The sequence below is a fragment of the Hemitrygon akajei genome, chromosome 10, assembly GCF_048418815.1.
Source record: "Hemitrygon akajei chromosome 10, sHemAka1.3, whole genome shotgun sequence".
Lineage (NCBI taxonomy): Eukaryota > Metazoa > Chordata > Chondrichthyes > Myliobatiformes > Dasyatidae > Hemitrygon > Hemitrygon akajei.
The window spans coordinates 80958981-81031069 of NC_133133.1; the positions used below are offsets into that span (position 1 = coordinate 80958981).

Sequence of the window (72089 nt, forward strand, 5' to 3'; positions counted from 1 at the left end):
GAAGGTTATTTCTAATACGTTTCAAACTGGTTTTACCTGCCTCTAGGACATGATGAAATCCTACATAGATATAATGGTGCTACATTGACTTACAGAACATAGAACATAGAATAGTACAGCACAGTATAGGCCCTTCAGCCCACAATGTTGGGCTGACCGTTAAACCCTGCCTCCCATATAACCCCCCGCCTTAAATTCCTCCATATACCTGTCTAGTAGTCTCTTAAACTTCACTAGTGTATCTGCCTCCACCACTGACTCAGGCAGTGCATTCCACGCACCAACCACTCTGAGTAAAAAACCTTCCTCTAATATCCCCCTTGAACTTCCCTCCCTTTACCTTAAAGCCATGTCCTCTTGTATTGAGCAGTGGTGCCCTGGGAAAGAGGCGCTGGCTGTCCACTCTATCTATTCCTCTTAATATCTTGTATACCTCTATCATTTCTCCTCTCATCCTCCTTCTCTCCAGAGAGTAAAGCCCTGGCTCCCTTAATCTCTGATCATAATCCATACTCTCTAAACCAGGCAGCATCCTGGTAAATCTCCTCTGTACCCTTTCCAGTGCTTCCACATCCTTCCTATAGTGAGGCGACCAGAACTGGACACAGTACTCCAAGTGTGGCCTAACCAGAGTTTTATAGAGCTGCATCTTTACCTCGCAACTCTCAAACTCTATCCCTCAACTTATGAAAGCTAATACCCAATAAGCTTTCTTAACTGCCCTATCTATCTGTGAGGCAACTTTCAGGGATCTGTGGACAAGTACCCCCAGATCCCTCTGCTCCTCCACACTACCAAGTATCCTGCCATTTACTTTGCCTTGGAGTTTGTCCTTCCAAAGTGTACAGCTCACACTTCTCTGGGTTGAACTCCATCTGCCACTTCTGAGCCCACTTCTGCATCCTATCAATGTCTCTCTGCAATCTTCGACAATTCTCAACACCATCCACGACACCACCAACCATTGTCTCGTCTGCAAACTTGCCAACCCACCCTTCTACCCCCACATCCGGGTTGTTAATAAAAATCACAAGAAGTAGAGGTCCCAGAGCCGATCCTTGTGGGACACCACTAGTCACAACCCTCCAGTCCGAAAGTACTCCCTCCACCACGACCCTCTGCTTTCTGCAGGCAAGCCAATTCTGAATCCACCTGGCCAAACTTCACTGGATCCCATGCCTTCTGACTTTCTGAATAAGCCTACTGTGTGGAAAACCCTGTAACCAGGCAACCCTGTAATCTGCAAAACCCTGTAACCAGGCTCCGATCCTGACACAGAGGGCAGTTTGAATATTCTCTCCGTGATCCTGAGCCCCAGCGGCTGATATGTCCTATCACATCCTAGTTGGTTACCGTAAATTATCCTCAATGTAGCTGTCTGGCTGAAGAATTGAGGAATGTATATTGGAATGATTGCCAGCTGTAAAGGAGTACATTGCAGGGATTTAACTATTGTAAATTGTAAAGAGGGATCGTTCAGTAAGAAAACTGTGTCTGAGAGCACCGTCTGCACTCTGAACCGCAGAATGAAAAGTTTAAAGTCACCCGGCAACAAGTGATCTCATGACCATCTTTATTTCTTATTGAATAACACTCATCACTCTGTCCAATCCGTGAGAGATACACTCTGTGAACGAAAGCGGAAGCACAGTATAGATAAATCGCAGTGGACTGCCGATCAAAGTTTACCTTCACAGACCGAGCATCTTTAATCAAAGATTCCGCGCAGGTAAAGACAAGAAATTGAATGACAAACTGAGTATATTTATTACCGTTACAGAATTTTAATCCTGTTAGTTTGAGACAATTCTGGACAGTTTACGTGTTTGTAAACTGGGCCAACGATCACAAAACCTATATATTGCACTAAGAGTTCGAGAAAACTCCTGATCCGGTGTTACTTTTGTCCTATTTTCTACTTCTTTTACTAGCGTGTAGACATTTTACATTGGGGATCTGCGGGTTTTCCAGCGAAATTAAAGTTGAGCATGTAACGACAAGCAGCAAGCTGCCCTAAATTGATAATCAGAATCAGGTTTAATATCACCGGCATATCTTGTGACATTTGCTAGCGTTGCGGCAGCAGTACAATACAATACATGATAAATGTAAATAAAAAACTGAATAAATGTAAGTATATATGTGTATATTAACTTGTTAAGTTAAAACAAGTAGTGCAAAACACAACAAATAAGAAGTAATCTGGTACATAAAGAGGTTAGGGTGTTTTCAGGAAACGGGAGAGCTGGGCGACACAAACCTCGATTCTGTCAACCACAATGTGTTGCAATACAAGAGGTTATTGCAAACCGGCTAGAAAACAAGTGAGGAAAAAAAAGTTCCAGTTTGCGTTAAGTTCACTTTGCCAGCCTATCTGACCATTCCCAGTACATATCACAAGACTTTAACGCAAACTGCAGATTAAGTAACAAATTCTCTGACCCGCGGCCTTTGAAGGGAAGTATGGAGTCCCAGCCGTTTGCGGGCTCCTCTCTCTTGTCTCCACCCGGACTGGAAGGCCGTGGGGAGTTAGCACACAGTTCATAATTGAGTGTGGCCACGGAAGTTGTTCGAGCCATCTGACATTTCAAGTGCGACGTTGTTATTTTATGATATTATTTAAAAGAGAGAAACAAAGGGTGTTAAGGAGAAATTTCGGAGACATAGCTAAACTGGAAAGTGATAAGCTGTTCGACATAATTCCACATGGCTGGAGTTTCAGGAACCAATTCCGAAGGCACAAGATATACACATCCCAAAGAGGAAGAATATTCGAAAGCCATCGTGGATACAACAGAAGTCAAAACAACATAAAATCCAAAGAGAGCGCACATAACGGAGCAAAAAATAGTGGCGATTAAGAGGAAGGGACTTTTAAAAACCAACAGAAAGCAAATAACAAAATCATTAAGATAAAGATGGAAAACATAAATATCAGAATCAGGTTTATTACCACCGGCATGTGTTAATTTAATACATTTGTAATGTATTGCAGCAGTTCAATGCAATACAAAATATAGAAGAGAGAAAAAAAAATAATAAGTAATCAATCACAGTTTACATATACTGAATCGATTTTTTAAAAAAGTGCAAGAAATAGAAATACTGTATTTTTTTAAGAAGTGAGTAGACTCCAAGGGTTCAATGTCCATTTAGGAATCAGATGGCAAAGGGGAAGCAGCTGTTCCTGAATCACTGAGTGTGTGGCCTTCAGGTTTCTGTACCTCTACCTGATGGTAACAGTGAGAAAAGGCCATGCCCTGGGTGCTGGAGATCCTTAGTAATGGACGTTGCCTTTCTGAGACACCGCTCCCTAAAGATGTCCTGGGTACTTAGTAGGCTAGTACCGAAGATGGTGCTGACTAAACTTACAACCCTCTGCAGCTTCTTTCGGTACTGTGCAGTAGCCACCCGTCCCCCTATACCAGAAAGTGATGCACCCTGTCAGAATGCTCTCCACGGTACATCTATAGAAGTTTTTGAGTGTATTTGTTGACATACCAAATCTCTTCAAACTCCTAGTGAAGTGCAGCCGCTGTTTTGCCTTTTTTATAACTACATTGATATGTTGGGACCGGATTATATCCTTAGAGATCTTGACATCCGGGAACCTGAAATTGCTCACTCTCTCCACTTCTGATCTCTCTGTGAGGATTGGTATGTTTTCCTTTGTCTTAACCTTCCTGAAGTCCACAATCAGCTCTTTTGTCTTACTGGTGTTGAGTGCCAGGTTGTCACTATGGCACCATTCCACTAGTTGGCATACCTCACTCCTGTACGCCCTCTCATCACCACCTGAGATTCCACCACAATGTTTGTATCATCAGCAAATTTATAGCTGGTAATAAACCATCTGATAATAAACCTGTTTCTGATAAAAATATTTCACATCAGTCTTCACTGTGGAAGACACTAGCAGTATGGTGGAATTTCCAGGTTTTAGGTGTCACTAGACAACCGGGTAACCCGTTGTGGCACCCTTTGAGAGAAAGTTAGTGCAGTCTGATGTGATGTGCTTTGGAAATTAAAGGAGAAAATCTCAGTTTATTAAAGAATAAAGACGCATAGCAAAACAAATATACAGTAGCTCCTCCTCCTTTAATGAAGGACACTTTTGATGACAACATTTCTGGTTGATCTGCCACCCTTCAAGAATACTCTGAACATTTTCATTTCATTTTCCCTGGCTTAAAGCCACATACAGCGGACCATGTTGGAATACCGGTTCTCCAGATAAATCAACACATTCTCCATGGTTTGGCCTTGCACCTTATGTATAGTCAAAGCAAAGCATGACTGAATCAGGAACTGACTCCACGGAAGAGGAAAATATTCCCCTTCTGATAAATAAAGAGTAATTCTTGTGATCATGACAATGTAATTTCTGAACACACCATTGTTTATCTTTGCTACGATGAGATTGTCATGCAGTGCTTCCACCATCATTCGTGTTCCATTACAAAGTCTTGGTGGATCCATGTTCCTCATTGAAGCGATGGGAGATCCCCTCTTCAATTCCATTTTATGTGGTGGCAATCCAGAGTACGAATCAAAGAATTCTGTTGGAAAATGTGTGGTGTTAGCTCCTTCACTTACAGCATTGAAGGAACAGTATTCTTTCATGATTTCAGAGAAGCGTCCAATGCATGTGAATTTTATTTTTCTCATCATTTCATTAAGAGGAACCAAGATAGAATTTCACAAGAACAGTTCTGCAGGATCATCAAATGTCGAGTAGATGAAATCAATGCATTCTTCCATAGTTTTGCTGGCAGAATCATATCTTCAGGTAATTTGATTTCATCATTTTCATTTTTCTCAATCTTGTCTTCTCCAACATTCAATAAGAACTTAGAATATTGTCCTTCTCCCTCACTCAATCGCATGTTTCTCCTCAATTGAAACTTGATGAAGCTTCTCCATAAGTAGGATTTTTTTTATGCATGAATTCTCCACATCGGCATCATTTCCTCGTTTCACAACTGGTAGAAGCTGATGGAAATCACCACAGCAAATGGCTAAGATACCCTCAAAGGCCTCATTCTTGCCGCATACATCACAAAGAGTCTGGTCCACAGCTTCAAAGCTCTCCCTCCTAATCATGGGGCACTCATCCCAGACAATAAGCCTCACATTTCAGAGTAAATTTGCAGTATTGGTGGTTTTATCAATGTTACAAAGGGCGTCTTCATTGGCGTTGATGGGTATCTTGAATGTGCTGTCCTACCACCAGGCATCAATGTTGCTACAATACCGGATGATGCTACAGCAATAGCAACTCTTCTACCCTAACTGTAGCGAGGATCAAGCTGATGATAAATGTCTTGCCCGTTCCTCCTGGTGCAACAATGAAAATCACTGAAGAGAGATTCCTTTCCAAGCAGTCGCACACATATTCATAAACTTCTCTTTGCTTGTTATTCAATAGGGACTCCTTCTGTGAAACAAATTCCTGCTGTTAATCTCTGTTGTATTGCAGCTCATGCAATAATTTCAGATTGCCAGCACTTAGAGTAATTGTACTATTTCTTGGTATCTTCAAGTTATATTTTTCAAGTGTTTTGTCCAAGTTCTCAAGTTTTTCTTGGAAGCACAGAAGAGCTTGTCCATGATGCCTCTCATCGATCATGATATTAGGATCATTGATAGTTCTCCTATCTTCAAACATTGCATTCTTGAACCAGTTCCGCAATTGCTGTGGATTGTTGATGTCAGTGTTTGTTAGCAAGACTATAAACAAATCTTTCATTGCTTTGGGTATTCTTGGTCTCTCTGCTTCTTCCATAGTTTGCTGCCAATGATCGTCAGCTTGCAACAATCCTCTCTCTCTGCAGACATCTTTGAATGATGGAAGGATATCTCCATCATGTGTTTTCAATGATTCAAAATATCACTGTGATGATTGTACGCTCTAGTATCAATTGTTTGGTGACAATAAAGTATTAAGTATTAAAAGATACTGGTCCCTTTATGTGATGAAGAAGAAGTCTCAAATAGTAGAGGTAACCACTTTGTGGAGAAATGGTATATACTCGACAAATGTTGAGGAGAGGATGATGCGGCTTCCGATGTTTCTTAACTCATCATCATCATTCAATGCATCAGTCAGGCCTCTGTATGTTGTTGATCTCAAGGTTGATTGATTCATTCGGATGTAGCTCAGCCTCTCGCCTTCAATCTTAGCAGCCATATCGACCAAGTATTGTTTGAATAGATGTCCTCCTCTGAGGTTATTAAACTCATTCTCATGGTTCATTATTCGATATGCATAATAGTGCATTGCCGTCAGTTTCTTGTTGTTCATTATTCAGAGTTGATGATGCCAGCCATCATCTCCAAGTGGAAAGGAAAGTATGTATTGAAAGCTGTCATATGAGTGATGGGACTCTGAAATTATTTGCAAATCACATACTCATTCTTTCAACACAACGTGTCGTGAACTTGCTTCAGGTTTGGTGCTGTTTGGTATAATGACAGCGACTTCGTTGGCAATTTGTGCATTAAATCTCTCATGCTCATGCCGGTCTCCAGTCAGGATCAATGACAATGGATGCCTTGGCATGCCTCGAATTTGTTCTTTTGCAAGTTGAAGGGATGCAATGTACAGGTTTCATTGTTGTAGGTTTTCCAATAATTCAACAATCCCATGTTGAATTCCATCATTCTGTAGTATCCCCATTCTCAATCCTATGCTGTCTTGAGGATCCATGAAGTAAATTTGAAGGAATCGGGCTTGCTGGTTGGAGTCTGGCATTAAATGTCTGATGTGATGATGGATTTAGCCTTGAATAATCACAGAAGGATTCCATCCATTCCTCGTTGGAAGGACTTCTTTGGCACAAAGGATGTCAGTTGGAAGAGGCAATTGTATTGTCTGATGCTCTTCCTGAACTCGTTTGCAATAGGTTCATCACTGCTGTATAAATTGAGGAGTTCATTGGGTATAAGTTCCAAATGCCTATGCTGCTTTCCCTTCATACAGCGGAAATTTGCAGTTTCTCCAGAGAACAGGAAGGCATGACAGTGAGGGCATACTCTGGTCATCAGCAGAAATGTTACGCCTTGCGAGTTGTGCATTTTGCCTTGCTCTTTCTCTGTCGAGGTATTGTCATCGAATGCGGCCATTATCGTCTTTAGCAACTCTTGCAATAATTACTCATTGCCACATAATCTCGATCTTTCCTCTCTTCCTCTCTCCTCCTTCTCTGCCTGTTTTTGTCATTCTGGGGACGCACAACCCTTTCATCCTTTGTCTCTTCATCTCTTCTACCATTTGTTCTTTCTCTCTGATCCTGGAGTCATGTGGCCCTGGCCTGATCCAATTCTTGTTCTTTCCTCCTTCTGTGCCTATTGTTGTCATTTTGGAGACGTGCATACCTCTCCTTCTCTGTCTCTTCTTCTCTCATCTTTTTTTGACCTGACTCTTTGATCCTGGAGTCGTGCGGCCCTGGTCTCATCGAATTCTTGTTCTCTCCCTCTCCTTGCCACTTCCTGATGATGTTTGTCATCATCTCTTGACCGTAATGTCCCCCTTCTCTTTCCACGTGGCATAATTACGCTGTCCATATTTTTTTACCTTAATGCTGGATAGGAGATACGAAGCAGTAACACCAAAGCCTCCAGGATGCTGGTTTTTCTTGATGATGTAGTCGGCGCTCTCTTAAATGGACGAGATAGCCCTGCCCTTTTGCTGCGGGTCGTGTCGCTGCTGTAATGAGGCATTGCTGAGACTGGCCGTGCACATGCATCGTGGTGTGTTGTCACGGTTTCCATTAAAGCTGGAATTGGCTCAGGTTGTGGAAAGTGGGGCCTGGTGACTGACGAATGAGCAATTTTATACGAATATATAACCCTGAACTTTTCATGCATTCTGTAGGTTAGCGCATTTTAAGTCGATTTAGTCAAAAAAGTGCCGCTATAATGCACCATTTGGGCTAATTGGAGGTCACAAACAGAGCATGAGAATTTTAGTAGTATATAGATGAAGTGTGGGAAGTTACCATTACTAGAGAGAAGGTTCTTGGGAAACTGATAGGTCTGAAGTTAGATAGGTCACCTGGACCAGATGGTGTACAACCCTGAGATCTGAAAGAGGTGGCTGAAGAGATTGTGGAGAGATTACTAGTGATCTTTCAAGAATCATTAGATTCTGGAATGGTTCTGGAAGACTGAAAAATTGCAGATGCTACTCCACTCTTCAAGAAGAGAGGGAGGCAGAAGGAGGGAAACTATAGGCCAGTTACTTTGACCTCGGTGGTTGAGAAAATGTTGGAGCTGATTGTTAAGGATCTGGTTTCGGGGTAAATGGAGGCAGATGATAAATAGGCCCAAGTCAGCATGGTTTACTTAAGGGAAAATCTTGCCTGACAAACCTGTTGGAATTATTTGAAAAAATAACAAACAGGATAAACAAAGGAGAATTGGTTAATGTTGTGTACTTGTCAGAAGGCCTTTAAGAAGGTGCACACATAAGTCTGCTTTTCAAGCTATGAGGCCATGGTAATACAGGAAAGATTCTAGCATGGATAAACCAGTGACTGATTGGTAGCAGGTAAAGAGAAGATAAAGGGGCCTTTTCTGGCTGGCTGCTGGTGACTAGTGGTGCTTCACAGGGGTCTGTGTTGGAACCAAATTTTTTTACATAATATGTCAATGATTTAGATGATGGAATTGATGGCTTTATTGCAAAGTTTGCCAACAATATGAAGATGGAGGGGCAGGTAGTTATGAGGAAGTAGAAAGGCTATAGAAGGATTTGGAAGATTAGGAGAATGGGAAAAGAAGCAGTTAAATGGAACACAGTGTCGCAAATTGTACGGTCATGCACTTTGGTAGAAAAAATAATGGAAGGGTTGACTGTTTTCTAAGTGAAGAGAAAATGCCAAAAACTGAGGCAGAAAGTGACTTTGGAGTCCTTTTCCAGGATTCCCTAAAGTTTAATTTGCAGGTTGAGTCGGAGGTAAGGAAATCAAATGCAATGTTAGCATTGATTTCAAGAGGACTAGAATATAAAAGCAAAGATGTAACATTGAGACATTGTAAAGCACTGGTAAGGCCTCACTTGGAGTATTGTGAGCAGATTTGGGCCCCTTATCTTAGAAAGGGTGTGCTGAAACTGGAGAGGATTCAAAGGAGATTCACAAAAGTTATTGCAGGATTGAATGGCTTGTCATATGAAGATTGTTTGATGGCTCTGGGCCTGTATTCACTAAAATTTGGAAGAATGAGGGGTGACATATTTGAAATCTATTCAATGGTGAAAGGCCTTAATAGAGTGAATGTGAAGATGATATTTCCTACAGTGGAAGAGGACACAGCATCAGAATATAGGTGTGTCCTTTTAGAATGGAGATGAGGAGGAATTTCTTTAGCCAGAGAGTGGTGAATCTGTAGAATTCTTTGCCACAAACAGCCATGGAGGCAAAGTCTTTATCTATATTTAAGGCAGAGGTTGATAGATTCTTGATTGGTCAGGGCATGAAAGGACATGGGGAGAAGGCAGGAGATTGGTGCTGGGAGTAAAATTGGATCAGCCATGATGAAATGGCAGAGCAGACTCAATGGGCCAAATGGCCTAATTCTATTCCTGTTTCTTCTGGTCTTATAACAGAAGGCATGGGTTTGTCATAAAAAGCATGATGATCAGTTGGAGAGAAATGGAAGTGGTGGTGGGTGTCAGTAGTCCTGCAAAGTATAGGTGTGCTAAAATACAACTCCCCAGCCTCGCTAGTCTATTAAGGCTAGAACTTATCTGTATAAGCATTCAAATCACAACAGCACAGAGGTTGTTGTGTCATTGAGTGCCTTCAGGATCCTGTACTTCCTTCCTGATGGTAGCAATGAGAAGACGGCATGCCCTTGTTGACTGGGGGGGGGGGGGGGTCCCTAATGATGGATGCTGCCTTTTTGAGGCATTGCTCCTTGAAGATGTCATGGATATTGGGAAGGCGAGATGGAGTAGGCTGAGTTTATAACTTTCTGTTGCTTATTTTGAGCCTGTGCAGTGGTCACCCACCCACCTCCATACCGGACGGTGATGCCCCCAGTTAGTATTCACTCCACGGTGTTACACTGTCTCACTGTATTCTCACTTCTCAATGCTTTATGGACACATCTCTGAAAAATTTCATCCTCTTGACTTAGTTTAGTATTTAACTATATCTTTAGTATTTTATTCCCATCTCTGAAGACAAAAAAGGTACTTGACAAGTCAGCTTTTATTTTAATTTAATTGCAATTTCACTGACATCTGCTGTCTACAGAAGTAACATCTTTCTGTGAATTGTTGGGAGTGTGAGTGAAAAATGCTAGTTTTCTCAAAGCGATTGCCATGGACTTTTCATTGAGACAGTAAGGGGGCATTTTACAGCACAAGGGTTTCTGTCACTTCACTTCAAGATGGTGACTGATTTATGATGATGTTTGACAATTCCACAGACAATTTTGACCATTCCCATTCAGCTTCAGTTTTCTATGTCCTGAGCTTCATGATAGGTCGTTCTTCATTGGAACATTGAAAAGGATGCACAACTACCCTCACAATCTCTTTCTTCAGGTTGACTAAAGCAAGGTGAGACAATACGATTGTGTATTTTCTAGTTACTTGCATGAAGCCAAATATTATTACTGGTGATTTGCTTTTCAGTCTAGGATATGACTATAATATAAAAAACAGCACAACTCATTCTGTCTTCTCCTCCAGAAGTGGAAAAATCAAACAAGACAAAGAGGCTCCCCAACTATCCAATTAAAGCTTTGTAGTCACGGGATCATTATACAGACCAGCCAACGAGGGACAGAGATCAGGAATGGGAGGGTCAAGCTCCAGGTAGGTCGGAAATTAAGCACATTGTTTCTTCCCAGCTCTCCTACATCAACAAAACCCGCCAGAGCAGAAGCCTACAGTGCTCAGCTTTATCTTTAGAATAGGATAGCCCTGGCTGTTTGGTGGATTAAATCCCTTTTATTTGTTTTTGAGATGTGGGTATTGACATTGAGAACAGCAGTTATTAGAAGTTCCTAACAGCCTTGAGCATGTAGCTGGGACCTCCCTTCTTGAAAAGCTGCATTCTGGATCAATCAGGTCCCATCTTGGGGATGGTTGATGATTTCATCAAGGTAGACCTGGTGACATTAAAGGAACAATGATACCTTTCCTCATAAGCATGGTGCATGATGGAGATGAAGATACATGAGGAAATGTTATCTCACACTAAAACCCTGGTTCAATCTCTTTGTGGACATTTTGTTGGAGAATAGCATAAACAGGCAGCATCATTAAATCCTGCGAGTGGCATTCACTTCATCCTCTGTGTGGTACTGGTGGAAAGTGTGGCTGTTTTGGGTAGCAGATGGTGCACCAGTCCAACTTCTTGAGTGCTGCTGGAGACTGATTTGTGATAGGAAAGTGAGGGGTAATCCTGCATGCATTTGACTTCTGCCTCACAGGTAGTGGAAGGTCTTTGGGGTGTGAACAGGTAAACCACTCACTGGTGGATACCATACCTCCTCTTGCAGCCACCATCTTCATTTTTCTGGTCTTGTCAAATACTTGATCAGCGAGGAATTGAGCCATGTTACTGTCATATTAAGGTTAAGTTGATAGATACTCTTTCTTTGGAGATTTTTCAGCTGAATGACGGTTAACACTGTTTTGATTATCCCATATCTGAATGTTTCCTATCTCTTTCATATTTTCAAGTTATTATGTTTGTTATTTCCACTTCACATGTTGACTTAAGACATCTGGAAATATTCAGACCGTGAGATTTTTTGTAGCTCCAGGACTGTCACCCTTTTATTTCCTTCAGTCCTATATCTTTCACCAGTCCAACATGTCCCCAATGGATTTATCATACAACAGATCTTCAGAATGTAGGGGAAAGTGGGTGGCCCATGGGAAACTGAGATTGTCACAGAAAGAATTGTCCACACGCACAAAACACAGAGAATTAAACTGAGTTTACTGGACGAGTGAATTAGCTGCACTATCCAATCCACCATATCACCACCTCACTGGTTGTTGTTGTGTTATATGCAGGTAGGAACTGGTTTAGCTTCATTGCGAATTAAATTGAATTTTGTCCTTCAGCAAGCATTACACTTTTGGCCCTGTAGTGAAAGGAAGGCATTTATGACACACTAAAACTAGTTGAGCGTGGCACTGAGTTAGTGAATGTTGTATTGATATCATTCAGCTGAGTTGATTTATCTGTAACAACCTGCATCTCAGGTTCAATCCTTTGCTCTGGTTCTGTCTACAGAAGTTGAAATATTCTATTTGTGGTCGAATAGGTTTACTGAGTTACTGTGGTTTCCTCTCATTTGTCAACAACACAGAGTTGTAATGTTAGCTGGCCAATGCAAATATTTGATGTGTAGGTTGGTTGAAGGTGAATTACAGGGTGTCTCAGTTGATAGACAGGTGTACAATGAATAACAGGTTGCTGGGAATTAAGTGGAATGAAGGCATTGCTCTGAGGGCCAGTCCATTCAGTGGGATGGATAACTTACTGTGTCACAGGAAAGGAGAAGAACAAGTGAAGATGCAAAAGAAACAAACACAACCATCATTGTTCAGACCACAAGACATAGGAGCAGAATTAGGTAATTTGGCCCATCGAGTCTGTTCTGCCATTTCATCATAGCAGTATTATTTTTCTTAACCCCATTCCCTTGCTTTCTCCCCATAATCTTTGATGCCCTTACTAATGACTAATATACCAAACAACATGTGTCCACAGACATCTGTAGCAATGAATTCCACAGATTCACCAACCTCTTTTGAAAGAAATTCATCTTCATTCTAAAGGGAGGGACACCCTTCTTTTCAGAGGCTGTGACCTCTGGAACTAGACACTCCCGCTGCTGAAAACATCCTCTTCATCTCCACTGTAACTAGGCCTTTCAATATTTTTTTAAGTTTCAATGAGATTGCCCCCACCCCAACACTATTGTTCTAAACTCCCATGACTACAGGCCCAGAGCTATCAACCACTTCTCATATGTTAACTCTTTCAATCCCTGTGACATTCTTGTGAATATTCTCCTGTCCCTCTGAAATAGTAACATATCTTTTCATAGATATGGGGCCCCTAACTGCTCACGATACATGAAGTATGGTCTGACCAATGTTGTCTGAAGCCTCAATATCACATCCTTCCTGTAATATTCTAATCCTCTCAAAACGAATGCTAACATTGCATTTTCCTTCCTTGCCACCATCTCAACCTGCAAGTTAACCTTTCGGGAATCTTACACAAGGACACCCAAGTCCCTTTGTACCTCTGATTTATGAAATTGTTCCACATTTAGAAAATAATCTATATCTTTATTCCTTCTAGCAAAATGTCTGACCATACACTTCACTACACTGTATTCATTCTGCCACTTCTTTTCCTATTTCCTGATCTGTCCAAGTCCTTCTGCATAATCCCTGCTTCCTCAACACTGACATCAATGGAACACCACTAGTCACTGGCAACCAACCAGCAAAGGAATAAAGAGCTGTTGTTTCAGGCTGAGACCCTTCATCAGGCCTGATGAAGCATCTCTGCCTGAACAATCAGCTCTTTATTGCTATCCATAGATATGTACTGCCTGACCTGACTTCCTCCAGCATTATATGTATGTTAATGTTATTCCCACTCTTTGCTTTCTGCCAGTCAGCCAATTGTCTATTCATGCTGCAATCCTTTTGGAATCTTATCTTGTTTCCACTCTTCTGTGCAGCACCTTGTCAAAGGCCGCCTGAAATTCAAGTAAACAATATTTACTGTTTCTCCTTTGTCTTTCCTGTCTGCTATTTTCTCAAAGAATTTCAACAGATTTGTCAGGCAAGATTTCCCTTCAAGAAACCATACTGAGTTCTGCATATCTTATCCTGTACCTTCAGCTACCTTGATTCCTCATCCTTAATAATAGACCCTCACATCTTGCCCAACTATTGAAGTCGAGCAAACTTCCCTATAATTTCCCGTCTCTTGCCTCCCTCTATTCTGAAATCATTCTAGAGACCAGTGATTCTTGAAGGATCATTACTACTGCTCCACAATCTGTTTAGCTACCTCTTTTACTGAAACCATTCCAGAGACCAGTGATTCTCGAAGGATCATTACTACTGCTCCACAATCTGTTTAGCTCCCTCTTTTACTGAAACCATTCCAGAGACCAGTGATTCTTGAAGGATCATTACTACTGCTCCACAATCTCTTTAGCTACCAGTTTTACAGCCCTGGGGTGTAGACCATCCTGACCAGGTGACTTACCTACCTTCAGACTTCTCAGCTTCCCATGCACGTTCTTTTTGGTAGTCACAAATACACTACCTCTTCCCTCAACACACTCGAATTTCTGGTATGTAGCTGAAGACTCCACAGTGAAGACTGTCACAAAACACTTATTCAGTTCATCTGCCATTTCTTTGACCCCTGTTACTTGTTTTCCAGTGTCAGCTTTCAGCAGACCTGTGTTAAGTCTTGCCTCTCATTTACTATGTACACTGCCTATAAAAAGCATTCAACACCTTTGGAAGTTTTCATGTTTTATTGTTTTACAACAATGATTGACAGTGGATTTAATTTGGCTTTTTTGACACTGATCAACTGAAAAAGACTCTTTTGTGTCAAAGTGAAATCAGATCTCTACAAAGTGATCTAAATTAGTTACAAATACAAAACACAAAATAATTGATTGTGCAAGTATTCACCCCTTTCAATTCCCCATTCTTCTATACAAAACTGCTCAAGCTCTGTCAGATTGAATTGAATTGATTTTTTTTAAATTGAATTGAATGATCTTTATTGTCATCATACATAGGTACAATGAAATTCTGTTTGGCTTCCTTTCAGGAATTTGGCAATTCCTCTCGGGTCAGATTGCATGGGAATCGGGAATGAACAGCCCTTTTCAAGTCCAGCCACAAATCCTTAATTGGATTGAGGTCTGGATTCTGACTTGGCCACTCCAGGATATTAACTTTGTTGTTTTTAAGCAATTCCTGTGTAGCTTTGGCTTTATGCGTGAGGTCATTGTCTTGCTGGAAAACAAAACTCCCAAGTCACAGTTTCTAGCAGACTACATCAGGTTTTCCTCCAGGATTTCCCCATTTTTTGCTGCTTTCATTTTACCCTCTACCTTCATGCTCTCCAGGGCCTGCTGCAGTGAAGTTCCCCACAGCATGATACAGCCACCACCATGCTCCACGGTAGGGATGGTATATTTTTGATGATGTGTGGTGTTTGGCTTCTCATATAATCTAGTCTGACGGCCAAAAAGTTTAATTTTCGTTTCATCAGACCATAGAGAATTCTTCCAGTTGACTTCAGTCTCCCACATGCCCTCTGGCAAACTATACCTGAGATCTCATGTGAGCTTTTTCAACAGTGGCTTTCTCTTTGCCACATAAAGCTGCAACTGGTGAAGCACCCGGGCAACAGTTGTTGAATGCACAGTCTCCCCTCTCAGCCACTGAAGCTTCTAATTCCTCCACAGTTGTCGCAGGTCTCTGGGCAGTCTCCCTCACTGGTCTCCCTCTTGCAACGTCAGTGAAGTTTTGAGGATGGCCTGCTCTAGGCAGATTTACAGCTGTACCATATTCTTTCCATATCTTGATGGTTGACAACTGGACTCCAAGTGATATTCAGTGACGTGGAAATTTTCTTGTATCCACCTCCTGACTTGTGCATTTTAATAATCTTTTTGCAGAGTTGCTTGGAGTGTTCTTTTGTCTTCATGCTGTAGTTTTTGCCAGCTGTCGGACCTTCCAGATACAGGTGTATTTTTACCTCTTGACTGCTCACAGATGATCTCTATTTAACTAATTATGTGACTTCTAAATCAGTGATGATTTGATGTGTCATATTAAAGGAGTGTGATTATTTAAGCAATCAATTATTTCGCATTTTATATTTATAATTAATGTAGATAACTTTGTAGAGATCTGTCTTTTCTTTGACATGAAAGTCTTTTTCTGTTGATCAGTGTTAAAAAAGCCAAATTAACCCACTGTGATTCAATGTTGTAAAACAATAAAACTTCTGGGGTGTGGGGTGAATAATTTTTACAGACATTGTATACATCTGAAGGGAAAGCAGCTTTTGGTTTCCTCTTAAATTATTTGCTAGCTTACCTTCATATTTATCATTTCTCTTGTGACTTTTCTTTTCCCCGTTTGCTGTCTTCTTTTTTTTTAATACTTCCCAATCCTCTGACTTCTCAGTATTATTTGCTACATTTTATGTCCTTTACATTGTTTTATTGCTGTCTTGACTTCCCTTGTTCCTATGGTTGCCTCATCCTCAAAGTTACAATGTTTCTTCTTTGGGATGAACCGATCCTGTGTCTTCAGAATTGGCTGCCAGTGGCCAGTTGTGTTCTGCAGGGGCCTGTGTTGGGACTGCTTCTTTTTACGTAGCATTTGAATGACCTGTTTGATGGAATTCATTTTTTGTGGTCAAGCTTGCAGACAACATGAGGATGATGGAGATGCAGGTAGTCTTGAGGCCACAGGGAGGCTACTGAAGGACTTAGATTAGGAGAGTGGACAAAGGAGTGGCAAATGGAATACACTGTTGGGAAATGTATGGAAGTATAGACTATTTTCTAAAAGGGGAGAAAGTTCAAAAATTTGAAGTGCAAAGGAACTCTGGAGTCCTCATGCAGGATTCCCAAAAGGTTTATTTGAAGGTTGAGTTGGCGTTGAGAAAGGAAAATGCAATGTTAACATTCATTTTGATCGGACTGGAATATAACAGCAAGGATGTATAAGGCACTGGTGAAGCCTCTTGGGGTGTTTTTAGCAATTTTGGGCCCCTTGTTTAAGAAAGGATGTGTTGAAATTGGAGAAGGTTCAGAGGAGCTACATGAGCAAGATTCCAGGAAGGAAAGGATTATTGTCTGAGGAGCGATTGATTACTGTGGGCCTTCACTTGCTGGAATTTAGTAGAACAAAGGGGGATTTTACTGAAAATTATTGAATGTTGAAAGGCCTAAATACTTTACATGTGGAGAGGATATTTCCTATGATGGGTGAGTCTAGGACCACTGGGCACACCATCAGAATAGAGGGGTATTTGTTTAGAATGTAAATGAGGACGAATTTCTTTAACCAGAGGGCAGTGAATCTGTGGATTTCATTGCCACAGGCAGCTGTGGAGGTCAGGTTATTGGGTACATTTAAGGTGGCGATTGATTCATTCTTGATCAGTCAAGGCATGAAAGTTACAGGGGGAAAGCAGGAGAACGGTGTGGAGAGAGAAATGGATCAGCCATGATGAAATGCAGAGCAGACTTGATGGGCCAAATGGCTTAATTCTGCTCCAATGTCTTATGGTCTAATTGTTGTCAAAATGTCCAGCTATTACACTAATATCATCCCTGCCAGTGAACTTTATTGCACTGTAATACAGATACGTCCAATTTTATCTTCTCCCTCTCAAACTGCAGGATGCATTCTATACTGACACATAAAGGTTCTTTTACCTATGGGGCCCTTCATCAAATCTGATTGATTACACAACATCTAATCCAGAATCTCAACCAAAAATTGTTTGAAAAACATGTCTTATACATTCTACAAACTCCTTCTCTTGGAATCCATTACCAAACTGATTTTCCAATAAACCTAAATATTGTAATCTCCCATGGCCAACACAACATTATCCTCTTTACATGCCTTTTCTGTCTCCCATTGTAATTTGTACCCCACATCCTTGCTACCATTTGGAGGCCTATATAATGCTCCCATCAGGGACTTTTTTTCACCCTTTGTAGACTGCATCTTCCAATCATATGCCTTCTTTTTGTGACTTTATTTTTTTTAACCAACAAAGCCATCCCAACATCTCTGCCCAGCTGCATTTCCTTTTTATACGATGTGCATCCTTGGCTGTTAAGCTCCCAACTGTGATCTTCCTTCAACCATGACTCAGTGATGCTCATCATACCTGGCAATCTGTAACTGTTCTATGAGATCATCTACTTTATTATATATACATCATGCATTCAAATATAACAGATTCAGTTCAGTATTCACCACTCTTTTCAATATTGTCTCCATGTTACTGAAGATAATTTCTTATCCCTTTCTAAACTTTGTCTTCTGCATTATTCTGGAGACTTCTGCAACCTCTCCTGGACTCTCTTTTTATTTTATCCATACTTTTCCAGCCTATTGAACCTCTACTATTTAGCTTAAAGCCCTAAACACAGCCCTGGTTATGTGATCCTGGGCCCTGGGCCCAGCATACTTCAGGTGGAGCCTACACTATCAGAACAGCTCCCTTTCTCCAACCCTGGTGCCAATGTTCCATAAATTCAAACCCACTTCTTCTACACCAAACTTTATCTTTCTGATCTCATTAACCCGGTGCAAATTGCATGTTGCTCAGGTAAAAGCCAGAGATTAATATCTGTTTGTTTCTGCATTTTAATTTAGCCCCTAGCTTCTTAAATTTCCCCAGCAGAAACTCTTCCCTTGTTCTTCTAAGATCACTGGTACCCATGTGAACCACAAAAAATTGAACCTTTCCCTTTTCCATGCATAATTTCCCTGCAATTCAGATGGGATGCCACAGACCCAGGCACAAGACAGATAACACAACCTTTGGGACTCTCAATCCTTGTGACAGAGAATTATGCCTGTTCCATTATCTATACAATCACCAATTACAACTACATTTCTCTTCTCTCCCCCTTCTTGAACAGCTCCATGAACCTTGTGCCACGATTCAGTTGCACATCTTCCCTACAGCCCTCTGTCTCATGCTCACAGGGAACATCAGTCTCAAACAAGAGAAAATCAGCAGATGATGGAAATAGAAAAGGTAGAAACATAGAAAACCTACAGCACAATACAGGCCCTTCGGCCCACAATGCTGCGACGAACACGTACTTAATTTAGAAATACCCTCGGGTTACCCATAGTCCTCTTTTTCTAAGCTCCATGTACATATCCAAGAGTCTCTTAAAAGACCCTATTGTATCCGCCTCCACCACCATCACTGGCAGACCATTCCGCACACACACCACTCTCTGCATAAAAAACTTACCCAACATATCCTCTGTACATACTTCCAAGCACTTAAATGTTAGCCATTTCAGCCCTGAGAAAAAGCCTCTGACTATCCACACAATCAATGCCTCTCATCATCTTATACACCTCTATCAGGTCACCTCTCATCCTCAATCGCTCCAAGGAGAACATGCCAAGTTCACTCAACCTATTCTCATAAGGCATGCTCCCCAATCCAGGCAACATCCTTGTAGATCTCTTCTGCACTCTTTCTATAGTTTCTACAACCTTCTTGTAGTGAGGTGACCAGAACTGAGCACAGTACTCCAGGTGGGGTCTGACCAGGTCCTATATAGCTGTAACATTACCTCTCGGTTCTTGAACCCAATCCCACGGTTGATAAAGGTCAATACACCACATGCCTTCTTAACCACACAGTCAACATGCACAGCAGCTTTGAGTGTCCCATGGACTTTGACCACAAGATCCCTCCGATCCTCCACACTACCAACAGTCTTACAATTAATGCTATATTCTGCCATCATATTTGACCTACCAAAATGAACCACCTCATACTTAACTGGGTTGAACTCCATCTGCCACTTCTCAGCCCAGTTTTACATCCTATTGATGTCTCGCTGTAACCTCTGATAGCCCTCCACACTATCCACAGCACCCCCAGCCTTTGTGTCATCAGCAAATTTACTAACCGATCCCTCCACTTCCTCATCCAGGTCATTTATAAAAATCACAAAGAGAAGTAATCCCAGAACAGATCCCTGAGACACACCACTGGTCACCGACCTCCATGCAGAATATGACCTGTCTGCAACCACTCTTTGCCTTCTGTGGGCAAGCCATTTCTTGATACACAAAGCAATGTCCCCTTGGATCCCATGCCTCCTACTTTCTCAATAAGCCTTGCATGGGGTACCTTATCAAATGCCTTGCTGAAATCCATATACACTACATCTACTGCTCTATCTTCATCAATGTGTTTGGTCACATCCTCAAAAGATTCAATCAGGCTCATAAGGCACGACCTACCTTTGACAGGTCAAAGTTATACACACAAATTTCTGGAGGAACTCAGCAGGCCATGATGCATCTTTGAAGAAGAGTAAACAGTTTACGTTTCAGGCTGAGAAATGAAGGGTCTCTGCCCAAAACATCAACTGTTTACTCTTTTCCATAGATGTTGCCTGGCCTGCCAAGTTCCCCAGTATTTTGTGTGTATTCCATCAATTTCAGACCTGTTGGGCAAGTTCAAGGGTTGAGACTCCTCCAGCACTCCCTCTTGGAACACCCCCTCCCCAAATGTCTCACATGCAGTCCCACCCCCTAGGTCCTGAGCACAGAGTCCAGTTAACTCTCACCCTCCCTGATGCATCGCAGTGTTTGAAGCTCAGATTCCAGCTCCTCAAATTTGAGCCTGAGTTTCTTGAATAACTCAGACGTGGTCACCAGAAACCAGTTCCCATATTGTACACTAAAACACATCACCCTATTTTATTTAATTTTTTGTAATTTGGTATCCTTGTAGTTAAGTATGTTATCTACAATTCCTTGCAAAAGTCTTAGGCATTGTATAGCTAGGGTGCCTAAGACGTTTGTACTATACTTTATTTGTCAATGTGGAGCGGGGAGCAGTGCTGTGTTTTGTGTGGGCGGGGGAAGGGGTTTAGGGGCCAATGTTTTTGTTGCATTTTGTGCAGTGGAGGGGGCTTGGACAGTGGATTAATAATGCTGTTGCTGTTCTTTCTTTTGTGCAGGGTTCAGTGAGTTTGTTGTTTCTCTTTGAACTGAATCCATGGTTCTCTTGGTTTCCTTGCTATCTGGAGAAGAAGAATCACAGTTGTATGTTGCATACATACTTTGCTGATAAATGAACCTTTGAACTTGTAACTATCTGGTGGGAGCAAAGGATGTTGGGAATGGTGAGGCTGGCGAGCCGCAAGAGGAGTGTGAGGCAGTTGGCTGAGAGGGAATGCCAGGGGCGGGGGGTGTGGGGGGGGGGCTTATATACATGTGTGCATAAGACCTTTGCACAATAATGTATAAAATACCTTACCTGTTCTAATCTGCTACAATTCTGTTTTCTTTATCAAAGCTTCTTGAGCCAAAGTCTCAGATGTTAGACTACTCTGCTGACCCAGTCCCACAAAGGTGTGAGAGAGCCCTATGATGGCAAGGCCCATTGCTGTTGATGTTTCATTGTAGACAGGTTTGGTGTACTAGATTTGACACCTAAGCAATGTTATGTTTCGACATGTAGATAACTGCATTGAAAGAGCTCAGGTCTTCTGTACAATATTCTGGAAGTTGCCTGGTCCTATCGTATTTATGTTGCATCTTAAGTACTGCATTTTCCATTTGTTAGTATCAAGTGACATTGTAGTGTACTGGTTAGCATAACGTTTTGCAGTACCAGTGACCTGGGTTCAATTCCCACCCCTGCCTGTAAGGAGTATGTACATTCTCCCTGTGACCACATGAGTTTTCTCCAACAGTCTAAAGACATACCAGTTGGTAGGATAATTGGTCATTGTAAATTGTCCCATGATCAGGCTAGGGTTAAATTGGGAGATTGCTGGGCAGCATGGCTCGAAGTGCCGGAAGGGCTTTTTCTGTACTGAATCTCAATAAATCAATAATGTAGAGTGAAGTGAAGTCTTTGAATCTAGGTTCTGTGGTGGCACAGACCTGGATAATGAACAACATGCTTGTGGATATTTCAGCCACGTCTTTAGCACTCACAATTGTTGAGGATGGACATGTTCTGTGAAACTGTTTATCTCTCCCCCTCCCCCACCCCAACTGTTTAGCTGTGAATCATCATTCAGAACTGCATATGCTGATACTAGATGCTGAGACTGTGGTAGAGCATATCAATGATTGAAGAATTCCAGGTCTGAAATGTGCTGTTCCCATTCCATTGATGCACCAGTCTGCAGACGGAACGCATCATCTGCATAGGAACCTCTGACAACCACTCCTCTTCTGCACCCTATCAAACAATTACTAGCGGCCCTCACAATATAGCGCTTCATTTGCTCCAATCACCTTTCACCAACTTCACTTGCAATATCAGTTCAGGGAGGCAAAGATTTAGACAATCTTGTTGGGCTGACAGGAGATTACTTGGTGAAGTAACAATGATGAACAGAAACAAAATGGTAGAGGTATGTGAAGATGCTGCTCTGTGGACAAACAGGTTGAGATCTAGTGCTCCATTAGTTAAATCAATGGGGTTTAAGCAAATTCAAAGCATATTTACCAATCAGAGGGTTGTGAACGTGTGAATAAGCTGCCAGCACAAGTGGTGCTTGTGAGCTTGGGATTTTAATGTTTAAGAGAAGTTTGGATAGGTACAGCAATAATAGGAGTATGGAGGGCTATGGTCCCAGTGCAGGTCGATGGGAATAGGCAGTTTAACTGGTTTGGGTATGGACTAGAAGGGCCGAAGGGGCTGTTTCTGTGCTGTACTTTCCTATGACTACTTATCCATATGCTTATAATACCAAATTCTAGGTAGTTGTTGGATAGCAAATTGTAACAGCAAAGAGCACTTAGACCATTGAAAGTAGGACTGACATGAGGATGTTCTGTGAATGTCATGCTATGAAATATAAATGGAAGTTGTTTCTGTTGAGAACTTTAATGGAACATATTTTGTTTCAGTGAACAGGTGGCAGAGACTGAGACCCCCTCATTCTTCACCCAGGAAGAACTGAGCAAACTAAAATCTGATTTTGAAACCGGTGGGGTGGAAAAAGTTCAACCACTGATAGAGAAGAAAGTAACTGCTGTGGACAAAACAGAGCTTAATATCGCAGTGACGGGAGAATCAGGTGCAGGAAAATCCACCTTCATCAATGCCATGAGAGGACTTCAGAGCGATGATCCGGGAGCAGCTGAAGTTGGGACCACAGAAACAACAAAGGAGCCAACCGGGTACTCACATCCCACTCTGCCCAATGTTCGCTATTGGGACCTGCCAGGGATGGGAACTACACGATTTCCAGCAGCTAAATATCTCACAGAAATGAAATTCAAAAGATTTGATTTCTTTATCATAATCTCTACTGCTCGATTCAAAGAAAGTAATGTAAAACTTGCCAAAGAGATTAAACGACTGGGGAAACAGTTCTATTTTGTCCGCTCTAAGATTGATGCTGATCTTTATTCCCTGAGGAAAGAAAAGAAAGTTATTAATGAAGAAGAAGAGCTGGAAAAGATTCGGAGTGACTGTGTCATGAGGTTGGAAGATTCAGGGTTTCCGAATCCCACTGTGTTCCTGATATCCAGTTTAGAGCCTGATCATTTTGATTTCATTCGGTTAAATGAAGGACTCGAAGGTGATCTAAATAATGTAAAGAAAAGGATCTTTGTCTTGGCCCTTCCAAATCTAAGTGTGGAGATAGTGCAGAGGAAATATGAGATTCTGAAAAAACATATCTGGATGTTTGCAGCACTCTCTGGGGGATTGGGAGCGGTCCCAGTTCCCGGCTTCTCTCTCGCTTGTGATATCGGTATATTGATTGGAGCCATTGTGCACTTCAGGAAATGCCTGGGCCTGGATGATGCTTCTCTTCAAAGACTGGCCAACAGAGCAGGAAAACCTGTGGAAGAGCTGAAGGCGACAGTGAAAGCTCCATTGCTGGGGGAAATAACCCCAGATGTAATTGTGAGGTTAGGTTGGGGGGTTGCTGTTGTTACCGTTTCAGCCCTGGAATTCGCTCTCGACTTTGTCCCTGTCATTGGCTCCATTTTTGGAGCAGGCTCATCATTTCTCATGACGTACAAGATACTGAGTGCTGCGCTGAAGGATCTTACAGAGAATGCAGAGAGAGTGGTGAAAGTTGCCTTTGAAATTGATTAACTGGTTTGTAAAGGTATTGACCCAGTGAATTTGTATCACACCATGCTTAATAATTTGATGACATTGTTCAAGCACCAAATCCTGCTGTAATTCTACTCAATGTTCACTTCTACTGCATGCGTTCCTGGAAATATTTCTTATTCAATACCTGGAGGCAGTGGGGGCAGGGGAGGGAGTTCCAGTCTGCAGGATTGTGGAAAACCAGTACAAGTTTAACAGAGTTCTGTTCCATGAGTTCAACTTTAAAATTAAACTATTTCTGCCTTCACAGTTGTACATAAGGGATGTACCCGATAAATGTTGGCCTATAGAAGGCACCGCTGGGTGGGCTACGAGGCAATAATCAGAAGCGCCTTATATTACTCAGCCAATTACTTGTTTAAAAAAAAGAGCTGCACAGGCCAGATGATAGTGCAGCGTATAGATGCCTGTATCAATTGAGATGTTGTAAATCATTGGTTGAAATATCACGTGCCACCCCAACCAACTGTACTATCCTCTGATCTTAACAATCGGGAAGACTTTCACAGCCTGTGTTCAGTGCTTATCAACTGGTTCAGTGTCACTTGCCTTCAAGAGAAACTCCAAATAATTAAAACAAATAAAAATTTGGCACAAGGCTTATGCCAAGATCCAGGATCAATGAAGGGCTTGCATATTTAGATCTCATTTAAAATAGTCAAACAATTGTCTAATTCTCCCTTCTGCAGGTTCTGTGAATTTCATATCAACACTTCTGGTTAGTGTATATTATTCGTACAGCACAGCAAGTCAGAGTCATTCTAAGTTGTTTATTAATACGTTAATAAATCACATGGAATAACAGAAAATATTGCAAGATGACAGAATAAATTGCATAATATTGAAATAACATAACGTAAAACTTCCCATATATATTGTAACTGTAAATTAAGCTCACATAGTATTCATTTCAACTCTGATTGAGCTTAACTAATCCTTTATGATCACTTGGAGGAAACGGCTGTGGATGATACCAGTGCTGTGTGACATCCAATATCTCAAATTATTCCAAACCATTTCAAAAATGAAACTCACTCTCGTGACTTTATTGAAAATATACCATTTGTGATTGTGCAAATTACATTCAGTCTTTTGCACTGCAAGTCCAATATTAGTAAATTTAATTATATTGCATCACCATATTATGCTTTTTTTTGTCAGTCAAAAACTGAGGACTGAAAAGATCTTGCCCTAGTAACTGCTTACTTGCCATGTCTGTTCTGTGGCTGTCCTCCCATAGAAACTCCGTGGTAAAGAGATGAACAAGTTGTTTGCTTCTGGCTGAGCTATTCATTTCATGGAATCTCTCACTCACCTGGTGTACAATAAAAGAAAATGCTCTTGTTGCTGAAAAGCTGAAATGAAAGCCAGGTGAGGGAGATGCTCACCAAATCAGGCAGCCACTACAGTGCGAAGGAAATTTCAAGATCCAAGGCAATTCTCTTCATTTGAAACTACATCAAAAGTTTTTCAAACATTGCAATGATTCCTCCTTATATAGCAGATAGACACAGAAATCAACTTCAGTGCTGCAGAGTGTGAATTAATGTTATCTTTGGCTATAATCACCAAAACATAAGAAAATATTGTTGAATCAATGTAAAATACAGAGTAAAATATTGAAAAGTGTTAAGTAAACTGAACTACTTCATTTCTTGGCAATTAATTTGATACAATTGAAGTAAACAGTAGACATTATGACATGGATGCTAAGGAGCAAGCACTGAGTGTTCCCATGTTTTCTTCTCATATTTCAGTTTTCAGAGGAATTAGGCAGTCTCCAGCAGAGACATCGTGGCACCTGCTTTACACCATCTTCGCCATCGGGGCTGTGATCAGGAATGGTGCCATCAAGAACACAGGAGATCCCACAGATGTTGGAAATCCAGAGTAACATACACAAAATGCTGCAGAAACTCAGTATGCCAGGCACTGTCTATGGAGAAGAATAATCAGTTGACATTTATTTGATTTCATCAGATCCTGATGAAGGGCCTCAGCCCAAATGGCAACTGTTTATTCTTCGTAAATACTGCCTGGACTACTCAGTTCCTCCAGCATTGTGTGTTAGTGCCATCAAAGGAGAGAAAAATGATCTGGAAGAAGCCATATTCAGAAGGCAGCAACATCACACTCAATGCCAGCATAACCAAGGAACTGATCTTTTGGAAGGAGAAGTCATGAGAATACATGTCAGTTGTAGCGACTACACCCCCAGCTGACTCCCGTTTATCTAGGTTAAACTGGCGGTGACCCCATCAACCCTGTAATTGCATTGGTGTGGATACTGTGTGATGCACCCCGGTATAAACCCACAACATAAAATATCAGACACTACACAATATGCAAGTAAATAATTACACTTTATAATTATTTCTTGGTGATGGGTTAGTAGAAACAAATAAAATAAAAGTGCCAAATCAGTAAATTTATCAGTTTTGTGCATGAGAAAGTTTAATGCATTAGAGCTCACGTCTCTGGATCCTCCACAAAGACCTCCAAGTCTCCGACAACCTCCGAACCGCCGAATCCCAGTATCCGCCATCCTGGGACTCCGTCCGCTCCCCACACGTCTGTCCTGTTTGCTCGCCTCCCCGAGCACGCACACAAAAACCCAGGTTCCCAGACATAAGAAAGAATAACACTCCTCCCATTGGACAATAAACCCGTTATCAGTAATTATAACCAAAACAAGCTGCTGCCGAGAACAACAGCAATCTCATGTTACTTTACATTACAGAGAAGCCATTTTATTAACCATAGCAGTTAACATGGGAGAGAAACTACAACTACATTCTCCCCCCCATGAATTTAGTTATGCCACAAGACATTCAAATAATTTGCCAACCTTTCCTGCAAGGCACAGAGCCCAATCCAAGTGCAGAAAGCAGTGACATAGCTCCCCAACACAGTGGAGATCACACCCTGTTCCCCAGGTGCTACATAGGCCAACCTCTCTGGGGGGTTCTCACTCCTCTGAGACCTGCGTACCCCCTCTTCTAACTCTTCCACCTTGGACACTACGGGGGACCCTCCCGCGGGTGGTCACTCAAACCCCTCTGCACCCCGGAACCCTCGGTCTCTTGTTCAGGCCCCACATCCTCTCCCTCAGCGCCCTGCGGCACCACCGACTTTGCATCACTAGCCCCCCTTACCCCGTCTAATGCAGTGGGGGAAGGGCCAGGAGTGTCTTGCTCCATCACGGGAGCATCAGCGAATGGCAGCATCTTCCATTCATCTGAATCATCTGAATCAGTATCCCTCACAGGGCCCAGGCTCAGGCCCATCTCTTCCGGGGTGGGCTCTTCCGTCCCCCTGCGGGCACGCAGAGTCCTTGTACTAGGTGCAGCTGCCAGCTCGGGCTCTCACTCTATCTATACATCTTGCCCCAGGGGCCGCAGGTGATTCCGATGGAGAATTTTGACAGGCCCCTTTCCATCCTTGGGCCACACCCAGAGAACTGGTAGGTTTGGCATCTGACTCTCCACCACATAGGGTGTAGCTGCCCAGCGATCAGCCAACGTGCTTTCCAGGTAATCCCAAGTTCCTTATGAGGACTCAGTCTCCTGACAGCAGTTGGGAGAACTTCACTTTCTGGTCATACCTCCTCTTATTTCCCGGATTCTGCTTGGCGGCCGCCTCCCCAGCCAACTCGTAAGCCCTTTTCAGCTTTCCTCATATCAGACACATACTTCAAGTAAGGCTTCAGTGATATTTCACCCGCAGCCGTCCCGAAACAAAGGTCAATGGGCAACCTTGCCTCGCACCCAAACATATGATAATAGAGTGAGTATCCAGTAGCTTCATTACGTGTACAGTTGTAGCAGTGAACCAGATGCCCAATATGTTGACTCCATCGACTCTTTTTGCTGATCTCCAGAGTCCCGAGCATGTCTAGCAAGGTCCGATTAAATCTCTTTGGCTGGAGATCGCCCTGCAGATGATAGGGCATGGTACTTGATTTCTCAACTCCCAGCATGCCAAGTAACTCATAGATGAGCTTACTCTCAAAGTCCCGTCCCTGGTCACTCTGTATCGGCCGCGGAAGCCCATAATGCACAAAATACTTCTCCTATAACACTTTTGCCACCATAGTTGCCCTCTGATCTTTGGTAGGGAAAGCTTGAGCATACCTAGTGTAGTGGTCTGTGATGACTAAGACATTGGCCGTGTTGCTGGTATCAGGTTCTATGGCCAGGAAATCCATACACACCAGATCCAAAGGCCCCGCACTCTGCAAGTGTGACAACGGAGCAGCGGGCACAAGCAGTGTCTTCTGGCGTATGCAACGAATGCAGGACTTGCAGTACTCTTCAACCTCTGGCCTCATTCGGGGCCAGTAAAACTGGTAGTTGAGCAATCCATAGGTCTTTTCCACCCCCAAACGTCCAGAGTCATCGTGCAGTGACTTCATCACAACCCTCCGCTACTTCTCAGGCAGGACCAGCTGCCAACACTGAGGTTGGTCCAGGGGTGATATTACCCAGTATTAAATTTGGTTCTTCAACCTCAAATGAGGCCATTCTCTCAGTAACAGAGACACTAAAACACGTTGGGTCTTTTCTGCACGGACCACATCCCCCTTTTCAACTGCGTACCAGATAGTACCAAAGCCCAGGTCATCTCGCTGAGCAGCTGCCACTTCCCCAGGACTCAACTCTGGCAGCTGAGTGGTCTTCAGAGCAGTCAGGTCACAGTAAACTAGGGGTAGGGCATCATCAGATGCCCCCAATGGGTCCCCTGCACGATCTGGCCTCTCCTATTCCTTGGCCTGCACGGTTATAGCAAACTGACACATGGCCTTCACCCCGGATGCAGGAACGCTCTCCCACTCCTCGTCCCTCTCCAGTTCCTCGTGCTTCTGTCGGGACAGCGCATCCATATCAACATTCCAGCTCCCCGGCCGGTACTTCAGGCTGAAATCATATACAGACAATGCAACCACCGATGGCCTGTGGAATCCAGTTTCGCCGAGATCAGGATGTAGGTGAGCGAGTTGTTGTCCATCCTCATCTCAAACTTGGCCCCGTAGAGATAGACACTCCACCACCGCCCACTTCAACGCCAAGAACTCCAACTTGTGGGTGGGATAGTTTCTCTCACGGGGTGACAAACTCCGGCTGACAAATGCTACAGGCCTCAACCTGGTGCCCTGATCCTGATACAGGATGACCCCTAACCCCTCACGGCTAGCATCTGTGTGTAGCATATAGGGCAATCGGGGGTCTGCAAAAGCCAGCACCGAGCCTGAGTCAGCATCTCTTTCATCAACTGAAAAGCCTCTGTCCGAAGGGCTCTGACAGGTTCAAATATTCTCCAACCTCCCGTCCTCTCCTCCCTTTCCTTTTCTGTCCCAGAGGAGGGTAGCCATGCAGAAGCTAGTTCAAAGGATGACTCACCTTGCCGTAGCCCTTCACGAATCTCCGGTAATATTCACAGAACCACAAGAACGAGCGCAGAGCGCTCAGAGTCTGGGGCCTCGGTCAAGTGGTCACCTCTTCTATCTTAGCCGGGTCTGTAGCTACTCCATTCCGCGAGATTGTGTGTCCAACATAGCTAACAGATGTCTGGCAGAACTGACATTTGTCCAGGGAAAGTTTTAACCCTTCCTCCTTCAGTCGGCTTAGCACCTTCAGTAGCCTCACTTCGTGTTCTTCCAAGGTGGATCCAAATACTATCAGGTCGTCCAAATATACCAGCACTTCAGGCAAGTTCATATCCTCCACAGTCTTCTCCATGACCCTCTGGAAGGTGGCAGGGGCTCCCGATATGCCCTGGGGCATCCTTTCAAACTGGAAAAATCCCAGAGGGCATATGCATGCCGTCTTCTCTTTATCGGCCTCATTCATCGGGATCTGGTAATGTCTACTCCTCAAGTTCAGCAGACTAAACCATTTTGCCCCACTTGGACAGGCCAGTGCGTCTTCGACCCTCGGGACAGTATACTGCTCAGGGTCCTACAGTCCACACACATTTAAATCTTCCCATTTTTCTTCCGGGCCACTACTATTGGGGACGCATAAGGGCTTCAAGACTCCGTGATGATCTCAGCTTCCTCCAACTTACACAAATGCTGTTGCACGTCTTCCACGTCTGCAGGCACCAGTCACCACGACCTCTCTGGAGACGGGGTGTCCTCAGTCACCCGAATGATGTGGCGAGTGCTCCTGGAACAGCCCACATCAAACTCGTCTAAGGAAAAAACATCTTACAGCATCAACATCTTCTCCACCAGCCTCCGCTACCAACCCACCGGCACAGATGAGGCCCCAAAGTTAAAAGACTCAGTGGTCAACTTCTCCCTGTTTTCCAAATGCTCTCCCCCAGCGGGCCTCATGGGGGCACTATGCACCACCGTCACCAGGAACAAATGCACCAGGGGCATTCCTCGCTTAAAAGTGAACTCCCTTTTCGTGCTGTTCCTGACGATCACCACCATCCTGCATGCCTGCACCACTGAGGGCTTCTGTAGCTCGGGTCTCACCAGCACCCCAGCCGGAAATCTCGATTCCCCCTCGAGATCTTCCGGGGTGTCCACGAAAAGGGCTTCACCCTCAGGCACTCCGGGGAATCTGGGAGTCCTCATCACTCTTGCTACTTCCCCAGGTCATACCACCCAGGGCTTCAACTGGGCACAACACGCAGTTCCTCTTTCAAATTCCGTGTCCAGCCCAGTGCAGGCACACATTTCCTTAAAAGCAGCTCGAAACACTGGGTGTACCGACAGGGTCTCCAAAAAATCCTCACCCGCCTTCTCCTTGCAGACCCCAAGGAGTCTCCACACAATAGGGTTGTTGGTCCCCACCAGAATTGACACACCACCAGTCACAACTGGGTCCGGGAAAACCAGCAGCAAGGCCTCATGAGCCTCAGACACTCCCACCTCAGCCTCTAAGAATTGCAGTTTCACTGACAAATAGCCATTGTATGGGTAATCACCAGCACTGATACCCCAAATTTCCAGTGCACTTAAGGGTGTCAAGGGTAAATGCTGCAAATACTGATCATAGAATGACCAGTACAGTAATGTGACCTGCGACCCAATGTGTATGGCTTGTGCACCTATTCCCTCTATCCGTATTGATACGCTGGATCGGGATCCCACCATTCCTTTGGGGATAGGGTCTATTCCTCTCAGGGGTCCCGTGGCACATTCCTGGGAATATGTTTCCCCAGAGACTCCAGGCTGTTCCCTTACTGGGTCTCCTCTAAGTTTCCTGATCCCTCTTCCTGCTGGGACACCCGTGGACTCGCTCTCTGAGGGGCTCCCTACCATTCACATTCCTGCTTGAAGTGGCCCCTCTTCCCCACAGTTATAACACACGCCTCATCTCACAGGACGCCAGACTCCCCCTGGCCGTTGTGCAGTCTTTCCCTTCACGGAGGGGCCCTCTCTGCTAGTCCCCTCATGCGGATGGACCCCACCTGCCATGACCCCCCATCTCCCGATTAGAGCTGGCCCCAGTCACTTCACTACAAGGGGCTACCACGGAGGACTGCACCGTACTGACGGAGCCCTCCTCCGACTCAAATGCATCCTCCTCCTCCCTCACCTCTCTGGACAACTGAACAAAGGATGGCGGGGGGGGGGGGGTGGAATGCATTCTACGGGACTGCCAGAGACTCATAGTAATCATGTCATGGCTCTGTGTGCCCCTGTCTACCTGGTCTATCCTTATCTGATCCGCCTCAGTCCTCGAAATGCCCCCCTCCCCTCCTCAGCGCCTCTAACAATTTAGCCTTCGCTCAATTCTGAAAAGATACTCAGAAAGCTTTTCCCCTTTCTCCTGATGCAGGTTCTGAAGCCCCCCTAAAAGCTCCATTGTGCTCCCTGTCAGACCAAAAGCCTCTTCCAATGCTTTTAGATACTCAGAGAAGCATAGGGCTGGTTAGCTTTCACGCCTCTTACTACCTCAGCCGCCACCCCCCTGAAACTTTCAACCAATCGCTGTCTCTTTTCTTCCTCAGAACACTGCCTCTCACCTAGCAGCTGAGAGACATGCTCAACCCATCTCTCATAATCATCTTCCCCTTCGGGGGTGGGAGTCCTCCCTGAGAAAATTCTCAAATTCTGACGAGGGCCCGCTGCCTTGTTAACCAGGGAGTTGATGCCAGGCACTAATTAAGTTTTCCAAATCTGACCACTCCCTTCCTTCATTTCTCAGAAACGATAGAACCCGATCTCTAAAATCCCCACCCCCAGCTTCAGGCAACTCCTCTGGTATCCCATCAGACCCGTCCTCCATGACGATGTGCACCGGGGTCACCAACACACATTGGCTGTCCCACCTCCGTGACATCAGCACTAGTCTGAACTAACACAAAGCCTGAGTCCGCCATTTTTCCAAACTTCCTGGCTGCGATCTCGACATTACAAACAGCTTTAACCATACTCAGCTTGACTCGGGCTTGGACTCCGGAACTAGTCGAAGACATGATGTGGTCTTGGGAGACAGGAACCTCGGAACACACTGCTAGAAGCCTTGACTTGGTCTTGGGGAGGACAGGAACACAGAGTTTTGGTCTAGAGCACAGGAGCCTTGGACTTGAGAGACAGGAACATGGAACACAGAGCTGGGATCCCTCCTTGGGAACAGGACATAGGACTGGGACTCATACACAGAATGTTGAGCACGACGAGACGATTTCCAACACTAGGTAGCGGCAAACAGCCAGAGCTACCTAGCGAAGGCTTGGACACAGAGACAGTTCCAACTCAACAATAGACAGTTCCTTATCTTGACGCAGCAAGGCTCCGGTCTCATTCCGGTGTTTGAACTTGACAAGGTTGCAGGCAAGACTCCAGAAGGAAGGGAAGTGAAGGGAATGGAACAGTCCAGACTCAGGGTAACGGCAAAGACAGCCTGGCTTACCCAACAGAGGCAAGGACAGGATACTGACAGGACAAACCAGCAACCACACTCGAACCCAGGGCCACTTATATTCGCAGCTCCAAGACGAGAATCAGGTGCCTATGATTAAGCCCAACTGAAACAAGGGACAGCTGGAAGACCTGGAGTCCAGAGTCCACAGGCCAGACTATGAACCGGAACACGGACTTCATGGACTGGACTATGACATGATGGTAGTCATGAGGGGAGTGCGGGGACTCGATGTGATGGTATTTGATGATGGATGCTGCATTCTGTGGCCGAGCTCCTTGTAAGTGTGGCCAGTGGTTGGTTGGCCTTTGCCTGTGATGGACTGGACTCTATCCACCACCTTCTGTAGACTTTTCCATTCCTCAGCATTGGTGTTTCTGTACTAGGCTGTGATCAAAGATTTTTAAATGTAATTTCCAGTAAAGGAAAACTCAATAAATATTACTCAGATCCAATGCAGTATTAAAAAACACAACAAGATAAAGAACACAACAATATTATAAAAACATGATAAACATAAATATGGAAGATAGTTTATGTTCATAGATTGATTGTATGGCCATAAGTTGATGTTAGTCACAGAAACATTTGTACATGAGGTTAGTGATAGGAAATAATAAGCTGCTGGTGGTTAGGAGTATGGAGCGGTGAGTTAGTGGTGGAGATGTTGATAAGTCTTACTGCTTGTGAAAAGTAACTGTTTTTGTTTCTGATGGTCCTAGTAGCCTCCTCCCTGATGGGAGTGGGACAAACAATCCACAAGCTGGGTGTGTGGGATACTTCAAGACATTACTGGCCCTTTTCTGGCAACTTTCTGTATCTACTGTATGTCCTTCATGATGGGCAAGTTGGCGCTGGTGATGCATTGGGCAGTTTTGACTACCCTATGCAGACCCTTCCATGTAGTTTCCGTACCATGCAGTGATGCAGCTTGTTAGAATATTCTCTAGTCCACACCTATAGAAGGATTTGAGTACGAGTGTGCATAGTCCAGCTCACTTCAGCCTCTTTAGAAAGTAGAGAGGTTGGTGAAATTTTCTGATGCTGTAGGATGTGTGCTGGGATCATAAAGAGTTGTGTGAGATATGCACTCCTAGGAGTTTGAACCTGCTAACAGTTTCCACTGCTGTGCTGCTGATGTAAAGAGGAGTGTAGCTAGTGTGAGTTCTCCTGAAATCAATAATCATTTCCTTTGTCTTGGTGACACTGAGGAAGAGGTTATTAGCCTGGCACCAGACCTTCATCTCTTCCATCTTCTCTGTAGGTCATCTCATCCATCTCATTGTTGTGGATGATGAACCCCAGCACTGTTATGTCATCGGTGAACTTGACAATTTGATTACAATAATGGCTTTGGCCATGTAGTCATGTATGAGCAGTGTACAGTTAATGGGCTCAATACACAGCCCTGGGGAGGAGCCCATTTTGAGGATAATGGGGAGAAATGTGCAGTTGTGCATCCTGACTATCTGAGGTCCATTGGTTTGGAAGTCCAACAGCCAGCTGCACAGTGGTGTATTCAGACAGAGGAGTAGGAGTAGCAGTTTGTTCACCAAGGTCTGTGGGACAATAGTGTTGAATGCTGAACTGAAATCCAGAAACTACATTCTGACATAAGTGTTGTTGCTGTCTAGGTGTGTCAGGGCCAGGTACATGACAGATGCTATGCCATCTGTTTTAGAGAGTTCTTTCAGTAAACATGTTGATGAACGTGGCAGGAATTCAGTTTTTGATTACCAGTCATTCAAAGCATTTCATGATGATTAGTGTGAGTGCCACTGGACAGTGGTTGTTTAGTTCTGAAGGTGTAGAGTTCTTTGATACGGGGTGATGGTGGCTGATTTGAAACATATGAGGACAGTAGCCTGGATGAGTGGTGATGTGCTGAAGATGACCGTGAAGACATCAGCGAGCTGGCATACACTCTCCCTGAGAACTTGACTCGACTATCGGCTCGATTGCCTTAATGGAGTTGACACTGCAGACTTTCTGACGTTTGCTGCTTTTACAATGCCTGTTCACCTGGGAGAGGGGTAGATTTTGTGGCTGGTGTTGTGTTGCATGCCTCAAATTGTGCATAAAAGCTGCTAAGAGTGTCAGTGAGGGAGACACGTCTAGTACAGTAGTAGAGTCGACACTGCTTTTCCTTGAGTGGGTCGGATGCTCTGTTGGTTTGTTTGTTTATGCTCTGTGTAGCCCGTGCTGTCTCCGATGCTGTTGACACTGTCACAGTTCACTTCTATATTAGATCTATCAATTGCTGTTGCCTGTGAATCAACAGAGGCATTTATAGTAGGCATATAATGCTTCAAATTGAAACACGAGGAAATCTGCAGATGCTGGAAATTCAAGCGACACACACAAAATGCTGGTGGAACACAGCAGGCTATGACTGTACTTCTTCCTATTGATGCTGCCTGGCCTGCTGCGTTCCACCAGCATTTTGTGTGTGATGCTTGAAACTGACTTTTGAACGCCACGCGTCTGGCCTTGTGAATACATATTACCGTACAGTACATCCCTCAGCAGCATCACTGAATAATTCAGCCCCACTGTAGCACCAACAAAAAAAATCTCTGACGCCGCCAGTGGTAATGCCCTTCATTCCCAAACGCATACACCGTGGAGTATCACTGTGAGGCGTGGCGGTCTTGTCCCTCTTGATGCCTAAAATATGATTTATCCTGGCTACTCTGGGAGCCGTTCTGTCCCTAGAATTGAAAGCAGTGTCCCTGGCTTTTAATAGGAGGCGCTCCTCAGCGTTCAGCCAGGGTTTTGGTTGATCCTGGCCTTGAGTCACAAACGTTGTCTGCACACTTACTGATGTAGCCGCTGAGGCATGTTTCTCGAGGCATATTCCTCGAGGTCTGTGTCTTCTCAGTTTCTGATGGCTTCTTTGAACATTTGTCAGTTCATCCGTTCAAAACAGTCCTGAGGCGTGGAGATTGCCTCATTAGGCCACACGGTAATGGTCCTTTTGACTGGTTTCTGAGATTAACATTATGGAGATGGGTTTAGAGAGGCCAGGATGAGGGAATAGGATGGCTTTGTAAATACCGTGTCGGTTTATATCAGCATGATCAAATATGCTCCCGCCCCCTCCCGTGGCAATGGTGACGTGTTGGTGGAGTTTGGATAAAATGTAATCCGACCAGTTAGGATACTCCCCACTGTGCATCTATAGAAGTTTGTCACTCACATTATTTTATATTTGTACGTCTCTCGCGTGCTATTCAACTCCCCATGTTGTCTATCCAACTGAACCAGGGTGAATTTCGAGTGATCCATTCACCCACCAAACCTCATGTCTTTGATATAGGAGAGGAAACTGGAATACACTAATAATACCGACACAGTGACGGGAAAACATGCACATTCCACGCACAGACATCATCGAAGGTCAGGAGGACAGGACAGCAGCACCTCCCGCTCTGCCATTGTGCCACTCCGCGTCATCTCGCTGCCTGCAGGCAAAGATTAGTTTGTTTTGTTGCGAATGGGATTGAATATTGTGCAGTCATGAACAAACATCAAATTTCTGATTTATTTCTGACTTTTAGTGGAAGGAAGGTCATTTATAATACTTTTCAAAACTGGTTTTACCTGCCACTAGGACCCGATGAAGTCCTACATCGATATAATAGTGCTGTATTGATTTATCTTAACCCTCCTGACACAGAGGGCAGTTTGAATATTCTCTCCGTGATCTTTTGAGTTTCCCCAGCGGCTGATATGTCGTATCACATCCTGGTTGGCTACTGTAAATTATCCTAAATGTAGCTGTCTGGCTGAAGAATTGAGGAATGTAATATTGGTCGCTGTATATTGGAATGACTGGCAGCTGTAAAGGAGTACATTGCAGGAATTTAATTGTAAACAGGGATCGTTCTGTAAGTACACGGTATCTGAGTGCACCATCTGCACTCTTCAAACACTGAACCAACAAAATGAAAAGAATAAATTCACCCGACAACAAGTGATCTCATGTATATCTTTATTTCCTATTGGATAATACACATCAATTTGTCCAATCCGAGAGAGGTACACAGTGTGAATGAAAGCGGAAGATACAAATCGCAGCGGACTGCTGATCAAAGTTTACCTTCACAGACGGAGCCTCTTTAATCAAAACTCCAGTGCAGGTAAAGACAAGACATTGAATGGCAAACTTAATATATTTATTACCATTACAGAGATTAATCTTGTTAGTTTGAGACAATTCTGGGTAGTTTATGTGTTTGTAAACTGGGCGAACGATCACAAAACATATATATTGCACGAAGAATTGGTGAAAACTCCTGATCTGGTGTTACTTTGACCTATTTTCTGCCTCATTTACTAGCGTGTAGACATTTTATAACGGGGATCTGCGGGTTTTCGAGTGAAGTTGAAGTTGAGCACGTAACGACAGCAGCAAGCTGCCCTAAATTGATAATCAGAATCAGGTTTAATATCACCGGCATATCTTGTGACATTTGCTAGCGTTGCGGCAGCAGTACAATACAATACATGATAAATGTTAAAAAAAAACCTGAATAACAGTAACTATATCCGTGTATATTAAATTACAATGCAATACATGATAAATGTAAAAATATTGAATAACAGTAAGTATACATGTATATATCAACTAGTTAAATTAAAACAAGTAGTGCAAAACACAACAAATAAAAAATAATCTGGTACATAAAGAGGTTAGGGGGTTTCCAGGAAACGGGAGAGCTGGGTGACGCAAACCTCGATTCTGTCAACCACAGTGTGTTGCAATACAAGAGCTTATTGCAAATCCGCTAGAAAACAAGTGAGGGAAAAAAGTAAAAACACAAAATGCTGGCAGAACTCAGCAGGCCAGACAGCATCTATGAGAGGAGGTAGTGACGACGTTTCGGGCCGAAACCCTTCATCAGGAGTGAAGACTCCTGGAAAAAGTTCTTGCTTGCGTTTAGTTCACTTTGCCAGCTTATCTGACCATTCCCAGTACTGCATGAGACTGTATCACAAGACTTTACGGCAAGCTGCAGATAAAGTAACAAATTCTCTGACCCACGGACTTTGAAGGGAAGTATGGAGTCCCAGCCGTTTGCGGGCTCCTCTCTCATGTCTCCACCCGGACAGGGAGGCCGTGAAGAGTTAGCACCCAGTTCATAATTGAGTGTGGCCATGGAAATTGCTCGAGCCATCTGACATTTCAAGTGCGATGTTGTTATTTTATATTATTTAAAAGAGGGAAACAAAGGATGTTAAGGAGAAATTTCAGAGACAGAGCTAAACTGGAAAGTGATAAGTTGTTCGACATAATTCCACATGGCTGGAATTTCAGGAAATAATTCCGAAGGCACAGGATACACACATCCCAAAGAGGAAGAATATTCGAAAGCCAAGGTGACACAATCGTGGATAACAACAGTCAAAGTCAACATAAAATCCAAAGAGAGCGCATATAACAGAGCAAAAATTAGTGGCAGTTAAAAGGAAGGGACTTTCAAAAACAACAGAAAGCAAATAAAAATTCATTAAGATAAAGATGGAAAACAAAAATATCAGAATCAGGTTTATTATCACTGGCATGTGACTTGAAATTTGTTAACTTGTTACATTTGTAATGTATCACAGCAGTTCAATGTGATGCATAATATAGAATAGAACAAATAATAATATACTGAAATGATTTTTTTAAAAACTTGCAAGAAATAGAAATACTGTATATCTAAAACAAGTGAGGTAGTCTCCAAGGCTTCAATGTCCATTTAGGAATTGGATGGCAGAGGGGAAGAAGCTGTTCTTGAATCGCTGAGTGTGTGCCCTCAGGCTTCTGTACATCTACCTGGTCGTAACAGTGAGAAAAGGCATGCCCTGGGTGCTGGAGGTCCTTATTAATGGATGCTACCTAGGCTAGTATCCAAAATGGAGCTGACTAGATTTCCAACCCTCTGCAGCTTCTTTCAGTCCTGTACAGTAGGCCCACGCCCCATACCAGACAGTGATGCAGCCTGTCAGAATGCTCTCCACGGTACATCTATAGAAGTTTTGAGTGTATTTGTTGACATGCCAAATCTCTTCAAGCTCCTAATAAAGTACAGCCGCTGCCTTGCCTTCTTTATAACTACATCAATATGTTGGGACCAGATTAGATCCTCAGATATCTTGACATCCAGAAACATGAAACTGCTCACTCTCTCCACTTCTGATCCCTCTGTGAGGATTGGTATGTGTTCGTCTTACCCTTCCTGAAGTCCACAATCAGTTCTTTTGACCTACTGACGCTGAGTACCAGGTTGTTACTATGGCACCATTCCACTAGTTGGCAAATCTCACTCCTGTAAACCCTCTCGTCACCATCTGAGATTCCACCAACAATGGTTGTATCGCCAGCAAATCTATAGATGGTAATAACCCATCTGATAATAAACCTGATTCTGATAATAAATATTTCACATCAGTCTTCACTGCCAACACTAGCAGTATGGTGGAAGTTCCAGGTTTTGGGGGTCATGAAGTGTGGGAAGTTACCATTGCTAGAAAGAAGGTTCTTGGGAAACTGATAGGTCTGAAATTATATAAATCACCTGGATTGAATGGTGTACACATCTGAGTTCTGAAAGAGGTGGCTGAAGAGATTGTGGAGAGATTGCTTATGATCTTTCAAGAATCAGTAGATTCTGGAATGGTTCTGGAAGACTGGAAAATTGCAGATGCTACTCCACTCTTCAAGAAGGGAGGGAGGCAGAATGAGGGAAACTATAGGCCAGTTACTTTGACCTCAGTGGTTGGGAAAATGTTGGAGCTGATTGTTAAGGATCTGGCTTCGGGGTAACTGGAGGCACATGATAAATAGGCCCAAGTCAGGATGGTTTCCTTAAGGAAAAATCTTGCCTGACAAATCTGTTGCAATTCTTTGAAGAAATGACAAGCAGGATTAACAAAGGAGTGTACTTGTCAGAAGACCTTTAAGAAGGTACCACACATAAGGCTGCTTAACAAGCTACGAGTCCATGATATTACAGCAAAAATTCTAGCATGGATAAAGCAGTGACTGATTGGTAGAAGACAAAGAGAAGATAAAGGGACCTTTTCTGGCTGGCTGCTGGAGACTGGTGCTGAATATAGGTGTGTCCTTTTAGAATGGAGATGAGGAGGAATTTCTTTAGCCAGAGAGTGGTGAATCTGTAGAATTCTTTGCCACAAACAGCCATGGAGGCAAAGTCTTTATCTATATTTAAGGCAGAGGGTGATAGATTCTTAATTGGTCAGGGCATGAAGGGATACGGGGAGAAAGCAGGAGATTGGTGCTGAGAGTAAAATTGGATCAGCCATGATGGTGGAGCAGACTCAATGGGCCAAATGGCCTAATTCTATTCCTATATCTTCTAGTCTTATAACAGAAGGCATGGTTTTGTTATGAAAAGCATGATGATCAGTTGGAGAGAAATGAAAGTGGGTGTCAGTAGTCCCGCAAAGTATAGTTGGGAGCTAAAATACAATTCCCTAGCCTCACTAGGTCTATTAAGACTAGATCTTATCTGGATAAGCATTGAAATCACAACAGCACAGAGGTTGTTGTGTCATTCAGTACCTTCAGGATCCTGTACTTCCTTCCTGATGATAGCAATGAGAAGAGGGCATGTCCTGGTTGATGGGGGGGGGGGGGGGTCCGTAATGATGGATGCTGCCTTTTTGAGGCATCGCTCCTTGAAGATGTCATGGATATTGGGAAGGTGAGTGCCAATGGTGGAGTAGGCTGAGTTTATAACTTTCTGCAGCTTATTTCGAGCCTGTACAGTGGTCACCCACCCACCTCCATACCGGATGGTGGTGCAGTGAGTTAGAATTCATGAAACGGTGTAACACTGTATTCCCACTTTTCAACTCTGAGAATTCTCATCCTCCTGATTAAGTTTAGTATTTAACTATATCTTTAGTATTTTATTCCGATCCGTGAAGACAGAAAAGGTATTTGACAAGTCAGCTATTTATTTTAATTTAATTGCAATTTCACTGACATCTCCTGTCTGTAGAAATAACATCTTTCTGTGAATTGTTGGGAGTGTGAGTGAAAAATGCTATTTTTCTCAAAACGATTGCCATGGACTTTTCATTGAGACAGTAAGGGGGCATTTTACAGCACAAGGGTTTCTGTCACTTCACTTCAAGGTGGTGACTGATTTATGATGATGTTTGAGAATTCAACAGACAATTTTGACCATTCCCATTCAGCTTTAGTTCTCTATGTCCTGATGATAGGTCGTTCTTCATTTGAACATTGAGAAGGATGCACAACTACCCTCACAATCTCTTTCTTCAGATTGACTAAGGCAAGGTGAAACAATACGATTGTGTATTTTCTATTTGCTCGCATGAAACCAAATGTTAAAGGTGATTGGCTTTTCAGTCTAGGATATGTATGGTATATAAAAATAAAGCACAACTCATTCTGTCTTCTCCTCTAGAAGTGGAAAAAATCACACAAGAAAAGACAAAGAGGCTCCCCAAGCATCCATTTAAAGCTCTGTAGTCACTGGATTGTTATACAGGCCAGCCAACAAGAGACAGAGATCAGGAATGGGAGGGTCAAGCTCCAGGTAGGTCGGAAATTAAGCACATTGTTTCTTCCCAGCTCTCCTGCATCAACAAAACCTGCCAGAGCAGAAGCCTACAGTGCTCAGCTTTCTCTTTAGAACAGGATAGTGCTGGCTCTTTGATGGACTAAATCCCTTTTGCTTGTTTTTGAGATGTGGGTATTGACATTGAGAACAGCAGTTATTAGAAGTTCCTAACAGCCTTGAGCATGTAGCTGGGACCTGCCTTCTTGAAAAGCCGCATCCTGGATCAATCTGATCCCATCTTGTGGTCAGCTCATGATTTCATCAAGGTAGACCTGGTGACATTAAAGGAACAATGATACCTTTCCTCAGAAGCATTGTGCATGATGGAGATGAAGATACATGAGGATATGTTATCTCATAGTAAAACCCTGATTATACGGGATAATCAAAACAGTGTTAACAGTCATTCAGCTGAAAAATCTCCAAAGAAAATCTATCAACTTATCCTTAACTCTATGACAGTAACATGGCTCAATTCCTCACTGATCAAATATTTGACAAGACCAGAGAAACGAAAACGGTGGCTGCAAGAGGAGGTATGGTATCCACCAGTGAGTGGCTTGCCTCTTCACACCCCAAAGACCTTCCACTACCTGTGAGGCAGAAGTCAGATGCATGCAGGATTACCCCTCACTTCCCTTTCATGAATCAAGCTCCAGCAGCACACAAGAAGTTGGACTGGTGCACCACCTGCTCCCCAAAACACACACACTTTCCACCAGTATCACATAGAGGATGAAGTGAATGCCACTCGCAGGATTTAATGATGCTGCCTGTTTATGCTATTCTCCAACAAAATGTCCACAAAGAGAATGAACCAGGGTTTTACTATGAGATAACATTTCCTCATGTTTCTTCATCTCCATTATGCACCATGGTTCTGAGGAAAGGTATCATTGTTCCTTTAATGTCACCAGGTCTACCTTGATGAAATGAAGGCATTGCTCTGAGGGCCAGTCTACTCAGAGGGATGGATAACTTACTGTGTCACAGGAAAGGAGAAGAACAAATGAAGATGCAAAAGAAACAAACACAACCATCATTGTTTATTAAAATTTCTATTTCTTTAGATTTCGGCAATAACATTGTTTGACCTAATTTTTCTCTTATATAAGCCCTTAATTGAAAGTAACAAAATAAAGTGTTATTTGATACTTTATATTTATTCTTTAATTGATCGAATGACATTAATATACCTCCTTCAAAACAATCTCCTATGTATTTAATCCCTTTTTGAAACCAATTATATAAAAGTTGATTGTCCATTGTAAAAGGAATAAGTCTATTTTGAATTAAAGATCTCTTTGCTAATAAAGATTTTTTTGTCTCATCATCAACACTTATCTTATTCCATAAATCAATCAAATGTTTTAATATAGGAGATTCTTTCTTTTCCCGTATCCATTTAGATTCCCATTTATATATAAAATCTTCTGGTACGTTTTCTCCTATTTTGTCTAGTTCTATTCTAATCCATGCCGGTTTATCTTTCTCAAAAAAAGATGCAATAAATCTAAGTTGATTTGCTTTATAATAATTCTTGAAATTTGGAAGTTGTAACCCTCCTAGATCAAATTTCCATGTCAATTTTTCCAACGATATTCTTGACATCTTACCTTTCCAGAGAAACTTCCTCACATATTTGTTTATCTCTTGAAAAAACTTCTGGGTCACATAAGGTCCTTGCATGGCAGTTAAAAACAGATCAGGTTTCTAAAACAATAAATGCAATCCGAACAAAAGTGAATAAAGTTACTTATAAGCCTCTAGAAATTAATGAGGCTTTTAAGAACTTTTATTCTGAGTTGTATAAATCAGAATCAAAAAATGATGATGTTAAGATAGAAAGATTTTTAGCACAAATAACTCTTCCAAAATTAGATATGGAAGAACAGAAGGGATTAGGTATGCCTTTTACAGTGAAGGAGGTTGAAGAAGCTCTAGGATCACTTCAAAGTAATAAATCTCCAGGAGAAGATGGTTTTCCGCCTGAATTTTATAAAAAGTTTAAAGATTTATTAATTTCTCCCTTTATGGAGTTAATACATCAAGCGTAAAGAACGCATAGACTTCCAGAATCTTTTTCAACAGCTGTTTTAATAGTATTGCCAAAAAAAGATAGAGACCTTTTAAAACCAGCATCATATAGACCTATTTCTTTATTAAATACTGATTATAAAATAATAGCAAAAATCTTATCTAATAGATTATCTAAATGCTTACCAAAATTAGTGCATATGGATCAAACAGGATTTATCAAAAATAGACAATCGGCAGATAATGTAACCATCATTGTTTAGACCACAAGACATAGGAGCAGAATTAGGTAATTTGCCCCATCGAGTCTGTTCTACCATTTCATCATAGCGGTATTATTTTTCTTAACCCCATTCTCCTGCTTTCTCCCCATAATCTTTGATGCCCTTACTAATGAGGAACCCTTCAACCTCCTTTTTAAATATAACCAATGACATGCCTCCACAGACATCTGTAGCAATGAATTCCACAGATTCAGCACCCTTTGGCAAAAGAAATTCATCTCCATTCTAAAGGAACACCCTTCTATTCAGAGGCTGTGACCTCTGGAACTAGACATTCCCACTGTTGGAAACATCCTCTTCATCTCCACTGTAACTAGGCCTTTCAATATTTTGTAAGTTTCAATGAGATTGCCCCCACCCCAACACTATTGTTCTAAACTCCCATGAATACAGGCCCAGAGCTATCAACCACTTCTCAAATGTTAACTCTTTCAATCACTGTGACATTTTTGTGAATATTCTCCTGTCCCTCTGCAGTAGTAGCATATCTTTTCATAGATATGGGGCCCCTAACTGCTCACGATACATGAAGTATGGTCTGACTAATGTTGTATGAAGCCTCAATATCACATCCTTCCTGTAATATTCTAATCCTCTCAAAACGAATGCTAACATTGGATTTTCCTTCCTTGCCACCATCTCAACCTGCAAGTTAATCTTTCGGGAATCTTACACAAGGACACCCAAGTCCCTGTGTACCTCTGATTTATGAAATTGTTCTACATTTAGAAAATAAGCTATATATTTATTCCTTCTAGCAAAATGTCTGACCATACACTTCACTACACTGTATTCATTCTGCCACTTCTTCTCCTGTTTCCTGATCTGTCCAAGTCCTTCTGCAGAATCCCTGCTTCCTCAACACTGACATCAATGGAACACCACTAGTCACTGGCAGCCAACCAGCAAAGGAATAAAGAGCTGTTGTTTCAGGCCAAGACCCTTCATCTGGACTGATGATGCATCTCTGCCTGAAAGATCAGCTCTTTATTGCTATCCATAGATATGTACTGCCTGACCTGAGTTCCTCCAGCATTTTATGTTTATTAACATTATTGCCACTCTTTGCTTTCTGCCAGTCAGTCAATCATCTATTCATGCTGCTATCCTTTTGGAATGTTATCTTGTTTCCACTCTTCTGTGCAGCACCTTATCACAGGATGTCTGAAAATTCAAGTAAACAACATTTACTGTTTCTCCTTTGTCTATCCTGCCTGCTATTTTCTCAAAGAATTTCAACAGATTTGTCAGGCAAGATTTCCCTTCAAGAAACCATACCGAGTTCTGCATAAATTATCATGTACCTTCAGCTACCTTGATTCCTCATCCTTAATAATAGACCCTCACATCTTGCCCAACTATTGAAGTCAAGCAAACTTCCCTATAATTTCCCGTCTCTTGCCTCCCTCTATTCTGAAATCTTTATTGAAGGATCATTACTACTGCTCCACAATCTCTTTAGCTACTACTTTTACAGCCCTGGGGTGTAGACCATCCTGACCAGTTGACTTACCTACCTTTAGACTTTTCAGTCCCATGCACCTTCTTCTTGGTAGTCGCAAATACACTACCCCTTCCCTCAACACACTCGAATTTCTGGTATGTAGCTGAAGACTCCACAGTGAAGACTGTCACAAAACACTTATTCAGTTCATCTGCCATTTCTTTGACCCCTGTTACTTGTTTTCCAGTGTCAGCTTTCAGCAGACCTGTGTTAAGACTTGCCTCTCATTTACTATTTACACTGCCTATAAAAAGCATTCAACACCCTTGGAAGTTTTCTGTTTTATTGTTTTACAACAATGATTGACAGTGGATTTAATTTGGCTTTTTTGACACTGATCAACTGAAAAAGACTCTTTTGTGTCAAAGTGAAATCAGATCTCTACAAAGTGATCTAAATTAATTACAAATATAAACACAAAATAATTGATTGTACAAGTATTCACCCCCTTCAAGGCCCCATTCTTCTGTACAAAACTGCTCAAGCTCTGTCAGATTGCATGGGAATCGGGAATGAACAGCCCTTTTCAAGTCCAGCCACAAATCCATAATTGCATTGAGGTCTGGACTCTGACTTCGCCACTCCAGGACATTAACTTTGTTGTTTTTAAGCAATTCCTCTGTAGCTTTGGCTTTATGCTTGAGGTCATTGTCTTGCTGGAAAACAAAACTCCCAAGTCACAGTTTCTAGCAGACTACATCAGGTTTTCCTCCAGGATTTCCCCATTTTTTGCTGCTTTCATTTTACCCTCTACCTTCACGCCCTCCAGGGCCTGCTGCAGTGAAGTTCTCGACAGCATGATACAGACACCACCATGCTCCACGGTAGGGATGGTATATTTTTGATGATGAGTGGTGTTTGGCTTCTCATATTATTTAGTCTGACGGCCAAAAAACTCAATTTTTGGTTTCATCAGACCAGAGAACCTTCTTCCAGCTGACTTCAGTCTCCCACATGCCCTCTGGCAAACTCTAGCTGAAATCTCATGTGAGTTTTTTTCAACAGTGGCTTTCTCTTTGCCACATAAAGCTGCAACTGGTGAAGCACCCGGGCAACAGTTGTTGAATGCACAGTCTCCCATCTCAGCCACTGAAGCTTATAATTCCTCCACAGTTGTCGCAGGTCTCTGGGCAGTCTCCCTCACTGGTCTCCCTCTTGCAACGTCACTCAGTTTTTGAGGATGGCCTGCTCTAGGCAGATTTCCAGCTGTACCATATTCTTTCCATTTCTTGATGCTTGACAACTGGACTCCCAAGTGATATTCTGTGACTTGGAAATTTTCTTGTAATCCATTTCCTGACGTGCTTTTTAATAATCTTTTTGCAGAGTTGCTTGGAGTGTTCTTTTGTCTTCAGGCTGTAGTTTTTGCCAGCAGTTGGACCTTCCAGATACAGGTATATTTTTACGTCTTGACTGCAGACAGATGATCTCTATTTAACTAATTATGTGACTTCTAAATCAGTGATGATTTGGTGTGTCATATTAAAGGAGTGTGATTATTTAGGCAATCAATTATTTTGTGTTTTATATTCATAATTAATGTAGATCACTTTGTAGAGATCTGTCTTTTCTTTAATACGAAAGTCTTTTTCTGTTGATCAGTGTTAAAAAGAGCCAAACAAATCCACTGTGATTCAATGTTGTAAAACGATAAAACTTCTGGGGTGGTGGGGTGAATACTTTTTACATGCATTGTATACATCTAAAAGGAAAGCAGCTTTTGGTTTCCTCTTATATTATTTGCTAGCTTCCCTTCATATTTATTGTTTCTCTTGTGACTTTCATTTCCCTGGTTGCTTTCTGCTTGTTTTTAAAAACTTCCCAATCCTCTTAACTTCTGAATATTATTTGCTATATTGTATGTCCTTTACATTGCTTTATAGCTGTCTTGACTTCCTTGTTCCTATGGTTGCTTCATCCTCCCTTTACAATGTTTCTTCTTTGGGATGAACTGATCCTGTGTCTTCAGAATTGGCTGCCAGTGACTAGTTGTGTTCTGCAGGGGTCTGTGTTGGGATTGCTTTTTACATTGTATATCAATGACTTGTTTGATGGAATTCATGGCTTTGTGGCCAAGCTTGCAGACAACACGAGGATGGGTGGAGAGGCAGGTAGTCTTGAGGCCGCAGGGAGGCTACAGAAGGACTTAGATTAGGAGAATGGGCAAAGAAGTGGCAAATGGAATATACTTTTGGGAAATGTATGAAAGTATACAAACGTTTGTAGACTATTTTCTAAAAAGGGAGAAAATTCAAAAATTTGAAGTGCAGAGGGGCTCTGGAGTCCTCGTGCAGGATTCCCAAAAGGTTTATTTGAAGTTTGAGTTGGTGTTGAGAAAAGAAAATGCAATGTTAACATTCATTTTGATCAGATTGGAATATATAAGCAAGGATGTAATGCTAAGGGTTTATAAGGCACTGGTGAAGCCTCTCAGAGTATTGTTAGCAATGTTGGGCCCCTTGTTTATTAAAGGATATGTTGACATTGGAAAGGGTTCAGAGGAGCTACATGAGAAAGATTCCAGGAAGGAAAGGATTATTGTCTGAGGAGCGATTGATTACTGTGGGCCTTCACTTGCTGGAATTTATTAGAATGAGGGAGGATCTCAGTGAAAATTATTGAATGTTGAAAGGCCTAAATACTTTACATGTGGAGAGGATATTTCCTATGATGGGTGAGTCTAGGACCACTGGGCACACCTTCAGAATAGAGGGGTATTCGTTTAGAATGTAAATGAGGACGAATTTCTTTAACCAGAGGGCAGTGAATCTGTGGATTTCATTGCCACAGGCAGCTGTGGAGCTCAGGTTATTGGGTACATTTAAGGTGGCGATTGATTCGTTCTTGATCAGTCAAGGCATGAAAGTTACAGGGCGAAAGCAGGAGAATGGTGTGGAGAGAGAAATGGATCAGCCATGATGAAATGGCAGAACAGAATTGATGGGCCAAATGGCTTAATTCTGCTCCAATGTCTTATGGTCTAATTGTTGTCAAAATGTCCAGCTATTACACTTCTATCATCCCTGCCCGTGAACTTTATTGCACTGTAATACAGATATGTCCAATTTTATCTTCTCCCTCTCAAATTGCAGCATGTATTCTATACTGGTATGATGACTGACACCTCAGGGTTCTTTTACCTATGGGGCCCTTAATCAAATCTGATTGATTACACAACATCTAATCCAGAATCTCAATCAAAACCTCTTTGAAAAATTTGTTTTATACATTCTACAAATTCCTTCTCTTGGAACCCATTTCCAACTGATTTTCCAATAAACCTAAATTTTGTAATCCCCCATGGCCAACACAACATTACCCTCTTTACATGCCTTTTCTGTCTCCCATTGTAATTTGTACTCCACATCCTTGCTACCATTTGGAGGTTTATATAAAGTTCCCTTCAGGGTCTTTTTTTCACCCTTTGTAGACTGCATCTTCCAATCATATGCCTTTTTTTGTGACTTTATTTTTTTTAACCAACAAAGCCATCCCAACATCTCTGCTCAGCTGCATTTCCTTTTGATATGATGTGTATCCTTGGCTGTTAAGCTCCCAACTGTGATTTTTCAATGTTGTCTCCATGTTACTGAGGATAATTTCTTATCCCTTTCTAAACTTTGTCTTCTGCATTATTCTGGAGACTTCTGCAACCTCTCCTGGACTCTCCTTCCCTTTTATTTTATCCATAATTTTCCAGCCTGTTGAACCCACCCTCTACTATTTAGCTTAAAGCCCTAAACACAGCCATGGTTATGTGATCCTGAGTCCTGCTCCCAGCATACTTCAGGTGGAGCCTGCCCCATCAGAACAGCTCCCTTTCTCCAACCCTGGTGCCAATGTTCCATAAATTCAAACCCACTTCTTCCACACCAAACTTTATCTTTCTGATCTCATTAACCCTGTGCAAATTGCATGTTGTTCCGGTAAAAGTCAGAGATTAATATCTGTTTGTTTCTGCATTTTAATTTAGCCCCTAGCTTCTTAAATTTCCCCAGCAGAAACTCTTCCCTTGTTCTTCTAAGATCACTGGTACCCATGTGAACCACAAAAAATTGAACCTTTCCCTTTTCCATGCATAATTTCCCTGCAATTCAGATGGGATGCCACAGACCCAGGCACAAGACAGATAACACTACCTTTGGGACTCTCAATCCTTGTGACAGAGAATTATGCATGTTCCATTGTCTATACAATCACCAATTACAACTACATTTCTCTTCTCTCCCCCTTCTTGAACAGCTCCATGAACCTTGTGCCACGATTCAGTTGCACATCTTCCCTACAGCCCTCTGTCTCATGCTCACAGGGAACATCAGTCTCAAACAAGAGAAAATCAGCAGATGATGGAAATAGAAAAGATAGAAACATAGAAAACCTACAGCACAATACAGGCCCTTCGGCCCACAATGCTGTGCTGAACACGTACTTAATTTAGAAATACCCTTGGGTTACCATAGCCCTCTTTTTGTAAGCACCATCTAAATGTTAAAGAGTCTCTTAAAAGACCCTATTGTATCCGCTTCCACCACCATTACGGGCAGACCATTCCATGCACTCACCACTCTCCGCATAGAAAACTTACCCAACATCTCCTCTGTACTTACTTCCAAGCACCTTAAAACTGTACCCTCTTGTGTTAGCCATTTTATCCCTGGGAAAAGGCCTCTGACTACCCATACGATCAATGCCTCTCATCATCTTATACACCTCTATCAGGTCACCTCTCATCCTCCATTGCTCCAAGAAGAAAAGGCCAAGTTCACTCAACCTATTCTCATAAGGCATGCTCCCCAATCCAGGCAACACCCTTGTAAATCTCCTCTGCACCCTTTCTATGGTTTCTACATCCCTCTTGTAGTGAAGTGACCAGAACTGAGCACAGTACTCCAAGTGAGGTCTCACCAGGTCCTATATAGCTGTAACATTACCTCTCAGTTCTTGAACCCAATCCCACAGTTGATAAAGGTCAATACACTACATGCCTTCTTAACCACACAGACAACATGCACAGCAGCTTTGAGTGTCCTATGGACTTGGACCCCAATATCCCTCCGATCCTCCACACTGCCAAGAGTCTTACAATTAATGCTATATTCTGCCATCATATTTGACCTACCAAAATGAACCACCTCATACTTATCTGGGTTGAACTCCATCTTCCAATTCTCAGCCCAGTTTTGCATCCTATTGATGTCTTGCTGTACTTCTGACAGCCCTCCACTCTATCCACAGCACCCCCAGCCTTTGTGTCATCAGCAAATTTACTAACTGATCCCTCCACTTCCTCATCCAGGTCATTTATAAAAATCACAAAGAGAAGTGGTCCCAGAACGGATCCCTGAGTCACACCACTGGTCACTGACCTCCATGCAGAATATGACCTGTCTACAACCACTCTTTGCCTTCTGTTGGAAAGCCATTTCTGGTTGCACAAAGCAATGTCCCCTTGGAACCCATGCCTCCTATTTTCTCAATAAGCCTTCCATGGGGTACCTTATCAAATGCCTTTCTGAAATCCATATACACTACATCTACTGCTCTACCTTCACCAATGTGGTTAGTCACATGCTCAAAAAATTCAATCAGGCTCATAAGGCATGACCTGCCTTTGACAGGTCAAAGGTGTACACACAAAATTCTAGAGGAACTCAGCAGGCCAGTCAGCATCTTTGGAGAAGAGTAAACAGTTGACATTTCGGGCTGAGAAATGAAGGGTCTTGGCCTGAAACGTCAACTGTTTGCTCTTTTCCATAAATGTTGACTGGCCTGCCATGTTCCCCCAGCATTTTGTGTGTATTGCATCAATTTCAGACCTGTTCGGCAAGTTCAAGGGTTGAGACTCCTCCAGCACTCCCTCTTGGAACATCCCCTCCCCAAATGTCTCACTCGCGGTCCCACCCCCTAGGCCCTGAGCACAGAGTCCAGGTAACTCTCACCCTCCCTGATGCATCGCAGTGTTTGAAGCTCAGATTCCAGCTCCTCAAATTTGAGCCGGAGTTCCTGGAATAACTCAGACGTGGTCACCAGAAACCAGCTCTCACATCATGCGCTAAAACACATCACCTCTTTTATTTAATTTGTCATAATTTGATATCCATATAGTTAAGTATGTAATCTACAGTTCTATGCAAAAGTCTTAGGCACATGTATAGCTAGAGTGCCTAAGACGTTTGCATTATACTGTATTTGTCAATGTGGAGCGGGGAGCAGTGTGGATTTTCTTGCTGTGTTTCATATGGGGGGGGGGTAGAAGGCATCATCATTGTCTGAACCCTTAGTGCCTAGGTGGCACATGGGGCCTCCACAAGGGTCTTCCATTTCTGCCGGTCTTTTGCTCTGTTGTTCACCGTTACCCAGTTCATGCCTACTTCCTTCAGTTCTGCTTCCACAGATCTCTGCCACGTCATTTTGGGCCTGCCCCTACTTCGCTTTCCCTGTGGGGTCCATCTTAGCGCTACTTTTGCTAGTTGATCATTTGGCATTCTCATTACATGGCCCAGCCATCTCCGTCGTCTTCTTTTCATAAAAACCGGGGGTCTGGGGGTGGAATTGCATACATATGTGCATACGACCTTTGCAAAATAATTTTTTTAAATAACTTACCTGTTCTTATCTGCTGCATTTCTGTTTTCTTTATCAAAGCCTCTCGAGCCAAAGTCTCACATGTTAGACTACTCTGCTGACCAAGTCACACAATGGCCAATCCAAAATGGCTTCCGAGACCTTGGTCTCCTCCTCTTCTCACCAAAGCCTCTTGAGCCGAAGCCTCAGTTCAGTTCAGTACTCTAACTTGGCCATTCTGCCTGAAACTCACATGCAAGGAGATTTCGACTTTTTAGTGGTTTCACTCCCTGCACAATCTCACTCTTCCTATTCCAAACTCCAGTTTATATGGATAACATCACTAACTGTTGGTATGCATTCTTCTTAGTGCCTACTGAAAGAGTGTGGCTCTTTTTTGCCACACTCAATGAAGCTTTAGCCTGGGATCAAAGGAAGTTTTCATTATGTATGGGAATAAGCTCTCATGTCCACAATTGAGCTAAGGTTTGAAGATCATATTGTCCAAATTAGGCATAGGTGTGAGTGTGAATAAGTTCTTCTTGAGTGCCCTATGATGGCAAGGCCCATTGCTGTTGATGTTTCTGTGTAGACAGGTTTGTTGAACTAGATTTGACACCTGAGCAATGTTACATCATGACGTGTAGATACCTGCATTGAAAGAGCTCACATCTTCTATACTATATTCTGGAAGTTGCCTGGTCCTATCACCTTTATGTTGCATCTTAACTATTGTGTTTTCCATTTGTTAGTATCAAATGGCATTGTAGTGTAGTGGTTAGCATAACGTCTTACAGTACCTGTGACCTGGGTTCAATTCCCACCCCTGCCTGTAAGGCATTTGTACATTCTCCCTGTGACCACATGAGTTTTCTCCAACAGCCTAAAGACATACCAGTTGGTAGGATAATTGGTCATTGTAAATTGTCCCATGATCAGGCTAGGGTTAAATTGGGAGATTGCTGGGCAGCATGGCTCGAAGTGCCGGAAGGGCTTTTTCTATACTGAATCTCAATAGATCAATAATGTAGAGTGAAGTGAAGTCTTTGGATTTACGTTCTATGGTAACACAGACCTGGATAATGAACAGCATGCTTGTGAATATTTCAGCCACATCTTTAGCACTCACAATGGTGGAGGATGGACATGTTCTGTGAAACTGTTTATCTCTCCTCCTCCCAATTGTTTAGCAGTGTATCATCATTCAGAACTGCATATGCTGATACTAGATTATTGACTGTGGTAGAGCATATCAATGATTGAAGAATTCCAGGTCTGAAATGTGCTGTTCCCATTCCATTGATGCACCAGTCTGCAGACGGAACGCATCATCTGCATTGGAACCTCTGACAGTCAATCCTCTTCTGCACCCTATCAAACAATTACTAGCGCCCCTCACAATATAGGGCTTCATTTGCTCCAATCACCTTTCACCAACTTCACTTGCAATATCAGTTCAGGGAGGCAAAGATTTAGACAATCTTGTTTACTTGGTGAAGTAACAATGATGAACAGAAACAAAATGGCAGAAGTTTGTGAAGATGCTGCTCTGCGGACAAACAGGTTGAGATCTAGTGCTCCATTAGTTAAATCAATGGGGTTTAAGCAAATTCAAAGCATATTTACCAATCAGAGGGTTGTGAAAGTGAATAAGCTGCCAGCACAAGTGGTGCTTGTGAGCTCGGGATTTTAATGTTTAAGAGAAGTTTGGATAGGTACAGCAATAATAGGAGTATGGAGTGCTACGGTCCCAGTGCAGGTCGATGGGAGTAGGCAGTTTAACTGGTTTGGGTGTGGACTAGAAGGGCCGAAGGGGCTGTTTCTGTGCTGTACTTTCCTATGACTACTTATCCATATGCATATTATAATAACAAATTCTAGATAGTTGTTGGATAGCAAATTGTAACAGCAAAAAGCACTTAGACCATTGAAAGTAAGGACTGACATGAGGATGTTCTGTGAATGCCATGCTATGAAATATAAATGGAAGTTGTTTCAGTTGAGAACTTTAACGGAACATATTTTCTTTCAGTGAACAGGTGGCAGAGACTGAGACCTCCTCATTCTTCAACCAGGGAGAGCTGAGCAAACTAAAATCTGATTTTGAAACAGGTGGGGAGGAAAAAGTTAAACCACCGATAAAGAAGAAAGCAACTGATCTGGATAAAACAGAGCTTAACATCGCAGTGACGGGAGAATCAGGTACAGGAAAATCCACCTTCATCAATGCCATGAGAGGACTTCGGAGCGATGATCCGGGAGCAGCTGAAGTTGGGACCACAGAAACAATAATGGAGCCAGCCGGGTACTCACATCCCACTCTGCCCAATGTTCACTATTGGGACCTGCCGGGGATCGGAACCACAACATTTCCAGCAGCTAAATATCTCACAGAAATGAAATTCGAAAGATTTGATTTCTTTATCATAATCTCTGGTTGTCGATTCAAAGAAAATGATGTAAAACTTGCCAAAGAGATTAAAAGGCTTGGGAAACAGTTCTATTTTGTCCGCTCTAAGATTGATGCTGATCTTTATTCCATGAGGATACAGAAGAGGGTTATTAATGAAGAAGAGGAGCTGGAAAAGATTCGGAGTGACACCGTCAGGAAGTTGGCAGAGGCAGGGTTTCCGGATCCCACCGTGTTCCTGATATCCAGTTTAGAGCCAAATCGTTTTGATTTCATTCGGTTAAATGAAGGACTCGAAGGTGATCTAAATAATGTAAAGAAAAGGATCTTTGTCATGAACCTTCCAAATCTAAATGTGGAGATAGTTCAGAAGAAATATAAGATTCTGAGTAAACATATCTGGATGTTAGCAACACTCTCTGGGGGATTGGGAGTTTGTGATATCGGTATGTTGATTGGATCCATTGTCCACTTCCGGAAATGCCTGGGTCTGGATGATGCTTCTCTTCAAAGACTGGCCAAGAGAGCAGGAAAACCTGTGGAAGAGCTGAAGGCGACAGTAAAAGCTCCACTGCTGGGGAAAATAACCCTAGATGTAATTGTGAGGTTAGGTTGGGGGGCTGCTGTTTTTAATGTTTCAGCCCTGGAATTCGCTCTCGACTTTGTGCCTGTCATTGGCTCCATTTTTGGAGCAGGCTCATCATTTCTCATGTCTTACAAGATACTGAGTGCTGCACTGAATGATCTTACGGAGAATGCAGAGAGAGTGGTGAAAGTTGCCTTTGAAACTGATTAACTGGTTTGTAAAGGTATCAACCCAGTGAATTTGTATCACCATGCTTAATAATCTGATGACATCGCATCAAGCACCAAATCCTGCTGTAACTCTGCTCAATAATGTTCACTTCTACTGCATGCACTCCTGGAAATATTTCTTATTCAATACTAGGAGGCGGAGGGTTTGGGGAAAGAGTTCCAATCTGTAGCTTTGTGGAAAACCAGTGCAAGAATAATAAAGTGCTGTTCCATGAATTAAACTTTAAAATTAAACTATATCTGCCTTCTGAGGTGTACATAAAGGATGTACCCAATAAATGTTGGCCTATACATGGCACTGCTGGGTGGGCTCTGAGGCAATAATCAGAAGCACCTTATATTATTCAGCCAATTACTTGTTTAAAAATAAAACTACACAGGCCAGATGATAGCTGATAATTGAGTGCAGTTTATAGATGCCTGTATCAATTGAGATGTTGTAAATCATTGGTTGAAATATCAAGTGCCACCCCAACCAACTGTATTAACCTCTGATCTTAACTATTGGGAAGACTTTCACAGCCTGTGTTAAGCGCTTATCAACTGGTTCAGTTTCACTTGCCTTCAAGAGAAACTCCAAATAATTAAACCAAATATTGTTTAAAAATTTGGCACAAGGCTTATGCCAAGATCCAGGATCAATGACGGGCTTGCATATTTAGATCTCATTTAAAATAGTCAAACAATTGTCTAATTCTCCCTTCTGCAGGTTCTATGAGTTTCGTATGAACACTTCTGGTTGTCGTATATTACTGATACAGCACTGCAAGTCAGAGTCATTCTAAGTTATTTATTAGTACATTAATACATCACAAGGAATAATTAAAAATATTGCAAGATGATAGAATAAATTGCATAATATTGAAATAACATAACATAACATAAAACTTTCCACCTTTATTGTAACTGTAAATTAAACTCAAGTTTCTCTTCAACTCTCTTCAATTAAACTCTCTTCAACTGAGCTTAACTAATCCTTTATGATCACTTGGAGGAAATGGCTTTGGATGATACCAGTGCTGTGTCACATCCAATATCTCAGATTATTCCAAACCATTTCAAAAATGAAACTTACTCTCGTGACTTTATTGAAAGTGCACCATTTGTAATTGTGCAAATTACATTCAGTCTTTTGCACTGCAAGTCCAATATTAGTAAATTTAATTATATTGCATCACCATATTATGCTTTTTTTTGTCAGTCAGAAACTGAGGACAGAAAAGATCTTAACCTAGTAACCGCTTACTTGCCATGTCTGTTCTGTGGCTGTTCTCCCATAGAAACTCTGTGGTAAAGAGATGAACAAGTTGTTTGCTTCTAGCTGAGCTATTCATTTCATGGATTCCCTCGCCCACCTGGAGTACAATAAAAGAAAATGCTCTCGTTACTGAAAAACTGAAATGAAAGCCAGGTGAGGGAGATGCTCACCAAATCAGCCAGCACTACAGTGAGAAGGAAATTTCAAGATCCAAGGCAATTCTCTTCATTTGAAACTACATCAAAAGTTTTTCAAACATTGCAATGATTCCTCCTTATATAGCAGATAGACACAGAAATCAACTTCAGTGCTGCAGAGTGTGAATTAATGTTATCTTTGGCTATAATCACCAAAACATAAGAAAATATTGTTGAATCAATGTAAAATACAGAGTAAAATATTGAAAAGTGTTAAGTAAACCGAACGACTTCATTTCTTGGCAATTAATTTGATACAATTGAAGTAAACAGTAGACATTATGACATGGATGCTAAGGAGCAAGCACTGAGTGCTCCCATGTTCTCTTCTCATACTTCAGTTTTCAGAGGAATTAGGCAGTCTCCAGCAGAGACATCGTGGCACCTGCTTTACACCATCTTCGCCATCAGGGCTGTGATCAGGAATAGACAATAGACAATAGACAATAGGTGCAGAAGTAGACCATTCGGCCCTTAGAGCCTGCACTGCCATTTTGAGATCATGGCTGATCAATTCCTATCAATACCCGGTTCCTGCCTTGTCTCCATATCCCTTGATTCCCCTATCCATAAGATACCTATCTAGCTCCTTCTTGAAAGCATCCAGAGAATTGGCCTCCACTATCTTCTGAGGCAGTGCATTCCAGACCCCCACAACTCTCTGGGAGAAGAAGTTTTTCCTTAACTCTGTCCTAAATGACCTACCCCTTATTCTCAAACCATGCCCTCTGGTACTGGACTCTCCCAGCATCTGGAACATATTTCCTGCCTCTATCTTGTCCAATCCCTTAATAATCTTATATGTTTCAATCAAATCCCCTCTCAATCTCCTTAATTCCAGTGTGATGCCATCAAGAACACAGGAGATCTCACAGATGTTGGAAATCCAGAGTAACATACACAAAATGCTGCAGAAACTCAGCATGCCAGGCACTGTCTATGGAGAGGAATAATCAGTTGATGTTTATTTGATTTCATCAGATCCCGATGAAGGGCCTCAGCCCAAATGGCAACTGTTTATTCTTCGTAAATACTGCCTGGACTACTCAGTTCCTCCAACATTGTGTGTTAGTGCCATCAAAGGAGAGAAAAATGATCTGGAAGAAGCCATATTCAGAAGGCAGCAACATCACATTCAATGCCAGCATAACCAAGGAACTGATCTTTTGGAAGGAGAAGTCATGAGAATACTTGTCAGTTGTAGCGACTACACCCCCAGCTGACTCCCGTTCGTCTAGGTTAAACTGGCGGTGACCCCACCAACCCTGTAATTGCATTGGTGTGGATACTGTGTGATGCACCCCGGTATAAACCCACAACATAAAATATCAGACAGTGCATTTTAAGTATAGTTTTTTTTTAGTTGATGTATTCGTCTGTTTTTTTTTCCTTTTAATTTTGCTAATCTTTTTCTTAACTATTTGATTTTTGACATTTTTTATTAATGATTTGACGGAGGATTTTTTTCTTTTTGGAGGAATATCTCATTTCTCTTTTTGTTTTGTATAATCAAGATGGTGGTTCATTTTTCTTATCTCATATTTCCTCTTGTTCTTTTACATCATTTCTTTTACTCTTCACGTTCTTCATCCCATAATGCCTTTAGGCTTAGTCTTGGGCCTTTGTGGGTGGAGGGTGGAGTATCTTTCTATATTTTTAGTTTTCTCATTTGGACTGATTTAGAACTACAAAGATGTTTGCAGTGTCATCACCTCCGGTTCATCCCTGAGCTTTTGTTCCTCTTCCGGGTTCATGAGTTTGCATTATGGTTAACTCTTTACAAACCAAAGTGTTGATTCTATGAAATTATGTCTCAGATTATTAATTTTGTCTCTTGGAATACAAATGGTTTAAACCATCTGGTTAAATGGAAGAAGACTTTTAAAGTTTTCCAAAGACTGAATGCTCATATTATTTTTGTACAAGAATCTCACATGAGGCAAGAGGATAATCAAAGGTTTTTTAGGTTTTGGAAGGATCAATAGTTTCACCCGAATTCACATGCGAAGTGAGAGGAGTTTCAATGTTTATTGATTCCTTAATTATGTTTGTTCATCATGATGCTGTTTCTGATCGAAATGGCAGATTCTGGTGTATTACTGGGTTACTTTGTAATAAAAAAGTGGTTATGGCTAACATTTACACTTGAAATGTGGATTATCCCAATTTTTTTTAAAAGAACTTATTTACTACTTTCCCGGATCTAAATGACAATAGACAATAGGTGCAGGAGTAGGCCATTCGGCCCTTCTAGCCAGCACTGCCATTCACTGTGATTATGGCTGATCATCCACAATCAGTACCCCATTCCTGCCCTCTCCCCATATCCCTTGACCCCGCTATCTATAAGAGCTCTATCTAACTCTCTCTTGAATGCATCCAAAGACTTGGCCTCCACTGCATTCCACATATCCACCACTCTCTGGGTGAAAAAGTTTTTCCGCATCTCTGTTCTAAATGGCCTACCCCTTATTCTTTCTTTTTTTCTTTTTAAATCTTTTTATTAATTTTAAGAAAAACATAGATGAAATATGAATACAAAGCTTTTGAGAATACATAATTAATAGTTTAAATAGACAATCAGATATATAGTAATCAATATATAAGGCCTCCCAAACTCACAGTATTTATGTAAAAGAAACAGAAAAAGAGAAAAATAAAAACCCAAAAAAAGAGAAAAAAAAACTAACCAACATGGGCCATTATATAATGTTAAATACATACAGTAGTGCCAATAACTCCGAACCTCCATCCAAATAATTAAGGATAATAAAAGTAAGGTTTAGGAAAAAACCATTTAACTCATATGAAAATGTTGAATAAATGGTCTCCAAGTTTCTTCAAATTTAACTGAAGAATCAAAAACCACGCTTCTAATTTTTTCTAAACTCAAACAAGAGATAGCTTGAGAAAACCACTGAAATACAGTTGGAGGATTAATTTCTTTCCAATTCAGTAAAATAGATCTTCTAGCCATTAATGTAACAAATGCAATCATTCGTTGAGATGAAGCGGATAAACGGTTATTATCCATCATTGGTAAACCGAAAATTGCAGTAAAAGGATGCGGTTGGAAATTGATATTTAAAACTCTTGAAATAATATTAAAAATATCTTTCCAATAATTTCGTAAACAAGGACAAGACCAGAACATATGAGTCAATGAAGCAACATCAGAATGACATCTGTCACAGGTTGAATTAACATGAGAATAAAATCGAGCAAGTTTATCCTTAGACGTATGAGCTCTATGTACAACCTTAAATTGTATTAGGGCATGTTTAGCACAAATAGAGGACGAATTTACCAATAATAAAATTTTTTCCCATTGCTCAGTGGATATAGGACAATGCAATTCTTCTTGCCATTCCTTCTTAATTTTTTCTGATACATCTGGCTGTAAATTCATAATCATATTATAAATGATAGCTACTAAACCCTTTTGACAAGGATTGATGGCTAAAATTCTTTCTGTAATGTTCAATGGACATTCTTTCGAAAAAGACTTTAATTCATTATACAAGAAATTTCTGACTTGCAAATATCTAAAAAAAATGGGTTTTCGGTAAATTATATTTATTAGATAGCTGTTCAAAGGACATAATGTTATCATCCAAAAACAAATCATGAAAACATGTTATACCTTTTGTTTTCCATAAAAGAAAAGCTTGATCCATAGATGAAGGCTGAAAGAAATAGTTAGATATTATAGGACATGATAAAATAAACTTATTCAAACCAAAAAATTTACGAAATTGAAACCAAATTCGTAATGTATATTTGACTATGTGATTAGATATATGTTTATTCAATTTGAATAAAGAAAAAGGAAGTGAAGATCCTAAGATTGAAATCAGTGAAAAATCTTGCACAGATTTACATTCCAAATTTACCCATTGTGGGCAAGCAGCTATAGTCAATTCTTGTGTCCAGAATATTAAATACCGTATATTAACTGCCCAATAGTAAAATCTTAAGTTTGGTAGAGCCAAGCCGTCCTCCTTCTTAGGCTTCTGTAAATATTTTTTGCCTAGTCTAGGATTTTTGTTCTGCCACAAATAAGAAGATATTTTAGAGTCAACAGTATCAAAAAAAGATTTAGGAATAAAAATTGTTAATGCTTGAAATAAATATAAAAATTTAGGTAGTATCATCATCTTAATAGCATTAACTCTGCCAAACAATGACAAAGATAGTGGAGACCACCTAATAGCAAGTTGCTTAATTTGGTCAATTAAAGGTAAAAAATTAGCTTTAAATAAATCTTTATGTTTTTAGTAATTTTAATACCTAAATAAATAAAATAATCTGTAACAATTTTATATGGTAAATGTTTATAAATTGGAACTTGCATATTTAATGGAAATAGTTCACTCTTATTAAAATTCAATTTATAACCAGAAAAGTTACTAAATTGAGCAAGCAAAGAAGAAATAGCAGGAATAGATCTTTCAGGGTCAGATATATATAATAACAAATCATCAGCATATAATGATACCTTATATGTCGTCTCCCCACGGGTAATACCCAGAATATTGGGTGATTAACGAATAGCTATAGCCAAAGGTTCTAAAGTGATGTCAATTAGTAAAGGACTTAAAGGACAACCTTGCCTTGTACCACGAAATAACTGAAAAAAATGGGATCTTTGATTATTGGTAAAAACTGAAGCTGAGGGTTTATGGTATATTAATTTGATCCATGATATAAATTTTGAACTAAAATTAAAATGTTGCATTGTATTTAATAAATATGGCCATTCAACTCTATCAAATGCTTTTTCGGCATCTAAAGAAATGACACATTCTGGTATTTTAAATGAAGAGGTATAAATAATATTAATTAATTTTCTAATGTTAAAAGATGAATAATGATTTTTAATAAATCCAGTCTGATCTTCAGAAATAGTTCGAGGTAATATATTTTCTAATCTAATAGCCAAAATTTTACTAAACATCTTAAAATCCGTATTCAACAAGGATATAGGCTGATAGGATGCGTATTCAGTCGGGTCTTTATCTTTTTTAAGAATTAAAGAAATAGAAGCTTCATAAAAAGATTGTGGTAATTTGCCTATACTTAATGCATCTTTAAAAATTTTACAAAGCCAAGGAGAAAGTATAGAAGAAAAAGATTTTAAAAATTCTGCAGAAAAATCATCTGGACCAGAAGCTTTACCTGAATTCATTGAAAAAATAGCCTTTTCTATTTCAGACTCTGTAATAGGAGTATCTAAAAATATGCTATCCTCAACAGTTACTTTTGGGATATTCAATTTCCTTAAAAATTCATTTATTATAGAAGAGTCCTTAGTAAATTCTGATTGATATAAGGAATTATAAAAATCTTGAAAGGCTTTATTTATCTCTTTGTGGTCGATCGTCAGAGTACCATCTTGTTTACGAATCCTAGTAATCTGTTGTTTATCCGAAACAATTTTCAATTGGTTAGCCAATAATTTACCAGACTTATCTCCGTATATATAGAATTGGGTTTTTGATTTAATTAACTAACTTTCAATCGAAGAGGATAATAATAAGCTATGCTCCATTTGAAGTTCCACTCATTCTTTATAAAGTTCTTTGCTAGGGGTCATTGAGTAAATCTTATCAATTGCTTTGATTTTATCAACTAATGTTAATATTTTAGAATTAGTTTGTTTCCTAACTCCAGCAGAGTATGAAATAATCTGTCCACGAATATATTCTTTAAAAGTATCCCATAAAATTCCACTAGAGATCTCTGTTGTAGAATTTGTTGAGAAAAACAAATCAATTTGTTGCTTAATAAAGTTAACAAAGTCAGAATCCTGCAATAAAACAGGATTGAACCTCCAAAATTTAGCATTAATATATGAATCCGTTATTTTAATAGATAACTTCAGAGGTGCATGATCAGATATGGTAATAGAGTCATATTTACAATCAATAACATCTGTAAGTAAATGGTGATCAATGAAAAAGTAATCAATTCTTGAGTAATTATGATAAACATGGGAAAAGTATGAGAACTCTTTGTCATTAGGGTGTATAAAACGCCAAATTTCGCAAATAGCTGAATCAATCATAAAAGAGTTGATGAGAGAAGCCGATTTATTCAGAAGAATTTGGGTGGGCTTGGATCTATCCCTTATTCTTAAACTGTGGCCTCTAGTTCTGGACTCACCCATCAGCGGGAACATGCTTCCTGCCTCCAGCATGTCTAATCCCTTAATAATCTTATATGTCTCAATCAGATCCCCTTTCATCCTTCTAAATTCCAGTGTATGCAAGCCCAGTTGCTCCAATCTTTCAACATATGACAGCCCCGCCATTCAGGAAATTAACCTTGTGAACCTACACTGCACTCCCTCAATAGCAAGAATGTCCTTCATCAAATTTGGAGACCAAAACTGCACACAATACTCCAGCTGGGGTCTCACCAGGGCCCTGTACAGCTGCAGAAGGACCTCTTTACTCCTATGCTCAATTCCTCGTTATAAAGGCCAGCATGCCATTAGCTTTCTTCACTGCCTGCTGTACCTGCATGCTTGCTTTCATTGACTGATGAACAAGAACACCTAGATCTCGTTGTACTTCCTCTTTTCCTAACTTGACTCCATTTAAATAGTAATCTGCCTTCCTGTTCTTGCCACCAAGGTGGATAACCTCACATTTATCCCCATTAACTGCATCTGCCATACATTTGCCCACTCACCCAACCTGTCCAAGTCACCCTGCATTCTCATAACATCTTCCTGACAATTCACACTGCCACCCAGCATTGTGTCATCAGCAAATTTGCTAATGTTACTTTGAATCCCTTCATCTAAATCATCACAGCCTGCCATTCCGAAAGGGACCCGTTAATCGCTACTCTTTGTTTCCTGTCAGCCAGCCAATTTTCAATCCATGTCAATACTCTGCCCCCAATACCATGTGCCTTAATTTTGCCCACTAATCTCCTATGTGGGACTTTATCAAAAGCTTTCTGTAAGTCCAGGTACACTACATCCACTGGCTCTCCCTTGTCCATTTTCATAGTTACATCCTCAAAAAACTCCAGAAGATTAGTCAAGCATGATTTTCCCTTCATAAATCCATGCTGACTCGGACTGATCCTTCTACTGCTATCCAAATGTGTCGTAATTTCATATTTTATAATTGATATAAATTGACATATGCTGATAATGGGTAGTGATTTGAATTATTGTTTGAATCCTTCGATGGATAGATCCATATCTACTCAAGCCTTACCAAATAAGTCGGCTACTCTTATCAACTCCTTCATGAATGATTCTGGAATTTTGGATATTTGGATATTTCTACATCCGAAGGATAAACTGTTTTAATTTTTTTCACGTTTATCATTCTTACTCTAGAATTGATTACTTTTTTATTGAGTCTCATCTCATCCTATTTGTGATTGACTATGACATTATTGCCATTTCTGATCATGCTCCAATGAAACTTTCTATTAAATTAATGCACACAGCTCCTAGTATTAGACAATGGGGATTGAATTTCAATCTGCTTCAAGACTCAGATTTTGTTAAGTTTATGAAGGAACAGATTGTTTTTTTTTATTTCTTTTCAACTAATTTTAGAGAAGAAATCTCCAATGGGACACTTTGGCACACTTTTAAGGCATATATCTGTGGTTAGATTATTTCCTATTCTGTTGGTATGAAGAAATGTATTAAGAATGAAACATTATTATTGGTTGATAAGATCAAAGAAATTAATAAGAAATATTCCATCACTCCTAGCAAGGAGCTTTATAAACAGAGAGTCGAGCTTCAAATGGAACATAATTTATTACTTACATCCTCGATTGAAAATCAATTAACGAAAACCAGAAGTGAGTTTTATATACATTGTGGTAAATCGGGTAAATTATTAGCTAATCGATTGAATACTGCCTCGGTTAAATGCCAAATCATTAAGATTCATAAACAAGATGATAATTTGACAGTTAATCATGATGAAATAAACAAATCTTTTCAAGAGTTTTATACCTCTTTATATAACTCTGATTTTCCCAATGATCCTAATCTCAAGTATGACTTTTTAAGGAAATTGAATTTTCCGAAACTATCACCCAAAGAATGTTTGATATGAGAAACTCCCATAACAGATGAAAAAAATAAAGGTTGTTTTTCATTCAATGAATTCTGGTAAAGCACCAGGTCCAGACGGTTATACAGTAGAATTTTTTTAAGTGTTTTTCTTCCATTCTCTCTCTAGGTAGAGATTTTAAAGAAACAATTAGATTAGGTATATTACCAGAATCATTTCATAGGGCTTCTATTTCCTTAATTTTAAAAAAAGAATAAAGATCCTACTGATTGTGCATCTTATCGACTGATATCTTTGCTGAATGTAGATTCTAAGATGTTTTCTAAGATATTGGCAACTAGGTTGGAGAAGGTGTTACCTCGAATCATATCTGTGGACCAAACTGGATTTGTTAAAAATCGCTATTCTTCTTTTAACATTAGGAGATTAATGAATATTGTTTACACTCCTTCACTTAGTACTCCAGAATGTGTCATTTCATTAGATGCAGAGAAAACATTTGACAGAGTTGAATGGCCATATTTATTTACTGTACTTGAGAAATTTAATTTTAGTTCAACATTTATATCTTGGATTAAACTGATATATCATACCCCAGTAGCTTTGGTTATTACTAATAATCAAATATCTCCCTGTTTCGCTTATTTTGGGGCACCAGGCAAGGTAATCCTCTTAGCCCATTACTATTTGATATTGCTCTGGAAACTTTAGCAATTGCTATTCGAGAATGACCTAATATTTTTGGTATAACCTGCAGGAATGAGATACATTAACTATCATTATATGCAGATGATTTATTATTGTATACTTCTAATCCTGAGGAATCCATTCCCGCAGTTTTATCTTTGTTGGCTCAGTTTAGTAATTTTTCGGGTTACAAACTGAACCTTAATAAGAGTGAACTGTTTCCTTTAAATATGCAGGTTCCAATTTTTGGATGTTTACCCTTTAAATTGGTTACCAACTATTTTATATATTTAGGGGTTAAAATTACAAAAAAAACATAAGGATTTATTTAAGGCTAATTTTTGTCTATTAATTGATCAGATTAAACATTTATTTACTAATTGGTCGCCAATGTCTTTGTCATTGATAGATCGGATCAATGCTGTCAAGATGATTATATTACCTAAATTTTTATATTTATTTCAAACGATACCAATTTTTATTCCGAAATCTTTTTTTTTGTTAGTGTTGATTCTAAAATTTCTTCATATATTTGGCAGAATAAAAATCCAAGGCTAGGTAAAAGATACTTACAGAAGTCTAAAAAGGAGGGTGGTCTGGCGCTACCGAATTTTAGATTTTATTATTGGGCAATCAATATCCGATGTTTGAAATTTTGGCTATGGGACTTGGATATAACTTCAAGCCCTCATTGAGTAAATCGCGAATGTAAATCGGTACAAGGGTTTTCACTGGGTTCTATTTTAAGGACTTCGCTTCCTTTTGCTCTTCCTAAGTTGTATAAACAATTAGATAATCCAATAGTTAAATACACTTTATGAATATGGTATCAATTTTGGAAATTTTTTGGGTTGAATCAATTTATTTTAGCAAGTCCTATTATATCTAACATTTTTTTCTATCCCTCTATTATGGACCAAGCCTATTTGACTTGGAAAACTAAAGGTATATTACGATTTTTTGATTTATTTCTGGATAATTGTTTCATGTCTTTTGAACAATTATCTAGCAATTATAATTTACCTAGATCCCATTTCTTTAGATATTTACAGGTTAGAAACTTCTTAAATACCGTCCTTCCTACTTTCCCAAATCTATACTCTATGGATATTTTGGAAAAAATTTTAGATTTAAATCCTTTTCAGAAAGGTGCAAAAGCAACTATCTGCAATATAATTATGAAAATTCATTCAGATGTATCTAATAAGATTTAAAATGATTGAGAAAGGGAACTTAAGCTTACTTTACCTATCAAAAAATGGGAAAATTCTTCAACTAGTTAACTCATCCTCTATATGTGCTAAACATTCATTGATAAAAGTTCAAAGTAGTGCACAGAACCCATATGTCTGAGGACAAATTAGCTCGCTATTATTCTCATGTAAGTCCGGTGTGTGATAGGTGTCACTCTGAGACAGCCTCTTTAACTCATATGTTTTGGTCATTTTCCTCTTTGAAAAAATGTTGGGAAGATATCTTTGACATTATTTCAACTGTATTGACTATTGATTTACAACTTCATCCTATTACTGCAATTTTTGGTTTATCAATGATAGAACCACACCACTTAACCTCTTCAGCACATCAGATGATTGCATTTCTTACATTAATGGCTAAAAGATCTATTTTGCTGAATTGGAAAGAGATTAATCCTCCCACCACATTTCATTGGTTTTCTCAAACTATGTTATGTTTAAACTTAGAAAAAAATCAGAAGTGTTATATAGGATCCATCCATTAAATTTGAAAAGATTTGGAGGTCTTTTATTCTACAATTTCACATGATGTGATTTGACTCTTTTCCAAACCTATTCTTTTGTGTTAATATGTGCAGGGAGGTTCGTAGGCGATTACACTAATGGCTCTCTTTTATTTTTGATGTTACAAACAGCCCATGTTCTTTCTTTAAACAGCAAACATGAGGAAATCTGCAGATGCTGGAAATTCAAACAACACACACAAAGTGCTGGTGGAACAGTGCAGGCCAGGCAGCATCTATAGGAAGAAGTGTCCTGACAAAAGGTCTTGGCCCGAAACGTCAACAGTGCATCTCCCAATAGATGCTGCCTGGATTGCTGTGTTCCACCAGCATTTTGTGTGTGATGTTCTTTCTTAGTTTTTGGTTAGTATTTTTAGATTAGTTTTTTTTTGGGGAGGTATATTTTCTTTTTGTTTTCTTTTTGGATATGTTAATCCCTTTTTTATGTATTCTACATTTGTACTTGAACTATTTTGGGAGGATCATTACCTTTGTATTAGTTGAATATATAGTTATATATGTTAACCATTAATAATGTAATCCCAATAATTGTGCAGCAATATTATGTTATATCTACTATCTTGATATTAATAAAAAGATTGGAAAAGAAAGCTTTTCCACTTTCTCCTGATGCACGTTCCGAAGCCCCCCTACTTCCCGTCAGATCAAAAGCCTCTTCCGATGCTTCTAGATACTCAGTCAGAGAAGTATAGGGCTGGTTAGTTTTCATGCCTCTTACTACCTCAGCCACCACACCCCTAAAACTTTCAACAAGTCACTTTTCTTCCTCAGAACACTGTCACTCACCTAGCAGCTGAGAGACGTGCTCAGCCCATGTCACATAATCATCTTCCCCTTCGGACACACATTGGCTGTCCCACCGCCATGACATCAGCACTAGTTTGAACTAACCCAAAGCCTGAGTCCACCATATTACCAAACTTTCTGCCTACGATCTCGACCTTACCGACAGCTTTAACCACACTCAACCATCGAACTAGCACTTCCTCCGAGGTATGCATATCTACCCCACTTAATACGGAGGCATGATTAACCAGTACATCCACAATATCACACCAGCGTTCAATCTTATCCGGGTTTATCTCCACTAATTTAAACCGGAAGAATTACACAGTATCCGACAAACTTCAAATCGCAGACTAGCAACCCACAATGTAGTGACTGCACCCCCAACTGACTCCCGTTCATCTAGGATAAACTGGCGGTGACCCCTCCAACACTGTAATTGCATTGGTATGGATACTGTGTGATGCACCCTGGTACAAACCCACAACATAAAATATCAGACAGTGCACAATATACAAGTAAATGATTACACTTTATAATTATTTCTTTGTGATGGGTTAGCAGAAACAAATATAATAAAGGTGCCAAATCAGTAAATTTATCAGTTTTGTGCGCAAGGAAGTTTAATGCATTAGAGTTCACTCCTCTGGATCCTCCACAAAGACGTCCAAGTTCTCGACAACCTCCGAACTGCCGAATCCCAGTATCCGCCATCCTGGGACTCTGTATGCTCTCCACACGTCTGTCCTCCTTGCTCGCCTGTCCGACCATGCGTGCAAAATCCCAGGTTCCTAGACATAAAAAAGAATAACACTTCTCCCATTGGACAGTAAACTCGTGATCAGTAATTAAAACCAAAACAAGACGCTGCCGAGAACAACAGAGACCCCATGTTACTCTACATTACAGAGAAGCCATTTTATTAACCTTAGCAGTTAACATGGGAGAGAAACTACTACTACACAGTCATCATTGAGCAATGGAAAGGGCGAGCAGCTTCTAGTTCTTGCACATTAACATCTCAGAGTATACTTCTTGGGTTCAACACAGTTATACAATCACTAGCATTAAAGATTTCGAGGAGAAGGCCGGTGAGTGGAGTGAACGAGGGGGAAAAGGATCAGCCATGATTGAATGGTGGAGCAGACTCAGTGGGCCAAATGGCCTAATTTTGCTGCTATGTCTTATGATCTTACAGCTGCTTGCATTGGGAGTAAATTGTTGGAGAATCTTACTTGAACCATTCTGCTTATTTACAGATTTGAACATTGGAGTGATATGAGTGTTGTGATATACTTAGTTCTGTAATTATTTTACCAAATTCCAAATGTGTGTATTGTTGGTCCATAACTATGCCCCAACAAATTTACATGATTAAAACATGTGCAAATGTAACTTATTAGGACCTAATGTCTTTAATTCTCTTTGCAGTGCAGTTTCATCATACCACGTCAGATATCAAGCCAGTTGCATTGTATTTCAGATTGCTGCCAGATTGTGGTATCCTGTGTAGTAATTAAATTCATGACATACTTTGAATAAATTCTACCCTAGCTTATGCATGTAATAGCTACAAAGATTAAAATCAGAACTCTGCACGGCAGTCTGAAGGTTGTACAAGGACAATGTCATTCATTACATTGAATTCAATTGCAAGGTGAAGTATTACTGATGGGAAAACAAATGATTTAAAAAGTCATTAATTGGTTGGTCATGACAACCCAGAAATGTGTGACTAAGAAATGCTAAGAATTTAGCTTTTTTTTGCTGGGGTGGGTTATTTTTTTTCCAACATGCAGTTATGCCTATTGTTTTATGAAATCCACTTCTCTTTGATTAATCATTAATGGTTAATGAAATTAAATGTCATTCAAGAACTACATTCAATTTTCTTTGGGTAATGCACAGCAGAGATTCAAAATAACATTAATGTTTATAACTTAGTGTATCTGCCCAATGTATATATGCTAGTAAAGGTGCTTTTCATGAGCAAATTTGACTCATCAGTGGCTCAAAGTATGGACTGGAAATCATGCAAATATTTAAAGTTTTCACCTCAGGTAGGAGGGTCAAAGTAATCATCTCAGAGCTTCAGTAACTGGATTGTATTCTGTCAGATGTTGTTCCTTTTTTAACCTTTCCTGCCTTTTATTTCTGTGTTGGGATGGGTTTCTCCCAAATGCTCTGTTTCAGGTTACTCAGCCACTGTAAGATGCCATAAATGCAGGCAAGTGATAGGATGAGTGAGTTCCAGCACAAGTTGTTTAGGAAGGTTATTTTCTGCAAGCTGCCATAAACTCAGTGGGCCAAAAGGGTTCCTGATATTAGGCTACCTTGAAATAATGTCCCATGAGGGTTTTTAAAACAAGATGAAATATGTAACATATTGTCCTGTTAATTTAATGGATATTTTCACTAAATACAACAAGAACTACTATCATAGTACTTCCTTGTGTATAGATATTTGAAAACCTAAAGTGCAACTTCTTTTGCTGAGTTGACTGTTGCAGTGGTTTAAGCTGCTGTGTTGCCACTCTGGCTCTTCCGTAGCTTTGGGAGGAACCTGGTATCCCACCAGGATTGGCATTGGGCAGTTTCCATTACTTCTACCGTGCCTATAGTTCAGCTTAGGTAATCACCCTGATCTGAGCACTTCAGTGTCAGAGAAGATGCAATTATACTTGTCGGTGGGAGTTGTGCATAAACCTACATCACTCAAACAATGCTAGAACTCCTGCTAACCAAAATGAAAAGTCAGTAAGGAGGACATCCAGATTTGTTTTTACTATAGATGGTGTATGGTTTTTAATGTTGGTAATTGTGTGAATTGACATCTGTAAGAGAGCCTGAAAAGGTAAAGCAAATAAAGGATTGGAGGGTTGCAAATGTTGTTCCCTTGTTCAAGAAAGGGAGTAGAGTTAACCCAGAAAATTATAGATCAGTGACTCTGACTTCAGTTTTGGGCAAGTTGTTGGAGAAGATCCTGAGAGGCAGGATTTATATGCTTTTGGAGGACATGATCTGATTAGGGATAGTTAGCATGGCTTTGTAAGGCATGAACTTTCCTTGACAAACCTGATTGAATTCTTTGAGGATGTAACAAAACACATTGATGAAGGTAGATCTGCGCATGTAGTGCAAATGGATTTCAGTAAGGCATTTGATAAGGTTCCCCATGCAAGACTCCTTCAGAAAGTAAGAAGGTATGGAATCCAAGGAGACCTTGCTTTGTGGATTTAGAATTGGCTTGCCCACAGAAGGCAAAGGGTGATTGTAGATGGTTCACATTCTGCATGGAGGCCGGTGACCAGTGGTGTTCTGGAGCGACCTGTTCTGGGACCCCTCCTCATTGTAATTTTTATAAATGACTTGGATGAAAAAGTAGAAGAGCGGTTTAATAAGTTTACTGATGACACAAAGGTTGGGGGTGTTGTGGATAATTTGAAGGATTATCAGAGGTTACAGCAGGCCATCGATAGGATGCAGAACTGGGCTGAGAAGTGGCATATGGACTTCAACCCATTTAAGTGTGAAGTGGTTCATTTTAATAGGTCCAATTTGAAGACAATATAATATAAATGGTAAGACACTTGGCAGTGTGGAGGATCTGACAGATCTTGGGGTCCGTATCAATAGGACACTCATAGCTGCTTCACAGGTTGACAGTGTTGTTAAGAAGGCATATGTGTTCCACCAGCATTTTGTGTGTGATATATGTGTTGGCATTCATCAACCATGGGATTGAGATCAAGAGTCGTGAGTTAATGTTTGTTAAGGTTCCGACCTGAACACGGGGTCAAAGGGCTCTGCTGACAGCTCTGGACTACTACAGACCTTAAATTCTACCTTCTTTCACCTGGCCATGTGGGTTTTGAACCAGCCCCTTCCCTAATCGGACTCTCGCCAATTACCCACTTATCTCCTCAATAGCACCCACCTGTTTCTGTTCTCGCCCATTACCCGGTCCACTTCAACCCTGCCTCGACTCACACTCTCTGCCTGTTTGTCCCAGTCCTGAACTGAGTCGTTCCAGCCTGCTATAGTGAATTTGTTGAATTCTGTGTTTCCGGATTCTGCCTCTTTGGAACCCGATTCTCGCCTGAAGCATTCGTAATTGTCTGCCCTCGCCGGACAGCCTTTCTCGAGTAAGACCTCCGCCTGCCATTCCGACTTCATGCCTGCCTCCTGGTGTTGAAAGACTGTTGCCCCTGGGGCCGCTAATAAAATCCTGGTAAAAGAACATTCGTTGGTCTGCACTTGAGTCCTATCGCAACCGGCCCCTCCTGACAATGTTACAGGTATACAAGAC

General features: G+C 41.1%; 2 protein-coding genes across 6 annotated transcripts; both read left to right on the forward strand.

Annotated features, from left to right (window-relative positions):
• Nucleotides 1-1628: 1628 nt before the first annotated feature.
• On the forward strand, nt 1629-26343 carry LOC140734506 (interferon-inducible GTPase 5-like). Of its 5 annotated transcripts, XM_073058565.1 has the most exons (4): nt 1652-1729; nt 10438-10570; nt 10703-10828; nt 22694-26343. In XM_073058565.1, the coding sequence occupies exons 3-4, from the start codon at nt 10809-10811 to the stop codon at nt 23892-23894; spliced, it is 1221 nt and encodes a 406-aa protein (XP_072914666.1). In that variant the 5' UTR covers nt 1652-1729; nt 10438-10570; nt 10703-10808; the 3' UTR covers nt 23895-26343. The 5 variants fall into 5 exon arrangements, with proteins under 5 accessions (XP_072914665.1, XP_072914666.1, XP_072914668.1 ...); XM_073058564.1 differs by lacking the exon at nt 10438-10570 and having other exon boundaries at nt 1629-1729; XM_073058566.1 differs by lacking the exon at nt 10438-10570 and having other exon boundaries at nt 1667-1729; nt 10706-10828.
• Nucleotides 26344-41261: 14918 nt separating this feature from the next.
• LOC140734092 (interferon-inducible GTPase 5-like) lies at nt 41262-55104 on the forward strand. Its single transcript, XM_073057676.1, has 2 exons — nt 41262-41376; nt 53822-55104. The coding sequence occupies exons 1-2, from the start codon at nt 41357-41359 to the stop codon at nt 54993-54995; spliced, it is 1194 nt and encodes a 397-aa protein (XP_072913777.1). The 5' UTR covers nt 41262-41356; the 3' UTR covers nt 54996-55104.
• Nucleotides 55105-72089: the final 16985 nt, after the last annotated feature.

Coding starts and splice junctions, on each gene's coding strand:
- LOC140734506 (XM_073058563.1), top strand. CDS start 20,823: ATGGTTCTCTTGGTTTCCTTGCTATCTGGAGAAGAAGAATCACAGTT. Junction 20,870..22,693: donor GGAGAAGAAGAATCACAGTT/GTATGTTGCATA, acceptor ATTTTGTTTCAG/TGAACAGGTGGCAGAGACTG.
- LOC140734092 (XM_073057676.1), top strand. CDS start 41,357: ATGGGAGGGTCAAGCTCCAG. Junction 41,377..53,821: donor ATGGGAGGGTCAAGCTCCAG/GTAGGTCGGAAA, acceptor ATTTTCTTTCAG/TGAACAGGTGGCAGAGACTG.